General features: G+C 47.7%; 2 protein-coding genes across 2 annotated transcripts; one reads left to right on the top strand and one right to left on the bottom strand.

Annotated features, from left to right (window-relative positions):
• Positions 1-28,637: 28,637 nt before the first annotated feature.
• Positions 28,638-29,353, bottom strand: LOC123155973 (chromatin assembly factor 1 subunit A-like). The gene is made up of 2 exons (XM_044574144.1): positions 29,112-29,353; positions 28,638-29,033 (listed from the first exon to the last, which is right to left on the bottom strand). The coding sequence occupies exons 1-2, from the start codon at positions 29,325-29,327 to the stop codon at positions 28,659-28,661; spliced, it is 591 nt and encodes a 196-aa protein (XP_044430079.1). The 5' UTR covers positions 29,328-29,353; the 3' UTR covers positions 28,638-28,658.
• A 2,829-nt stretch (positions 29,354-32,182) lies between these two features.
• LOC123157535 (uncharacterized) lies at positions 32,183-33,967 on the top strand. The gene is made up of 3 exons (XM_044575825.1): positions 32,183-33,088; positions 33,164-33,558; positions 33,631-33,967. The coding sequence occupies exons 1-3, from the start codon at positions 32,245-32,247 to the stop codon at positions 33,775-33,777; spliced, it is 1,386 nt and encodes a 461-aa protein (XP_044431760.1). The 5' UTR covers positions 32,183-32,244; the 3' UTR covers positions 33,778-33,967.
• The last annotated feature ends 38,122 nt before the right edge of the window (positions 33,968-72,089 follow it).

Here is a 72,089-nt window from a genome sequence, read left to right as displayed (position 1 = left end):
ATAGTCGATTAAGCAAGGCATACCTCTGATCGCCAAACTTAGATTGTAAAAGAAAGGGCTTACCAGCCGCTATCTATCCGTCCTGTCGGATCTCCTCGCGAGCCGCTCGGGATTCTCGCCTCTTGGGCCTCCTAAAGGGCCTTGGTGAGTTCGTCGCCTTAGCTTTATTCTCCTCCTCGAGGAACTCGCACCTACGAGTAGCATCCTTGAGCTCTTGCTCCACTTTGGATACCCGCTCCTCGAACTAGCGTCGGGTAGCCTGTTCGGTCTTTAAATCTGCAGCCCTTTATCAGTGGTCGCATTGCTCACCCTTGCCTGCTCCTTCGCCCGGGCCAGGTCACCCCTGAGGGTCTGAACCTCAGCAGCTCCATCTGCAATTATGCATATAGCAGCGCGTAAGCTTCAAGTTAGCATTTGCAAATTAATACAATCATGTACGGCGTACTTGAAACATACCTTGCGCCTCGTCGAGCTGCTTGTTAATAAGGATATTGTCCTCGTCGGCCAGCTGCAGTTTGCGCTCCAGTTCGGAAACTTCGGCGGCCTGAGCGATCGCCGCTAACAATGAAGCCTGTTTTTTACCAAAAAGATAAGTATGTTATTTCCTGCGGATGTCTATAGACCCTCTATTCACCCTTCTTCATGGGCCGAACAATGTCTCAGGGGCTACTATCTATATACAGGCATATTTTTCATGTGGAAAGCGGCTAAAGACATTACATCGCATACCTCGAAGCCTGTTAGTAGGCTCGTGAAGGCTTCATTCAGCCCGCTTTTAGAGGACTAAATCTTCTCAACCACCATACCCATCAAGGTATGATGCTCCTCCAAGACGGACACACTTTGCAGAGCGTCCATGAGCATGTTCAGCGCCTCCGCATTAGTAGAGGTCGCCACCGGAATAGCCGCTTTCCCCTCCCTTGGAGGGGGTTGCGGGTTCGATTCCGGAGTCGTTTGTATCTCCGGAATAGTATCCAGACGGGGGTCGGATGATCCAAGACCCCCGTCGCCAGTCTCTACGAGGGTTGCGCCCCTCATGTTCTTGGCAGCCAAGCCGTTATCCTCTGGCGCCGTCTTGGTCCTCTCCTGCACTTCTCTGAACCCCGGAGAGACCCTTTGGGATGACACCTCGGTGTCGTTCACCCTAGGAGGCGGGGAAGCTTGTGGAGGCGTCTCGCTCTCCATTATCTCTGGCGGAAGATCCCCCAATGAGGATGGTTCTTGAGGAATATCGCGGGCCGGACTGAAACACATGATTTGATATTATTCTTACAATTTATAAAAGATTGGATCTATGTAAGGCATCCTAAGGTACTTACAATTCGGTAAGGGGCTTGGCTCGGGGGCGGTGCTTGGGGACAGCTTCGGTGTCCGAATCTGAGTCGTCCGAGAGGGATATCTTTCCCCTCTTGGACGCCCCCTCCTTCGGATCTACGGAGACTGCCCTCTTTTTCCCTTTGAGAGGAGGGTTCTCTTCTTCCTCTTTCTCTTCCTCCTCCTCGTCCTCGTATTCATCTCCCTCATGAGAGGAAGGAGCCTTGGTCCCTCCGGACATAGCGCCCGAAGTATCTTCATGATGGAGGCCACCTTCGGCCTCCTTGATCTTCTTCTTCTTGTCCTTCTTCACCGGCGCCTGGTAGGGCGCCAGGACCAGCATTCTCATAAATAGAGGCTCAGCTGGGTTTTCGGGGAGCGGGGCCGGACATTTGATCCGCTCCGCCTTATTTATCCAACCCTATTCAGGGGATGGAATTTTCAGTACCCCTCCCTAAGATTAACGAGCTAAGTGATTTTCGAAAATATGATACTTACTGGGGATGCCAGATTGTTGCAGTCAAGGCCAGTGTCGTCGGACGTCCTTGTCCATGTCTTCTGCTTCTTGAAGAGCAGCTTCCAGATCCCTTTGTGTGTTGTGCCAAAGAATCGTTGCAGGGTCCGTGGACTTCCGGATTAAACTCCCACATTTTGAGAGGTCGTCATTGGCAGGGAAGAGCTCAACGAATAAGCATATCCTGAATCACATCAGCAAGGGTGATGTCCTTTTCTATCATACTCTTGATACGCTTTTTGCAGCATCAATACTTCGTCAGGGGATCCCCAGTCTAGACCCTCGTTGGTCCAGGATGCGAGCCGTAGCGGAGGTCCGGATCTGAAAGCAGGAGCGTCCGCCCACTTGGTGTTGCGGCGTTCATTGATGTAGAACCACTCCTCCTGCCATACCTTGACAGTATCCACGAATTTCCCTTTGGGCCAGGTAACATGGTTGAGCGTGCTCACCATGGCGCTGCCGCATTCAGCATGTTGGCCGTCGGCCACCTTCGGCTTCACATTAAAAACCTTGAGCCACAAGCCGAAGTGTGGGGGGACGCGGAGAAATGCCTCACACACGACGATGAACATCGAGATGTGGAGGAAGGAATTCGGGGCCACATCATGGAAATCCAGCCCGTTGTAAAACATGAGACCTCGGACGAAGGGATGGAGGGCGAACCCAAGTCCTCGGAGGAAGTGGGGGATAAATACCACCCTCTCGCCGGGCTCTGGGGTAGGAATGACCTGCCCCGGGGTAGGAAGCCTATGTGTAATCTCCGCGGTCAAGTACCTCGCCTCGCGTAGATCCTTGATGTCCTTCTCTGTTACAGAGGAGGCCATCCACTTGCCCTGGGAACCGAATCCAGCCATAGCCAGAGAAATTGGGGCGAAGGGAAAGATTAGAACTTGGGTGCTGGAGCTCGGGGATGGAAGGGCAGAGGAATAAGAAGGTGTTATGTGAATAGATGGGCCCTTGTCCTCTTATAAAGGCAGTGAATATCAAGCGCCCCTCATAAGCCTTAAACCTCTCCTATTCCCAAGGAGACGTGCGAATGACACAGTTGGATTACCCAAACCTGCATTGATGAGAATCCTGTGATAAGGGGATACGATCTCCGCTTTGAGAAGATGTGTCAATGGCCGTGCCTCGAAGCACAAAGCGGGGGCTGTAAAATGGTTCAGAATAATAACAAGGCCAGAACATAACGTCTCGCCGAAAAAGTTGCCCGTGGACGTGAATTATTTTGTTTTAAGTATTGTTGCCTTTGCAGCTTAGGGTTGTAAGTATTAAGCAGGGCTGGATACAGCTCTTATGTGCGGAAGACTACTTTGGAGTATTCGGAGAAGGAACCCGCCTTGCAATGTCGAAGACAATCTGCGTGCCGGATATATCGTCATTGAAGCCCGGTTCAGGGGCTACTGATGGAGTCCTGGACTAGGGGGTCCTCGGGCGTACGGGCTATGTGACATGCGCCGGACTAATGGGCCGTGAAGAGACGACATCAAAGTGTTGGAAATATGCCCTAGAGGCAATAATAAAATGGTTATTATTATATTTCTTTCTTCATGGTAATAGTCTATTATTCATGCTATAATTGTGTTATCCAGAAATCGTAATACACGTGTGAATACATAGACCACAACGTGTCCCTAGTGATCCTCTAGTTGACTAGCTCGTTGATCAACAGATAGTCATGGTTTCCTGACTATGGGCATTGGATGTCATTGATAATGGGATCACATCATTAGGAGAATGATGTGATGGACAAGACCCAATCCTAAGCATAGCTCAAAGATCGTGTAGTTCGTTTAGCTAGAGCTTTTCCAAATGTCAAGTATCATTTCCTTAGACCATGAGATTGTGCAACTCACGGATACCGTAGGAGTGCTTTGGGTGTGCCAAACGTCAGAACGTAACTGGGTGACTATAAAGGTGCACTACGGGTATCTCCGAAAGTGTGTGTTGGGTTGGCACGAATCGAGACTGGTATTTGTCACTCCGTATGACGGAGAGGTATCTCTGGGACCACTCGGTAATGCATCATCATAATGAGCTCAATGTGACCAAGTGTCTGGTCACGGGATCATGCATTACGGTACGAGTAAAGTGACTTTCCGGTAACGAGATTAAACGAGGTATTGGGATACCGACGATCGAATCTCGGGCATGTAATGTACCGATTGACAAAGGGAATTGTATACGGGATTACTTGAGTCCTCGACATCATTGTTCATCCGATGAGATCATCGAGGAGCATGTGGGAGCCAACATGGGTATCCAGATCCCGCTGATGGTTATTGATCGGAGAGGCGTCTCGGTCATGTCTGCATGTCTCCCGAACCCGTAGGGTCTACACACTTAAGGTTCAGTGACGTTAGGGTTGTAGAGATATGAGTATGCAGTAAACCGAAAGTTTCTCGGAGTCCCAGATGAGATCCCGGACGTCACGAGGAGTTCCGGAATGGTGCGAAGGTAAAGAATTATATATAGGAAGTGAAGTTTCGGCCATCGAGAAAGTTTCAGGGGTTACGGTATTGTACCGGGACCACCGGAAGGGTCCCGGGGGTCCACCGGGTGGGGCCACCTATTCCGGAGGGCCCCATGGGCTGAAGTGGGAGGGGAACCAGCCCCTGGTGGGATGGTGCGCCCCCTCTTGGGCCCCCCTGCGCCTAGGGTTTGGAAACCCTAGGGGTGGGGGCGCCTCCACTTGCCTTGGGGGGCAAGCCACCCCCCTGGCCGCCGCCCCCCTTGGAAATCCCATCTCCTAGGGCCGCCGCCCCCCCTAGGGGGCCTATATAAAGATGGGGGAGGGAGGGCAGCCGCACCCTTGCTCTTGGCGCCTCCCTCTCCCTCTGCTACACCTCTCCCTCTCACAGACGCTTGGCGAAGCCCTGCCGAGATCGCTGCTGTATCCACCATCACGTCGTCGTGCTGCTGGATCTTCATCAACCTCTCCTTCCCCTTGCTGGATCAATAAGGAGGAGACGTCTCCCTGACCGTACGTGTGTTGAACGCGGAGGTGCCGTCCATTCGGCGCTAGGATCTCCGGTGATTTGTATCACGACGAGTACGACTCCCTCAACCCCGTTCTCTTGAACGCTTCCGCTCGCGATCTACAACGGTATGTAGATGCACTCCTCTCTCTCGTTGCTAGATGAACTCATAGATTGATCTTGGTGAAAGCGTAGAAATTTTTTATTTTCTGTAACGTTCCCCAACAGTGGCATCATGAGCTAGGTCTATGCGTAGTTCTCTTTGCACGAGTAGAACACAAATTTGTTGTGGGCATTGATGTTGTCAACTTTCTTGCCACTACTAGTCTTATTTTGCTTCAGCGGTATTGTGGGATGAAGCGGCCTGGACCGACCTTACACGTACGCTTACGTGAGACAGGTTCCACCGACTGACATGCACTAGTTGCATAAGGTGGCTAGCGGGTGTTTGTCTCTCCCACTTTAGTTGGAGCGGATTCGATGAAAAGGGTCCTTATGAAGGGTAAATAGAAGTTGACAAATCACGTTGTGGCTTTCACGTAGGTAAGAAAACGTTCTTGCTAGAACCCTATTGCAGCCACGTAAAACATGCAACAACAATTAGAGGACGTCTAACTTGTTTTTGCAGCATGTGATTGTGATGTGATATGGCCAAAAGTTGTGATGAATGATGAATGATATATATGTGATGTATGAGATCATGTTCTTGTAATAGGAATCACGACTTGCATGTCGATGAGTATGACAACCGGCAGGAGCCATAGGAGTTGTCTTAATTATTGTATGACCTGCGTGTCAATGATTTAACGCCATGTAATTACTTTACTTTATTGCTAAACGGTTAGCCATAGTAGTAGAAGTAATAGTTGGCGAGCAACCCCATGGAGACACGATGATGGAGATCATGGTGTCATGCCGGTGACGAAGATGATCATGGAGCCCCGAAGACGGAGATCCAAGGAGCCCAGGTTTCACAATAAGACCAAGCACATCAAGCGTCGCTTCAACTCATTCATGAAAATGTTCAAGATGGAGACATAGATATTTGTAAAGTGCACACGGACCTGAATGTAGCAGATCCATTGACTAAACCTCTCCCTAGGGCAAAACATGATCAACACCAAAATTCCATGGGTGTTCGATTCATCACAATGTAACTAGATCATTGACTCTAGTGCAAGTGGGAGACTGTTGGAAATATGCCCTAGAGGCAATAATAAAATGGTTATTATTATATTTCTTTGTTCATGGTAATAGTCTATTATTCATGCTATAATTGTGTTATTCGGAAATCGCAATACACGTGTGAATACATAGACCACAACGTGTCCCTAGTGAGCCTCTAGTTGACTAGCTCATTGGTCAACATATAGTCATGGTTTCCTGACTATGGGCATTGGATGTCATTGATAACGGGATCACATCATTAGGAGAATGATATGATGGACAAGACCCAATCCTAAGCATAGCTCAAAGATCGTGTAGTTCGTTTAGCTAGAGCTTTTCCAAATGTCAAGTATCATTTCCTTAGACCATGAGATTATGCAACTCCCGGATACCGTAGGAGTGCTTTGGGTGTGCCAAACGTCACAACGTAACTTGGTGACTATAAAGGTGCACTACAGGTATCTCCGAAAGTGTCTGTTGGGTTGGCACGAATCGAGACTGGGATTTGTCACTTCGTATGACGGAGAGGTATCTCTGGGACCACTCGGTAATGCATCATCATAATGAGCTCAATGTGACCAAGTGTCCGGTCATGGGATCATGCATTATGGTACGAGTAAAGTGACTTGCCGGTAACGAGATTAAACGAGGTATTGGGATACCGACGATCGAATCTCGGGCATGTAACGTACCGATTAACAAAGGGAATTGTATACGGGATTGCTTGAGTCCTCGACATCGTGGTTCATCCGATGAGATCATCGAGGAGCATGTGGGTGCCAACATGGGTATCCAGATCCCGCTGTTGGTTATTGACCAGAGAGGCGTCTCGGTCATGTCTGCAGGTCTCCCGAACCCGTAGGGTCTACACACTTAAGGTTTGGTGACGTTAGGGTTGTAGAGATATGAGTATGCAGTAAACCGAAAGTTGTTCGGAGTCCCGGATGAGATCTCAGACGTCGAGGAGTTCCGGAATGGTCCGGAGGTAAAGAATTATATATAGGAAGTGAAGTTTTGGCCATCGGGAAAGTTTCGGGGGTTACCGGTATTGTACCGGGACCACCGGAAGGGTCCCAGGGGTCCACCGGGTGGGGCCACCTATCCCGGAGGGCCCCATGGGCTGAAGTGGGAGGGGAACCAGCCCCTGGTGGGCTGGTGCGCCCCCCTTGGGGCCCCCTGCGCCTAGGGTTGGGAAACCCTAGGGGTGGGGGCGCCTCCACTTGCCTTAGGGGGCAAGCCACCCCCCTGGCCGCTGCCCCCCATTGGAGATCCCATCTCCTAGGGTCGGCGCCCCCCCTAGGGGGCCTATATAAAGAGGGGGGAGGGAGGACAGCCGCACCCTTGCTCTTGGCGCCTCCCTCTCCCTCTGCTACACCTCTCCCTCTCGTAGACGCTTGGCGAAGCCCTGCCGAGATCGTTGTTGCATCCACCATCACACCGCCGTGCTGCTGGATCTTCATCAACCTCTCCTTCCCCCTTGCTGGATCAAGAAGGAGGAGACGTCTCCCTGACGGTATGTGTGTTGAACGCGGAGGTGCCGTCCGTTCGGCGCTAGGATCTCCGGTGATTTGGATCACGACGAGTACGACTCCCTCAACCCCGTTCTCTTGAACGCTTCCGCTCGCGATCTACAATGGTATGTAGATGCACTCCTCTCTCTCGTTGCTAGATGAACTCATAGATTGATCTTGGTGAAAGCATAGAAATTTTTTATTTTCTGCAACATTCCCCAACACAAAGACCTTTCCCCATGTCCATATGGGGCTCTCCTTTGCATGGATGGCAAGCTTGGCATTCGGATCATGTATCTTCCTTTCTCTATAAACCGACTCTGTACAACCCTAGGTCCCTCCGGTGTCTATATAAACCGGAGGGTTTAGTCCGTAGAGGCAATCATAATCATACAGGCTAGACATCTAGGGTTTAGCCATTACGATCTCGAGGTAGATCAACTCTTATAACCCCTGTACTCATCAAAGTCAATCAAGCAGGAAGTAGGGCATTACCTCCATTAAGAGGGCCCGAACCTGGGTAAACATCGTGTCCCCTGCCTCCTGTTACCTTTGATCCTTAGACGCACAGTTCGGGACCCCTACCCGAGATCTGCCGCTTTTGACATCGACACCGACACTGGGCACGGCCGACGGGCGCTCGGACGGTAACAAAGGGGCCAAGAAGGCGAAACACGCCGAGTCGGCTGCCGCACGCATGCAAGAGTCCATCGAGCATTGCCTCGCCGACGCCAAGACCAGGGCCGCCCTGCCAGAAGACAAAACCGAGGCGCGGTGGGCTTCTTTGATGACGAACAGCGCCGTCAAACTCGACTTGCTCTGGACCAACGTCACAGCGAAGAAGGGAAATACCGACCTGGTTTTCTTGATGGGCGGCGCCGACATGCTCCAGAGCGGCGACGAGAAGCTCAAGGCGTGGTACCTGGCGGAGCGCGGCCTCATCCTGAACCAGATACCGGCGACGCCTAAGCCAACTCCCACGCCACAGCCCTGCCCGAGTGATGATGCCTCCGTGATGCCCAGCAGCACAGAAGCCGCGCCGACGCCTCCCAGCCCGCGCACGCCGATGACGACGCCGGAGGCCAACCCCGATGTTTGATGCATTCCTTGCGTGTCCTTTCTTTTTGTCCGCCGAACTTTTTATTTGATCGCCGAACTGTGGCACGGTGATCGCCGAACTATTGCGCCGATCGCCGGATTATGGCATTTTATTGGAGCGGGAACGGATCAAGTTTGAATATGGGGGAGTTGGGGGCGGCACCTGGGGGCGTGGCTGGGGCCTTGGTCACCCCAGGACCTAAAAATCGTCGGATGAACGCCTAAAAATGCGGGGCCGAACGAGTGGAGATGCTCTAATGTATTCGGCTTGAAGTGTTCGCCTTGACAGGTGAGTTACTCTTAGGCTGGTCACAATGGGCAAGAACATAAGCTAGTAACTTACACACTTTCCTAGACTATGTTACTACCTCCATAGTGGGTAGGAACATCTATGTAGTGTCATGCAACGATGTATTTATTAGGTTATAGACTCATTGTTTTTTGGAGTGTGTGATGTTCCGGTAACTTAGCTAGTTACCACAAGCACCTCTCTCTTCATTAAATACGTGCCACATAAGCAAAGTTGTATTGAAGTGTGTGATGTTACTTCTAAGTTCCTCCTCACTGTGACCAGCCTTATAAGTTTTAGCTCGGCTTCCGGGCTCGTGAGATATCATCGGACCCCACTCATCGGAAGGACGTGGTCCTCGCAGCCCGAGCACTTTCCCTGTGATTTAGCCATGGGTCCCACCATGGGTGGTCCTTTTATTAAAACAATTATTTCTTGATCCTTGAGCCGTCTATGGAACTGGCCGGTTTATGGCTAGATGTGGAAGCGTCGCCCCTTGCTTTATTTATCTAAACACGTGATTTTTTTTGTGAGCTCAAACTTTGTATTACTCAATCAAGGTCTCATTACAATCCTCAGCAACTATCTCCAAAACTTTAGGGGGACTTGACCCTAACCAAGTCATAGTACTATTATTAAGACGACCAAAAGCAACTAACTTGTCACTCGCCTTATTTTGTGAACGGGCGACATGAGTAATACAAGTTTGATGTAAATTCAATAACACCCTAATCTCATTAACTAACGACGAGTAGACCGAATGATCGGTAGTACCACATGTGATCATAGATACTGCAACAGAAGAATCAAGCTCAATTTATATCAGCAGTGTTGTACGTTGGATCGAGGAAGACAAACCCTCCATACAGGCATAAAGCTCCGCCTCCAACGCATCTCTGCAACAATGTAACGCCCTGCAAGCTGGAAAATGATTTTTTTTTTCCGATTCATCTCGCAGAACCATGCCCGAACCAGCATCATCGCATGACACAAAAGCACCATCTGTGTTCAGCTTTGTCCACCCATGATTCGGTTTTTCCCAGCTAGGCGACTTGGCCTTGTGAATATCCGGTTGTACCCTGGTGTCCATTGTAATGTAAGATTTACCTTTTCTTGGGTCAGCACCATTGTCATATTTGATGGCCGTAAGTGAATCTAGATAGCTCCGCGGGAACCTGACCGACACATCCATTGATTTTTTGTCGAAAAGGACCACCTTCTCAACAGAATAGACAAAAAAGACCCCTTCTGAATAAAATTGACAGAAAAGACCTCCTCAGCCGTGGCGGTAGGTGCGCCAGCTGACACGTGGCACCTGCCGCCACGGCGCGAGGCGGCAGCCCCTGCCGCCAGCCGGTCAGGTGGCAGGCTGCCCATAACAGTGAGCGGCGAATCGCTACGGAACGGAGGCTGGTGGTTGGCCCTGCCGCCTCGTCCGGTGGTGGACTGTTTCTGCTGCTCACGGGCTACGGAACCAAAATGCATGCATGCATGTGGTAGCAGGGCTAATGATCGTTGCATGTGCTAGTACATCGTGGCAGTTAGCTTGCTACCCCTGAAAATGAAAAGTCAACTAACCGATCAACTTGTGTACGCACAATATGAGCCTGTGTATTTCTCTTCTTTTATTGAATGACCCTTTGTATTTCTAAAACACGTGCCCACGCTGCTGCGGGATGAAACACCCTTCTATTATTCAGTTATAGGAATAATTGTCTTGAAACAAGAAGTGAGTTGCAGGAAACGGACGTGCCTCCAGCGGACGCGGGAGTGCTCTCGGCCGTCTGATAAAACATAGATCAGACGGCCACAAAGCCGGCGGACAGGCGCGCGCGATCAGCCGGCAGAAGGTAAGCTTTTCTCATATTCTTTTAGGGTATTTTCATCCCGTCACTCTCTTAATTATCTGATCCACGAACAATTGGATATCTGCCCTTCTCAATTTAGGGCATCTCTTTCCCCTTAAAAAAATCTTAGGGCATCTCGAACACAGAACTCAAATCTCCCGCAACCGTCTGGATCGATCTGTTTTGCGCTTTCATTTATTTATTTATTCATCTCACATAGCATATTTTGGATCTTCGATGGTTTTAAGTGCAGGTTATACCCGCACGTATTTTAAAAATACAAGGGCTTGTATTGTGCATACACTAGTGCGATGCATGCATGGCAAAGCTAGCTGTCCAGAGGCCACGACGTACTAGCACATGCATGCATCAGGTCTTGCTGCAGCTAGCAACAGTCCTGCCGCCACCGGACGAGGCGGCAGTGCCCACCACCGGCCTCCGTTCCGTAGCGATTAGTCGCTCGCTGTTAGGGGCAGCCTGGCGGCAGGTGCCACGTGCCGGCCGCCACGCCTGCCGCCACGGTTTAGGGGTTTTTTTTTGCCAATTTTATTCAAATGAGATCTTTTTTGTCAATTCTGTTGGGAAGGAGGTCTTTTTTGACAAAAAATCCACATCCATTTGCGGAGCCGGTTTGTGATGCATCACCTCGTTGCATATGTACCGACTTCTTCAGAAAACAAGAAGAAACATACACCTCTCCAGCTCACTTCTTGGTGCAAGTAACTGCAGTAGCCACTCCTTCCCACAGTTAACTATTGATTGTAGTCGAGGGAGTCTTCAGATTTTTGCCATTTTCACATATAAATCTCTTCCAAATTGACAACTCAAAAACGGGTGGTAGTTGTCCTCCGTATCTAGACCACATACTGGGCATATGCTTGTAGTCTCCAGTCCAATCTTACACACGTGAATTTTTTGGTGAACAAAAACTAAACTCTCTGGAAAAAAAGTCAATGCTCCAAAAAGACTTTTTAAATCATTTTCGAGCAACGATTTTTTTCCAAAACAATACAACATTTTTCTTCACGAAAATTTAAATGTATTTAGAAACTTCGTCAGTGTTTGTGGACAAAAAGTAAATCTAATTTATTACTCCCTCCATTCCCTTATACAAGGCCGCTTCATTTTTGTGTCAAACTTTAACTCATATTTTTTGTCAACAAAATACGGATTATATGCCATAGAAAATATATCACTAGAAAGTTCTTTTAAATGTGCATCCAATGACGTACTTTTTCGTGGCATATAGCCCAACTTTTGTTGATAAAACTAATGGTCAAAGTTTGATATAAGAATATGAAGTGGCCTTGGATAAAAGAATGGAGGGATTATTTATTTCTAATTTACTATTCAGACGGGAGCATTTTAGATCGCCAGCAGAATGACACTTTCATTCCAGTTTGCCACTACTTGGATTTTCATAGAAGAAAAGCGTCTCAAAATTTGACAGTTAGCTTACTACTCTCATTTAAAGCGTCTGTCTATGCCTGAACTGACAGTCTCATTTTTTATCCTGGACATTTTTTTTTCCAAAATGCTCTACTCAAAATGAGGGAGTAAGGGACAAGGTAACATAGTATGTATTAATAATAAAGTATGTATTTTCTTTATGTAAAAAAGGACACATGCGTAATGTTTTTGAATACTTGAGTATCGCCTACGAAAGCAAAGTATTACCTAGTCAACACACACACACACACACACACACACACACACACACACACACACACACACACACAACAGCATCCATTGTGTTTCCTCCATTGTATTTGTGTTGGTTGCTTCATGTAACTCGTGCGCGTGCATACATGTAAATTATGTGTCGGTTCTGATCCATGAGAGGGTTAGTATCCAATGTCCTCATTCATCACAAGCCACCATCCTCCCGCAGTAAAAATACAATTTAAATATTTCAGAAAATTCTGAAACATTTCATGGATATCACAAGACATCTGTTGCAAGCCCTACAAACTTCAGATCAAACTTCATTTCACATATGGAGAAAGAAAAAGATAACTCCATGTGTGAGCACTCTCAAGAAAATCCAACATTACGAACCAATATGAGTTAGATGGTTAGGAGGACAGCGGGATGCCCAGTCCATTAGAGTTGAAGTCATTGTCTTAACACTGGTGCTAGCATCACCCAGAATTTATTTCAGTTCTTCTGGCAATGTAAATTTAGTGAAAGGAGATGTTCTCGTCGACTACGAAGACGTCTGTGACGACATCGTCAATCTTAAAATGATGAGACGACTCAGTCTTTCAGAAATGCTCATAGGGGTAGAATTGCGTCTGTCATCCATAAGGGTGAATGTACTCCCTCTGTCCTATGAAAAAGTTAGATGTAGAAATTTTAGGACAAATTATGGAGTGGGGTAAAACATGCATTCAAAATGTTCAAGCCAAGGTCTCTCTCATTTTTAATTATCCAACCCCCAATGAGTTAATTTCATGTAGAAATTAAGGAGACCATGTATAGAATATTATTGGTCTTGATTTCTGTGTGATAAGAGAGAAACATTTTTTCTCCTTTAAAATACATTGGGAAGATAGAAATACACTCTTTTGTGGATAAATTTTTAAGTCAAATGTACACTTTTAACCGATCGAAGAGAGTATAAGCATATATATGAGTGTCTGCATCTTGTCCTGTGTTCAAACAGAAATCGAGCACTAATGGTGTCACAAAAATAGAAAAGCAAAAAACGACACTACTAACATCTGGATCTGTCGCTCCTTTTTCTTGACGTGTAATTCAAATTCAGATACGATTTTTAGTGTCGTAGACACATCTTTTCTGAATATCCACAAACAATAAAACATTTTTGAAACATTTAAATCGATTTTGTAAAATATACGAGCTGAGCTTGGAAGCATGTAATAAACGAGCGCACCAGATATTCCCCTTTGATCGACGCAGCGCGTTGGTTCACTAAGGTCACCTCCAGCGCACGATCGCAAACGGACGTCCGTTTTGTCCGGATTCTGTTCGTCTGGGTAGGGCAATGGGGTTGTGTCTGGGTCTGTCCTGGGATGCGGTGGACGTGCGCCCAACGCGCGAACGCATGCTTTGGCCTCATCCTGTCCACCTCCTTTTTCAAACGCCAACTTTTGAAACCACGCCCTAGTTCAGGCCGATGGCCCTAGTTCACGTCGGCAAGAGAGCCAGCGGCCTACACGTCCTCGCCGGCAATACAACCAGCGGCCCACACGTCCTCGCCGGCAACACAACCAGCGGCCGGCAACAGAGCCAGCCTGCAAAATGAATAGTTTTGTCGCTAGCAACACAGCCAGCCCCCAAAATGAATAGGTTTCTCGCCGGCACACAGCCAGTGACCCAACTGCCGACACCCATGCCAGCCTCCAAAAAGAACGGCCACGGCCGATCAGACGACCTAGTTCAGGCCGTCGGCGTCGAACATCTCCTTCTGCCTGGCCTCAAACCAGCTCCTCGTCTTCTCGCTCATCTTGGTCAAGTCCATGCTCATGATCGCAAGGGCCACCTCCTTTGCTTTGGTTGCGGCATTGGTGGCCTCGATGTCGAGCTGCCTCTGCCTGGCCGTGACATTGGCGGCCTTGATGTCGAGCTGCCTTTGCCGGGACGCCTCCTCCATGTCAATCTTCCTCTTCTTGGCCGCCTCCTCCATCTCAAGCTTCTTCCTTTGAAGCTCTAGGTATTGCTTCATTTGCTCGTCCTTGCTTTGTCGTTTTTTCTCGTCCCTCACGTACTTTTGAGACATCATGCCTTGCAAAGTCTTATGCAAGGCCATGCATGACGCATCACGTATATTGTCCACCTTGGAGTTTGTCTTACCCCTCAGCCTCTCCAACGCCTCACCATCTCCACCTCCGGCCAACGCGGTTGTCTTTTTGCCTCTCTTCCTTTGAAGTTCACGGTATTGATCCTTTAACTTAGGGCAATTGTTGATGATCGTCCAACAATGCGTAAGAGTGAATGGCTTGTCATTGTGTCGGACCTTGAATGCTTCCAAAGATTGAAATGCTTACACCACCCGATCAACAACAATTGAACATACCATAGAAGGCCGAAGTCGCATGGTCGTAGCAACGAAAGAACTAGGATGAGGAGAGCATACCATGTCCCCAATGCCGAGACCACTCACAGGTCGTGCTTCAACGCTCTCAAGTGCGGCACAATAGTCGTTGCATTCTTGTTGGATGAACAACCACCTCTTTTGAATCGAGGTGATGCCACGGTCGCTCATAAATTGGTAGGGCTCAAAACTTCCTTTCTTGGAATGTTTTGTGAACTCTTGTCCAAAAAACAAGTCCCTTTTGTTGCGCACCGGTCCTCAGTTCTTGACTAATCTCCATCCAACATTGGCAAATCAACTTGTCCTCATCTTGTGTGTATGAACCCGTACGAATGCTCTTCTTCCTCTTTTGTGCTTCCGCTCTTCGGGTGAGCTCGTCGATGAACAATGGCTCGCTCCCAATATCAACGCCTTCTTCTTCATCACCATCACCTTCGCAATAGATGTCATCATCCTCATGCCACGAGTCACCATGGTCGTAGTCAGTATGGTCGTGGGCCTCATTTTCTTCATCGACAACGTACTGGGCGTCGACATCCTGACTTTGGGTCTCCTCGGGATCATAGGCACCGCCATGCCCACCCTCGTAGATCACATTCTCCATGAACTGGTTGTAGAAGAGGTCGTCGACCGTTGGCGTTGGTGTTGCCATTTCGTCGAACAGGACGCGGGGCGACGACATGGTGCCCGTAAACGGTGGCCATGCTTGCTTTCTTTGCATCTCGACGGACGGTCGACCGCCGCTGCTGGACCCCGACGTGACATTGAGGTCGATGACGGCCGAGGGGCGCAGGGTGGACGGCGCGATCATGCCAACGTCCGGTGACCCCGACAAACAGGTCTGGCCTTCGTGCCTTGGCAGGGGAAAGCCGGGTGACAAAGGCGTCGTCCACGATGTCAGCAAGGGGCAGGGGTGAGGCCTGGCGACCGACGAGCCTGTGCTCGCCGGGCCGACGGCTGAACCAGAGAAACCCGTCGGACGGTAAAGCCCAAGCATGAGGAGGGAGTGCGCTTTGTTGACGATGTCCTCCTTCTCGTCGACCTCGGCCTTGCGCCGCGCGGCCTCCATCGCAACGCGCTCGACGGCGAACTTGGCCGCAAGGTTCTAACCCTTGACGACCGCCCTCCGGTTTCTCCTCTTCGCCGATTTCGCGTCCAGCTTTGTGAGCTCCTCCGGCGTGCATTCCGATCGCGGCTTCCTTGGACCCTTGGTCGCCTTCTTCTTCACCTTTACGGGCGGGTCGACGGCCAGGCCGCCGGAATTCGGCGGGGCGTCGGCATGGACGGGGGAGGGTGGTGGGCGGGACGTGGGAGGGTTTGGGGGAAAATGGCGCGAAATGGGACTAGGGGGTTTTGCTTTGTGCCACCGACAAACGGGCCAGAGGAGGACAAGCGTGCGCGTCCCGCCGGTCCGCGCGCTGTCCGTTTCACCACAAAAGCGGCCCAAATTTGGGCCGGGATGGGTTGAAAACGGATAGAAAATGGACAAAAATCCATTTGTGCCCGCGCGCTAGGCCGTCTGGTTTGTCCATTTTATCCCAAACGGACGCACCGGACAAAATAGGGTCACACGCTGAAGTTAGCCTAATATAGAATGGTAGTGCTTCTGATGAGACATGGATGCGAGCGTTGAAGGCGGAGGTGGTCGGTGACGAATGGAAGACAATCGGTGAGGACGGGAGCAGTTCCCGACCCTGAATAATGGCCCCGCCATCCAAACGTTATGCCCGGACGAAAGCCTGGCCAATGGCACATGATCCTCCGTGCACTCTCGGCTCTCGCTCTGTGAGTGTCAGGCTGGTCACAATGGGCAAGAACATAAGCTAGTAACTTACACACTTCCCTAGACTATGTTACTACCTCCATAGTGGGTAGGAACATCTATGTAGTGTCATGCAACGATGTATTTATTAGGTTATAGACTCATTGTTTCTTGGAGTGTGTGATGTTCCGGTAACTACCACATGCACCTCTCTCTTCATTAAATATGTGCCACATAAGGAAAGTTGTATTGGAATGTGTGATGTTACTCCTAAGTTCCTTCCCATTGTGACTAGCCTCACAGGCCTGGCGCGGGCCAAAGGACGGCAATGCTTGCGATAGCTTCGCCTCGAAGGCTGGCTACTCGCGTCGGTCGAGCCATGCTCCGTAGCATTTACTATCTCCGTCCTGATTTATTAGTTCATTTAGTATTTTGTGCAAAATTTTGACCTTAGATTTTATTATAAAAATATTAATATATGTAACAAAAATAATATCTCTCAAAATTATATTCAAATACAAACCCAGGGATATAATTTTTGCTAACATGTATTATTATTTACTTAGTTAAATATATGATCAAAGTTTGGCAGAAAATACTATGGGAACCACTAAACCAGGACGAAGGTAGTACTAGCTTTTCCTTTTTTGCACCTGACCGATCAAGACCTCTGGCCGTAGCCTGTAGCCCATCTCGTGCAGGTAGGCATGTGTCCATGCCTGCTGGTTGGTTCAAGCAACGCTTGTATGCATCAATGCATGTAGATGGTGCAGACACCAGGGCCAACAGTGATACACTTGATGCGGGTGCAAGGTCGTGTCCGAGGTGCCACCGCTCTACCCTAGGGACTATCGAGAACAAGTTGCAGGGAAAAAGATTTGCTGCTGATCCAGCTGTCTGTTGGAAGAGAGACCGACGAGTCATGTGCGAAACAAAAGAAAAGCTATTCTTTGCCCGAGTGTACAAAAGTTAAAGAGCACGAGACTTTATCATGACATGACAAGACCGTTCCCCTTCCCCTGCAGTTGTTTTCTTAAATTATGATGATTTTTATAGCAAATTCGGAAATTATACGCCCTAGTGCATAAAAATCGAAACTATGAGCCCGTCGGCTTTCTGTTGGTTGAAGAGGGACTTTTCGTCCTACCGTTGGCCGAAGTGGGCTCTTTAGCCTCTCGTTGGCCGAAGAGTGCCCAGCTGGGCTGAATAGCACTTTTCGGCTTCCTGTTGGCCGAAAAGTGTCAGGGGCACAAAACGTAATTAAGATGGCCTCAAATGAAAAAGTTATCAACATGAAAAATCTTCGTCTTGTCGAAACGGTTGATATTATTTAAAAATCGTCTTAATCTGACATCATATGCAGCCTGTAGAGCGAAAACAAGGTCAGGTGCAGAAGCTGCAGAGTTACTTCGGACAGACCAAATGGATGTCAGAAAATTTGTCACGGGACACCCGGTGCACTCGGTGAGACCGTGTGGAATACATAAGAGTACACAAGTTTGGTCACGTTCACTCAGTGTGACCGAACCAAACCACTCGGAGGCTCCGAAAAATTGCCAAAGATTTTTGGATAGATTTTTAGTCCTTTTATTGTACGGGAAGTCCAGCCGCCTCATAAATCAACGTGGGCATTGTTCGTCTGCACCGGGAAGACACCGGCATTGAAGAAATGTCTCTGTTGCATGGCAGGAATTGAGACGAAAACTTTCGGCCGTGGCGTCATCCACCATGCAAAGTAGAGGCAATGGTCACCTCTCAGGCCCGTCACCGTGCACCCTCGACGCCGGGGGTGATGCACACAAAAACGTCACCGTGTACCCTCGACGCTGGGGGTGATGCACCGTAACTCACGTCGAAGGAGACCCGGCCGGAAGCGCGGTACGCAAGCAGTCTTCCCAGTGCAGACAAACAATTTTTCGGATAAACAATCCTAACTTTAACTCGGACAGGAATCTTTGGTAATTTTTCGGATCCATTCGGAGCCTCCGAGTGGTTTGGTTCGGTCTCACAGAGTGAACGTGACCAAACTTGTGTACTCTTCTATATGCCACACGGTCTCACTGAGTGCACCGGGTGTCCCGTGACAAATTTTCTGGCATCCATTCGGTCTGTCCGAAATAACTCTGCAGCTTCTGCCCCTGACCTTGTTTTGGCTCTATAGGTTGTATACGAGCTCAGATTAAAACGATTTTTATATCAAAATCAACCGTTTCGACGAGATGAAGATTTTTCATGTCGATATTTTTTTCATTTGAGGCCATCTTAGTTACGTTTTGTGCCCCAGACACTTTTCGGCCAACGGGAAGCCGAAAAGTGCTCTTCGGCCCAGCTGGGCACTCTTCGGCTAACAGGAGGCTGAAGAGCCCACTTCGGCCAACGATAGGCCGAAAAGTCATTCTTCGGCCAACAGAAGGCCGACGGGGTCGTAGTTTCGATTTTTATGCATTAGGCCGTATAGTTTCCGAATTTGCTATAAAAATCATCATAGTTTCAAAAAAAGGCGCCTCCTTGGGTGCTGCCAGCAGAATAATCCATGTTAACTTGATGGCATAAAACGAAATACAATAAATAGTTATAAAAGATAATATACCACATTCAAATCATGAACGGTACGAGGACTGACAGGACGGATATCAAGACCTGTTTTCTACTAGTGTAGCATTGTACAAGGCCTTACTAGGCCGGGTCAATGCGTCGCCTCGGTTGTTTGACGATGCGGGAGTTGAACACGACGTCTCGTTTTCGTGCGATAGTTCCAGTATAGTACCATATTTTCGTACTACGCAAAATAACAGGCCATCAGTCGTCGATTCTTTTTTTTTCAGGAATCATTTGGTATTTATTCCAAGGTAATAGAGTTATAATCTTCAGCGACTAGCTCACTGATACACGGAGAGGCTGCAGTGTTGTCCCTGTTCGGACCAAGTATAGCTAAACAATGTGCAACTCTATTTTGAAAGCGAGAATTGTTTACTGAACAACTAGTCAACTACCATAACATCTATGGGACGTTTGATCTCCATAATCAGATGGACATACACCGATCTGTCAATGGAATTACCCGTGAGCATCTTATGTGCAACTGTGCAGTCAAACTAAAGTTGTATGGCTATACTTGATCGTTCTAACGCCAACGAGAACCCTTCACCAATCGCTTGAATTTCAGTTTCTAAAGCCTTGTTGCAGTGAAAGAGCCTTCTGTAAGTAGCAAAGATCACCATATCCTTGTCACAATTTTTTGTCGAAAGAGACCCTCTGCCCACTGGAATTGACAAAAGAAACCCCCTGCGGACGAAATTGACAAAAGAGACCCCCTCACTAGTGGCAGCAGGCGCGGCAGGCGACACGTGTCACCTGCCGCCACGCCATGAGGCGGCGGGCCCGGCCGCCACAACAGGAGGCGGCAGCCCGGTGTATAACGGTGTGTGCACAGGGCAGCACAGGCCAGCGTGCCGCAACGGAACGGGCCGCGCCAGGCGGGCCCGGCTGCCATTGGGTGAGGCGGCCGCCGCTGCCGCTGTCGCTACCCGGCCGACAAGGCCTGCTGCGCGCGGGCCCAGCAGGTGGGCCACGCCGCCACCAGCCGAGGCGGCCTGTCCTGTGCTGCTGCACGCGCGACAGTGCGCAGACGGCGCTGATTTCGAGGCAGACGGCGCTGATTTCGAGGCGCAACAGTGACGGCTGTGACTCCGACGCGCGGGAATATGGACGCTTTTGGTTCTTTTGCGTTAGCGGATGCGACGGCACTGCGAGAATCACGCTGATTATTGCTTCAGCGAATGCGACGGCACTGCGGGAATCACTCACTCGCTGCGGGAATCCGAGGCTGCGGGAACCTGTTGTGCCGACACTACAGGGATCCTCTTCCTTTATATAGTATGCTTCTGCTCCGTGCGCAAGCACACTGGCATCCTCTTCTAACTTCTGAGTGTGTAAGAACAGAGAGAAAGAAAAACTCAGTAGGCACTTTCACTCGTGATTTAGGGCGATTTGGAGTTGGTTTTTGAATATGTTGAAGTTGAAGAAAAGATAGACGAAGGTAAGATCTATCCATTTTTTTTGGTTTCGTTTGCATGCATGATGTTTTTACTCTTTTTGTTTAGTTCATAACTATGTTTTATCTATTTTGTTAGGCATTATTTCATCACTTTTTGGAGTCATTTAGAGCTTCAGGAGTACGATTTGCCTAGCGAAGTGAACTACGAAGTTGAAGATCAAGGTATGAGCTTTGCAATAAATTGATTTTTTTTGTGCATGCAAGGTCGTAATTAGTTAGTCTTTTAGCTCATCATTAGCTATGCAATGTTAGTGATTAGAGGTTAGAAATAATTTCAGACGACAGATGTAGCATTTATAATATATTTTTTAGAAGAGTAGGCTGAAGATGTTGTATCAATGTTAGGTGCGTCCATTAGTATTGACATGCAAGAAATCTTAATACGGTAATTAAGAAACACTTGTACTGTAATTGTTCATTGCATGTGGTATGTTATTTCATATGGTATGTTTATTAATAAGTCTATAGTTAGGAGGTTGTAGGTCTACTTTGTTATGTCGAAATAATGTAAATTTTATATGTTACGAATATGTGCTAATGTACTTGATGATGTATGTAATTAGGTAAAATAATTAATCTTAGTAGCAAACAAGGAGGAGATGACGTGATTGAAGAAATTGTGTTTCCAACTTTGCTGTCCCTTTTGAGGTGATGACCAGATACATGCAAGTGCTATTTTCATACTTTTGATAGCAGAAAGAAAAATCCGTGTGTAATATTGATGTTCATATGATAATAGGTTGACTCTGTTCATATAGTACTGGTGACGGATACTTATTCGAACTATTTGAACTCTTAATTGCATTCGCAAGCACATTCATATTGGAGCTAAGGTATAAAATGACGCCGTAATTTTGTTAATATTTTTTATATTGATGTACTGTCATGCCGCTGCAAATATTATTATTTGTAAATAAATGAATTTTATCGTATGATATGAAAAACATTATATCATGCCGGAAGAAATTAGATATTTTACTCATATGATATTAAAATGTTATTATCGTAATATTATGTTTAATGGTTGTTTGGATAGCGAGTACTTACCCTCAGTTTTGTCATAACCTGTTGTAAGAAAATTATGTAGAAAATCATATTTTACTAATAGTCGTTTTTTCAGAAGCTAAGTTTTTGCATGTTGCCAGAACTATTTTAGGATATTTTTGGGGTAGTTAGAGAAAAGCAAACAGAGTTTTAGTTTGTTACGCTCATAGACAAGTTTGAGAAAAATAGATCTTTAAATACGCGTTAACCAAACAACCCCTTAAAGTCTAAGCAAATGATTCTAAAAACAAACCGAATATTTATAACGAAAATACGGTTATTATTTTAGTCGTAAGATATGTAAATGTTGTCATCGTTACTAAATGTTCAGTTACTAATTATTTGAAATGTAAACATGTATGTTGGTTAGGTACTATGAAAAATTTAGTAGTGTACTATGGGAACGTCTTACGCGACGGTCCATGCGGGGTGGATGTGTCCTTCTGCGAGTCGACTATAGTTATGGTGAGATACATGGTCAACGTGGGTTACGTAGCTGTTAGAAGGTGCATCCGAGCGGTGTTTGGCCCAGTGATGCAGGAAAAAAAATGACAATGGAGGCCTTCGTCGTTGACGGAGGAAATGATGGGACAGTTGCCCGTTGGGGTTTGCGGCCTGTCACAGGTGATCGGTCGTGGGGGTCGTACATGAGGTTTGCAAGCAATCCCAATAACTCAATGTATGGTCAGCCGATGGTGTATGTGGAGTTCATTTCAGTCACTGGTGTTGCCGGATGCAGTAGCAGGGGTGGTGAGGTCGAGTTGGCCATCACATCAGCCCCTAGCATCGGCCCATCGGAACCGACGGGCGGCCAACCTGTGTATGACATAGGATATTGGTCGGCGGCCGTTGACATGAGCGAACACGTGGAGGGATTGCCGGAGGCGCTAGATGATGATGATCATTCTTCTGCGTCTTCGGAGTCAAGCGGAGAAGAAGATGTTCCTCCTCAAAGGGCGGTCGCGGCGGCACTGCAACCTGGGTTTTTACAGGATATGAGCATCACCAACGAATTTCACTCTGCTTCTGGCCTAGGAGCGGGAAGCCTGGAGGTTGGGCAAGTTTTCCCAGATAAGAAGTCTGCTTACCAGGCAATGGGTAGCTATGCAAACGGCATCCACCGCCAGCATAGAGTGAAGCAGTCTGATAAAAAAGAGTTGAAGGTCATATGCATCCACACCGCGAAAGGTTGCCGCGGAAGAGTTCTCACTAGACTGAAGCCTGGGGTATGTCAGTCATGGCATATCACAAAAATAGTGGAGCATACCTGTGAGCAAACTGGGACTCTTTCAGATCACTGCAATGTGACAGCAAAATTTGTGGCACAGACGATGGAAACAATTGTGCGGGGAAGTCTCAACATTAGTGTTAGGGCTCTGCAAAAAGATGCAGAGGATCTAATTGGATTCCCTGTTAGCTACAGCAAGGCTAGGCGTGCGAAGAAAAATATATTCAAGAATTTGTATGGTACCTATGAGGAGGCATATTCTTATGCCCCTAGAATGCTTCATCAAATAGCAAGTGCTAATAGGGGGACTCAAGTTTGGCGGAGAGAACGTCCAAACCCAATGAACCCGGGTGAGCTAATCCTGGACCGCTTATTCTGGGCATTCGCGCAGACTATACAAGCCTTCAGGCACTGTCGCCCGGTATTATCTGTTGATGGTACCTTTCTCACTGGAAAGTACAAGGGCACACTATTGGTGGCGATTGCAGCGGATGCAAATAATCAGCTTCTTCCTATTGCATATGCATTGGTCGAGAGCGAGAACAAAGATAGCTGGTTGTGGTTCCTGAGCTGCGTGAAGATTGCTGTCGTGAAAGAGCGTAAAGATGTTTGCATCATTTCTGATCGCAACACTGGATTATTAAGCGCTCTTGAAATAATTAAGGCGTCGGAAGAAGAGTGGGGCTGGCCCGATCTAGAGGGAAGGTGGTGCATGAGGCATTTGGCAGCAAACTTTTACTCCAAATTCAAAAACAAGGATTGGTTCAAGTTATTCAAGAGGATGTGCATGCAAAAAACTGAAGCCAAAATGAATGCGATATGGGCAGGTAACAATGGTGAGATCAACCGCGCGGCCTTGCCGTAGAGAGAAGACCGGAGGGGTCGTAGGACGGCCATAAATTTGAGCTAGTGGATCACCGAGAATTGCCCTCATTTGGAGAAGTGGGCGCAGGCTCACGACACCGGGGCTCGGTATGGAATAATGACCAGCAACATGTCAGAGGTGTACAATGGTGTTCTTAAAGGGGTGCGAGCACTGCCTATCATAGCCCTAATTGAAGAAACTTGGAACCGGACCCTGTCATACTTTGCAGACAGGGTCACCGTCGCCAAAGCACAAGTTGAATTGAACAAGCCATGGTCCGGGAAGATGCAAAGACATCTGGACGAGAAAGCAAAGAAGTCCCAAAGTCATGGCTGCCGGAAAGTGGACGCACTTAGGAATAAGTGGGAGGTCAATGTGCGAGCCAAGTACGTTAAGGGTCACCACAAAGGATCAAAAAAGCAAGCTGTCACCCTTCGCTCAACCTCCCGTGAGTGCACTTGTAACAAGCCCAAGCTTGAGGGCTACCCTTGCAGTCATGTGCTCCGGGCGGCTGCTGTTCAAAAAATTAGCGTCGAGCCATACATATCGCCGTACTTCAACATGTACAATCTGTATAACACTTGGAATGGTGAGTTCTGGGCTTGGGGCATTGATATGAACTACAAAATGTTGTGGCCAGATGGGCTGAAATGGGTTCCGAACACCGACTTGATGAGAACTGCAAAGGGACGACGTCAGTCTAGGCGTCATCGCAATGACATGGACCATAGCCAGATGGGAGAACCAAGGCGATGCCGCGTTTGCAGGTGTCCTGGACATTCACGCAAAGATTGCCCGTATCGAGCCAACAACAACGCATGATGTTGATATATATGTACTCGCCATGTCTATTTATATTTCTACTCGTTATGTGTACTTATATTAAATTTAAATTGATTCTCTTTGTATTATTGTACTCCTGATGTTAACTTCAGATAATTAATGTAAATCGTATCTCTTTGTATTTTTTAAGTTAATTTTGATTTGCATTTGTATTTCTGTCTTCCTCGTAATTTATATTTGTATGTTTGTGTGCAGGTTATGGGTGAAGTGTCAGTGCTTTTGCAGGGGCCTCATGACGCCGGCTACCGTTGCCACCTATTTTTGAAACCAAATACTAAGCATGATTATCGGCCTTTCAGACTTCGAACCATAAAGAAAACATGGCCAATAAACAATCATTTCCTTGCTCACCTTGACGCTTATGGGCTACAAGGTTTTGCTAGGCTCACATCATGCGACGACCAAGTACGTTCGGACCCATCCCTTTTGACATCCCTCGTTGACCGGTGGAGACCTGAAACCCACACCTTTCACTTTCGTTTTGGGGAGCTTGCACCTACACTGAAAGATGTTTCTATGATCACTGCTCTACCAATTAGAGGTGAGCCGGTAGTCTCTCCACGAGTGTCTCCATCTTGGGCATTAGATATAGCAGCCCGTCTTGGGATGAAAATGTCAGAATCACAATGTTCTGGTGACCCTTGGGGCATCCCACTCGTCTGGCTTCGTGATAACTTTCTTAAATTATCTAGCTTCGCCAATGAGGAGACGAGAAAAAGACATCTGTTTGCGTATTTGTTGTGGCTCCTCGGGAATCTATTTCCAAATTCACATGGGGGACGTTGTTGTCCCTGGTCTCATCTACATTGCAGAGAAAATGGTAGATGAACCTTTACCCGAGCAGCCAAAATACAGCTTCGGTTCTGCCATGCTATCTCATACATACAGAGGCTTGTGTGATGCCACGCAAAAAACCTTTTTCGCACAAAAAGCTCCATTACTTTGTGTCGCCTATAAGTTTCTACAGTTGTGGTCCTGGGAATACCTCCCTGTAGGACGACCTCGTATAGTACAACCCGTATACCCATACGACTTTAGCGAGGGTGCTAGCGCAACTATGGCCACCAGGTGGACAAAGGCACGAAAACGTTGGTCTCCAGATATTGCGAAAAATTGTTACCCTATGTACCACCAGCAGTTTGAGATACTTGATGAGGCAGAAGTCACATGGAACCCGTGGACTCAGGACCAGCTAAAAATGGTCTTTGATGCTCGACACTTCACACCAGGCATGTTGATCGATAGTGCATTCTGGCTGACTCGCTGCAACTTATTGTTCTATGGTGTGTTGAGCCTTACAACCCATAGCGTGTAATGAGACAGTTCGGTCTCTATCAAGAAATTCCACCACCTTTTCCCAGACGTATCGACGAGGAAACACATAAGTAAGATGTGACATCCCTAAATAGTTAGTGTCATTTTTAATTTACTAAACTCACACTTTGTTACATAATTTGCAGGCTAACCAATATGGGCAGGGGTTGGAGTTTATACGATTGGAGGGAGAACATTGAATGGGTACACAAGTGGGAAAATGAAGCGCTAGCAGATATAGTGCGTCAACTTAGCTATATTTTATGTACATTATTTTCTTACGATGATCATACGATGCGTGAAGATGCTTTGCTTTCATCACAACGGTTTATGTAATTATTTAATTTTACAGACCGTACGATGGAAGTACAGATCAAGCGTACAAGCAGTGGTACTGCATGAACACACGTGCTAGCCTGGCCAGTCAGCCAGCTACTATACCAACACATCTCACACAAGAGGAGCAGGCGCGGAGACATGTTGAGCTACATGCAGCTTACTATCGTTACCACCTGGTAATCACTTGTAACTTTTTTAAGTCCATCATTTCATAATCATTTGAACTAAATAACATCCAAATATTGTTCAGCTTGAAAATGTCAACGAAGTAGGGCAGATGGCTGCGGATAGCATGCCGGCCCAGGGCCCATATCGCAAGACATTCCAGAAACTTTTGCAACAATTCGTGGCAAAGAAGTTCAGATGCGGTAGAGGCGACGACGTTGTCACTGGAGCATCATGCCGGTAGCGAGGTCAGCCATACCGAGTGCGGCACCGTCGTTCAGACCGAGCGAGGCGCGTACGAGCCATGAGCAATGGGGGGAGGGTCCGAGTACTAGAACGACATTGCCACGACATGACTCATCTCTGCCACTGCATCGCTCTTCTTTGATGCAGCTTCGTCAGGGGCAGACATCTCAGGACCATGGCACGGGCTTGGATTCGATGCCCGAGCAGTTTCTTTCCCCTAACCCATATGCGTACACAGGATATGATGCATATACCCAAGGTGAGGGATCTCAGCCGTATCTCTCCACGCGAGGGATCCCCATGCCCGAGGAGACTCGTGTACCAGATTTAAACCAACACCACGTACAATGGCCAGATAGTATAGGAGAGGGATATGCTCAGGTAGTCATGTTTACATTTCAGTGCATTTACAATGATATCATATATTATCCTCTAACAGTTTGTTTAAAATCTTTCTATGTGCAGGACACACCTGATGTTAATTGGGGCAATGAGAACACCCAACGCGGCGTCAATAAAGGCCTCCGGGGAGCATCACATGATCATGGCGTCAACACAGGCCTCCGGGGAGCATCACATGATCTTGGCGACACGGTTACATCATTAGTTACAGAGTTCTTCGGAGGGGACGTTATTGGCCCATCTTTTATCCCCCCGGAGTCACAACCATACGCCTACAATTACGCTTCAGGTTCGCAACAAGGATTCGCGACTCCACCACCTACGCAGGACTCGCAGACACATGAAGCCGAATTGGAGTACGGCCACGGTCTTCGTGTGACCCGGCCACCGCTTCGCTTGTCGCCTTCCGGTCGTAAGGAAAGGCCAGGTGGTCGTCGTAAAGTAGGGTGATTCATCTATGCACGTGCGCGACCCATTGTATCTACATATGTCTGTATCAGACTTTTCAATTTGAACATCTATGTATGCTGAAATAAAAATGCACCAGTCAGGAACAATTTTTTCCCGCAAATGCTTTCCCCTCAATATTTTCCCGCAAACGCTTTCCCTCCATATGTTCCGCCACCCGTTTCCCGCCAACGCTTTCCCGCCATATGTCCCCACCACTCGTTTCCCACCATATGTTCCCGCCAACCCTTTCCCGCCATACTGCACTCGTTCTTTCCCGCCATTTTCTCCTCTCTACCTATAAAACCCCCTTCAGACGGAGGTGGATAAGCATTCCAGTGTAGTGTAGTCGAGATGTCCCATTATCCTTTCGATCGTAGTTTTCACCCTGGGATGAGCAGGACTCTTCTGAGGCTAGCTACCGATTTCAGGATGGACAATAGGATAGTTTCATGGGACGAACTCACCGGTAGTGACACCATAATGAATGAGTTGGCTCACCAATTACGTAGGTCTGGGTGGCCTAAAAGGACCTATGAGGAGGTACGTAAAGAACTTCTTAGGTTGCGTGCAAGGTGGAAGAATGTAGTGGAGCCGAAGAGTGAAACTTTCAGAAGGACTGCAGAAAATCATCCATTTTTATGGACTGAGGAGAGCGAGGATGAAGATGATATCTTCATGCCGCCGCTTCCGGGTGCTGCATCGTCAAAGGGAAAGAGTTCTGCATCGTCTAAGGGCAAGAGTACTGCATCCTCGAAGAGCAAGAGTTCTGCATCGTCCAAGGGTAAGAGTTCTACATCCTCGAAGGGCAAGAGTTCTGCATCGATGGAGGATGACGATGATGCCTTCATGTAGTTTTTAAGTTGTATTCCAGTTCTACCGTTTAATTCGGATGTACTTGCATTATTAGTTTGTACTCTCTTATTGTAGGGCATTATGTTCTATCTTAATTTTATTTTGTAGTTGTTGCACGATGTTCGATATTAGTGGAGGGAAAGAAAATGCCACTACTTTATTCTAAAACTATATTTATTTCCATTACGACACGGCACAACTGAAAATAAGATACATTGTAGGAATAAACCTACATTTACTCCTGAAATAAAGCTACATTAAAGTGCAGAAATAAAGATACAAATGATTGCGAAATTTAAAATACTATCACAAGAATCTACTGAGTCCAGCGTGGATATTTTCCTTTTCCATCGCCAGCTTCTTCTGCTGCCTTGGCCTCACGAGCCCTTTCTTTCTTTCTCTGCCTCTCCGCCTCACGAGCCTCCTTTCGCTGTCGTTCCTGCTCCTCCATGCAACGAGCCTCTTCCCTGTTTTTCTTTCCCATTTCCTGAAAAAAACCGTGTTGCTCCGCATAGTATTCTTTTAACTCTCTCTCTTGCTCTGCTTTCTCCTCAGCTTCCGCCTTCTCGTGTCGCAATTCCGCAAATAAACTATTCCACGCACGGCGACTTCTTTCACGAATCTCAGTCACTGCCCAAGCCGGCTTCTCCGTGTCAATCCAACGATAGTACATGCACAGAGGCGGAGGAGACTACAACAAGAAACAAAAATGTTACTAAAGAATCAATGAAAATACCAACAATATCTATTCGTGATGGTTAAAGCATACCGGAGGCTTGTCGTACTCTGAAATAGCTACGGCAGGATCTTCCTCATAATTGGCGCACATGAAAAACTTCATGCCCAACCAATCTGAAATATCCGTCACCTCCTTCACCTTGCAAAGATCGCCACACCAACACCGCAGGACTGCCACCCCCAGAGGCAAACTTGCATTCTTCATTTTCCTCGGCCTAATGCTTTGATCCGAGCAAGGCAAACTCATACCGACTGAAAAAATGTGTTACACACTTTGCGCACTGCCGATTTCGAGGATGGCTGGACGAGAGCCTTGGTGTCTCCTTTTATAAGCTCAGATGATAAATGATGGCGAGAAAATTAAGCGGGGATATTTACGATCCCTGTAGTGTCGGCACAACAGCTTCCCGTAGCCTCGGATTCCCAGTGCCATCGCATCCGCTGAGGCAAAAGAAGCAAAGGCAGGATTGATTCCCGGGCGAAAGAACCAAAAGCGTCCATATTCCCGCGCGTCGGAGTCACAGCCGTCACTGTTGCGCCTCGTAATCAGCACCGTCTGCGCACTGTCGCGCGTGCAGCAGCACAGGACAGGCCGCCTGGCTGGTGGCGGCGTGGCCCACCTGCTGGGCCCGCACGCAGCAGGCCTTGTCGGCCGGGTAGCGACAGCGGCAGCGGCGGCCGCCTCACCCGGTGGCGGCCGGGCCCGCCTGACGCGGCCCGTTCCGTCGCGGCACGCTGGCCTGTGCTGCCCTGTGCACACACCGTTATACACCGGACTGCCGCCTCCTGTTGTGGCGGCCGGGCCCGCCGCCTCATGGCGTGGCGGCATGTGACACGTGTCGCCTGCCGCCACTTGTGAGGGGGTCTCTTTTGTCAATTTCGTCCGCAAGGAGTCTCTTTTGTCAATTCCAGTGGGCAGAGGGTCTCTTTCGACAAAAAATCCCTTGTCACCTCGTAAAATCATCCTTGTCCCAGCCTTACCATCATTTGAACTGAAAGGGCAGCCCACGCCGGAGGTAGACTTGGCCATGGTATGCTTGGGGGGTCTGTAGCCTCTAGCGCAAAATGTTTCACCGCCAATTATGGAGAGCTTGGCACCTGAGAACGATTTGACTTTTGGAAGAGGGAAAGAATATGTGACCGCCTCTGTGATTTCTGTGGAAAATCATTGAAAAACTTTCACAGCTGCCAATGCTTGTGCGCAAGTGCATTTAAGCAAAAAAGGTACTCCCTCCATTCCTAAATATAGTGCGTATAAGCTTTTTAGAGATATTCCGCAATGTAGTGCGTATCTCCCTCCCCAAGCGGTTTTGGACGAAACTACCCTCCCACCAAACCAAACAGCCAGCGCCCCCAGCCCACCGCTTCGCTCGCCTCTCTCTGTTCCTTATCCCTTCGTCTCACGGCTTTTCCCACCTGCCTCGCCACCGATCTGCCACCTCTGTTGCTGATCCCTACCTCCATTGCGACAACACAGTAGATCGAGTTGCTTCTAGGCAAGAGGGCCGAGGTGGACGGACGAGGTGCTGCACAAATCGGCAAGCGGGAGCTCCAGCGCCGCGGCCGTAGTACGCCGCACGGAGGGCGAGCTCCAACACGTGAAGCTCAGTGGCACAGAGCAGGTTCACCAGCCACAGGAGCTCCAGTGTGAGCACGCGCACGCGAGCATCAACGGGGCAGAGCATGTTCTCCACCGACGGGGGGCGAATCACGGCCACCAGCCCGTTCAACACGTGCAGCTGCGCACCGTGTCTGGCAGCAGCGAGAATCGATGGGCGGCGGCAAGATTCGACTAGCAGCTGAAGCAACGCGCCCGTGTCCGGTTTCTCGGCGGCCACCGCGTGCGTGTATGGCTGGCGACGGCGACACTGGTTGAAGGATGAAGGAGGGGGAGGTGGAGGAGAGGAGGAAGAAGATGGGGAAGAGCCAAAAGAAGGAGCCGCCTAACGAACGGCAGCGCTGGAGGAGGAGCCGCCTAACGAACGGCAGCGCTGGAGGAGGAGACGCCTGACGATGGCACCACCGGAGTCTAGCTAGCATCGGCAACGCTGATGGTGGGTGGAGTACGAACTAGTACTACTACTTGGACCCGGGCTGGGATAGAGATGGAGTGGGGGCTTTCTCGTCCAAAATTTGATGCCAGCACACTCATTGGTATATGGGCTAAAAACTATGCGCACTAGATATTGGAATGGAGGGAGTAAGAGCTTGATAGGTAATCAGAAATATTCTAGTACGCTTACAAATGATCGTGCTCTTTGGAAGCCACAAGATCCACAATATATTAAAATAAATGTTGGTGCAAGTTAGTATGTGGAGAGCATGAGATCTGCTAGCATTAGGGTTGTCGCTCGGAATCATGCTCGTGTGGATGAAGCGAAACTTCGTGCGTGCCTCGTCGGTATATACATTGGTATTACTATTCATAAACCTATTATTTTGAAACGGACTGTTCTTTTGTTGCATCTTTTCTTGCAAAAGAAACCATTGACAGGTTTTCATGGGAGGATCTAAAAAGGGAAGCGAAAAACGTCTCTAAGTTCATTGAGGATCTCAAGATTGTAAAGATTGCTATGTAGGCTACCAAGACGGCGCATGAGATTACAAAATTTAGCTTTGATAGCAGGTCTGATTGTGTGATTTGTAATAGTGTTTGGCCCTGCGTGATAAACTATGTAATGAACGATTGTAATAACATTGTTATTTGATCAATATATTGGGCTTTTTAAAAAAAATGTTTCGCTGCCTGCTCCAAAACCATATGGGATTTCCCTTTGATAATCTCTTGTACGCTTGATGAGATTTGGCAGAACGTGTTATAGTAGCTGCTCGGAAAAGAACATGACACTATAGATTTTTCATGAGAGAGTTCGTTCCAGAGGTGCCATATGCGCCATAGTGGCATAGTGCCATGCGTGATAATCATGTCCCTGGTGATCAAAGTGCCATATGAAAAATATATATACACCGAATTATCCTACGCACAGTAATATCGAGCAATTTTTGTTTGTGATGCAGTGAGTATCATTTGGTAGAAGGAAAAGAATCCTCTAGTCCGTACAGCAATTTCAAAGTAGTCCACCAGCCTGTTCATATCTCTGCTGTACTCCAACAAGAGACAGGAGACACCAAAGACAGAGACCGAGACCAGCACCCTCGCGTCCATGACTTCTTCCTCCCCTTCCTCCTCGTCCTCCGACCCAGACTACCAGGTCGCCACCTCCGACCTCAACGATGACGCCGCTACCGCCATCCACCGGAGTCATGCCGGCGCTGCTACCGTCATCCTCCCGGAGCGCCCCGACGCCGAGGGCTTCCTCTCGTTTCTGCTCACGCCGGACGACGTCGACGCCGTGTGCAAGAAGTACGGCGTCCCCGAGGATCAGTACACCGCGCGCCTCGCCGGCGACCTGCGCGCGTGCTCGCCCCCGCCGCTGGGGTGCGTCTACGTGTACGCGCACGCGTTGAAGGCCGGGATGCGCGTCCCGCTGCAACCGTTCTTCTGCGAGGCGCTCGCCCACTTCGGCATCGCGCCGACGCAGCTCGCGCCCAACGCATGGCGCATCATGGCGGGCTTCCTCGTGCTCTGCCGCTCCGCCGGCGTGCCGCCGTCGCTCGCGGTGTTCAGGCGTTTCTTCGTGATGTCCGTCCTCAACCACAAGCACACCAAAAGATGGTACTACTTCCGAACCAGGTTCAAGGACAGCTCCGGCTTGCGCTTCACGGGGTTGCCAGACTCCATCGACGACTGGAAGCGCGGGTTCTTCTTCCTCTCCTCGCCGACCCCGTGGCCCTGTCCCGTGGAGTGGGGCGAGCCGTCCAAGAGCTCCTTCGCGGACCCGGTGCTTACAAATGAGGAGAAGAAATCTGAGGCGAAGCTGCTACGTGCTACCGGCGGCGCCGCCGTTGATATCAGGATATGCTTGTACGACAGCAACATTGCCGCTACCGTGGTAACTGCCGCATCTCCGGCGCCGCCCTCTGCTGGTACTAGTGCCAGTTCCAAAGGTAAACGCTGAAATCCCCCTCACCCCCGAGACCCCAAGTTTCGTGCAGCGGCTGATCTTTACCCTTGATGTTCAGGGATGGATTCCGCCGTCTACGACATGATGAAAACCATGCTGGCGGAGAAGATGGCCAGGCAAGCGTCGGCCTCGGCAAAGAAGGTGAAAACCGAGCCAGGGTCGTCGCAGTTGTGCGGGAAGAAAGAGAACCTGGATGAGGCCAACGACGAGGAGGGTCGTCCCCCTTCTTCGCACGCTCCACCTGCCGCCCGTGGCCACTCGGTGCCCACCAGCGTGTGTTCGCCACTGCCGGGACTCTCTGGGCAGCCACAAGACTTCGCCGACGAAGACGGCACAGACTGGGAGACTGCACGGCAGCTGCTGCAGGGCGCCGTCGGGCCACCGCAGCAGCGCGTGTTTGCGGCGACCGAGCGATCCGATGTCGTCGCGTCGAGCTATGTCGCGTTTCTCCAGGTATGCCCAAGAACGCGATGTCAAATTCAAGCTCTTCACTCGCCGGAGCATGTTCACATTATTTGTGCGCAGGCGGCGAACTACGTGTCGTTCTCCTTGGACTACGCTCTGGAGCTGGAGGAGAAGCTGTTGGCGCAGGACGCGGAGATCGCCGCGCTGCAGAAGCAGCTGGAGGAGACCAAGGGCGAGCTCGCCCAGGCGAAGGTGCCGCGGAGGTAGTCCAGGAGAGCGACACGGAGGACATGGGGCGCACCACTCGAATGACTCTGCTTGCTTCGCTACTCTGTAATCGAGTGATCCGTTTCCTTGCTATACGAGACTCGCCGTCTAAGATTCAGTGACCTCTGGAGTATCACCATTCAAATTTCTCAATATCTTTCCATAAACTAAGAAAACCTACCAATTGTTATCTGTGGCGGTTTAAAAAAGCTTATAGATGATTAGATTGGATCAGTTGCACTTGCGGTATATCTCTACATGAGAGATGGCGAGCGCGAGCGCGAGCGGCGGAAATGGCGGCGATCATGATCCAAGATGGCGTGTGTCGTACGCCGCCGATCTCCACCTTGCGCGCACGATTTCGTTCAACGATGGGAGCCTCACGCTGCGTCGCGATGCACTCCGCCTAGTCCTCACGGACTCGCGTGGTGTCACGATCGACGCGCGATTCCTGCGACAGGGAGAAGAGATAGACATCGGAGATGTGATCTCCTTCCCCTGCCATTTCGCCAAGGTGCGGGACCGGCTACCGGCGGCAACCACCGCGCCGGTGTTCGTGCAGGGAGGCGCGAGACGGGACGCTGCGGTACACGAGGGACGTGCGGGGCTGCACGCAACCGAACCGAGTCGGACATGGGCGCACCCAAACCCCACCAACCACCCAGCAATGGCGGATGCGCGACACTTGGGGTCGATCCACCCCACCCCGCGGGACGGCAGCGCGGGTATAAAATCCCCTCCCCACTCGCTCCTTGACCTAGAGGATTCCTTCTCCCATTTCTGGGCGGCGGCGAAGAACCCTAGATCTAAAATCCCAGAGTCATTCGAGTGGTGGGAGGGCAAGGTGGGGGGCGATCTCCGTTCGTTCGCGGCTGTCGCAGCCAGTCCACCCATGGCGAACGATGCGGGGCGCGGGTTCCATGGAGAGAGACGCAGAGGAGGAGGCGGAGGCCGCCCGGATCGCGGAGGTGGGCGCCAGGTCGGCCGCGGCAACGGCCGCGGGGGTGACCGCAGCAAGTTCTCCTGGCGACGTGAAGATGGAGGCGACCACTCCAACACGACTTCATCCGCTGTCCAGCAGGGGTCGGGGGGCGACTCTCGCTGGGACGAGGCGGCGGGGGTCAACCGCCGCGAGATCCAGGACGGTGGGATCTGGGTGGAGAAGGCTCAAGCCTCGTCGGGCTCGGGCGACACCACCGCCGGGCGCCAAGCTGCATCCTCTCCTCGTCAGATCCAAGGGAAGAAAAACCCTGCTCAGGTGCTCCCTTCCAAAAAACTTGATACATGTCCCATTTGCAAAGCACATGAACACCCCCCCTACTCGTTGCCCTCAAGCTTACTGTGAACGTTTTAGCAAGCTAGGTCATATGGCCTCTGTGTGTGTAGAATTCTTGCCTTGGGAATGCATGGCACCTATGTGCGCTTTTCAAGCTAAGGGGCAGGGATTTTACTATATTCATGACTCTTGCACTGTTAGTCAGATTAAGGAGAGGGCCAATAACATTGTTGTTACGATAGTGGAGGGGGAAACATCTACTCGTCAGATGGAGTTAGATTAACTGCCTACCTTGCCACTGGATGGAGGTGCTCTGCTCATATGATAGGGCCGTGGGTCTTTGTTGTTCGCTTCCCTAATCCTCGCGCAGTTGCACAAATATGCTATGTTGGGAGAGTTACCCTGGGGCTGTGATCCATGCCACGCGCTGGTCTTCATCAGTGGGGGCCAAGGGGGTGATGGAAGTGGCTTGGATTAAGGTTAGCAATGTTCCATTAGACAAAAGAAGTGAGAGGAATTTGGCATATGTGGCATCTCTGGTTGGAGTTCCCCTGGAAATTGACGCTGCTACCCTACACCGCCCGGCCTCTGCCCGGGTCAGGGTAGGATGCAGAAATGTTGACGAGATTCCTGTGGTGGCAGAAGCTGTCCTGGGTGATCATTTTTATGATTTCTACTATGAGGTGGAGCAGGTTTTGGTGAGAGATCCTGAAAGGGAAAAGGAGAGGGTGCAAGCACCTTCTAATCCTGATAAAAGCAACATTGATAAAAAGATTGCTTCCTCTTCGACTCCTAGAGCTAAAATGGCTAACTTACCACATGGGCCTGGAGGGGTTTCTTCCTGTATTCCCCATGGTGGTAAGCCGGACCCAGTTCGGGAATCACAAGAAAGCACTGATTCAGTTGAATCACTCCACAATACCCTCCTTATTGAAACCATGGCACTTGAAATGTCTCAGGAAAAAGTAAGGCCTCCTGTTAATACTCCTACAGATTCCTGCATGAGCTTGCCAAGAAAAACATACTCTGACATCATTAAAAAATCTCATCAGGTGGTGGATGTTACTGGCCACTGTGACCACTGATGTTGCAAACACAAAGGAGTATGTGGTTGAGATGCCTGAGGGTGAGATGGATAACGAGATGTCGGTTGCTCCTCCGCGGGTGACTGAGGAGAATCTGCGCTTCAGCCTTCGCAATGCTCAGAACAAGATGGAGAGAATTGAAGAAAAAGCTATGGTTGCAGCAAAAAAGCGAGATCTGGAAGGTACTCCCCACAACCCTAATTCATTTGATGCTTTATCCAACCCTGAGCTTATTATTAGGGCTATGAAAATGGGAGTAAACATTCCTGACACAGACTTTACCAGTGTGGATATCCTTAGAGAGTTAGAGAATTGTAGAAACATGGAAAAAATGGCGTCTAATGCTGATGAGCATGATAAGAATAATAGAGCTATGATGCTTACTAATGAAAAAGGGGATCAGACACCCTTGAACATGAATTGGGGGGAGGATAATACGGTAGATGAAGAAAAATATACTGTGGTACGGTCTAGGAAGAAAAGAGAAAAAAAAACCAATGTGGTGATAGCTAGGCCGACCACTAGAAGTCAAAAAATTGGGGTAACCTTACAGGATGAAACTGAAAGCTCTACCCAGCCTCCTAGAGCTTTCGGGAAAGGGGGGAGAAAAAGGAAAAAATGAACAGCCTCTTCTGGAATTATAGAGGAGCAGGTAAAAGAGGGAGAGCTATCTGCTTCTCTGACATCATTAGAGACCACTCCCCCAACTTTATAGGCATCCTAGAAACGAAGAAGGAGAAGTTTACACCCAAGTATCTAAGGAAAGTTGACCCCTTTGAGAGATTTACTTGGAATTGGACTCCTTCCGTTGGTAAATCCGGTGGTATCCTTTGTGGCATCAGAAAAGAAACCTTGGATGTTGTGTCTTGGGTGGTAGGTAAGTACCTACCACAGGCTACCATCTGTGATGCTAAACTCAAATGTATTTGGACCCTGGTGGTAGTCTATGGAGCAGCACATGATGAGAAGAGGGACGAATTCCTTGATGAAATAACCTCTTGCTGTGGCAACATCAAAACTCCTTATGTGATTGGTGGGGACTTCAATATCCTTCGGGGCAGTAGTGATAAAAACAAGCCCCTACATAGATCGCAGCACATGGATAGATTTAACAATATCATCCACTCACTGAACCTTAGAGACATTCATATGGGGGGAGGCAGGTTCACTTGGACCAATAAAGAGAGACACCCAATGCTCGAGAAGCTCGACAGAGTTCTCATGAGCCCTGATTGCGAAGATCTTTTCCCTCTTTTTGCTGTTCGTAAGTTAGTGAGAGATGTTTCAGACCACAACCCTTTGTTGTTGACAATAAACCCCGTGAAAAATAGTCCCATGCACCAGCGTGAGTTCAGATTTGAACTTAGCTGGTTGAAGAATGAAGATTTCTATGCTAAAGCTAAGATGATCTGGGAGCAACCTGTGGAGTCTGAGGATCCCATAGACATCCTGAATATTAAGCTTAAGCGTATAAAAAATACTTTAAAGGATGGGGTTCTCACCTTTTCGGCCATGCCAAAAAAAGGAAAAAGTGGATTAAAAAGGAGCTGGAAGAAATAGAAAAAATGGAGGAGGTTGGTCCCTTGGATCCTGAGACCTACTCACTCCGTCCGAAAATACTTGTCATCAAAATGGACAAAAGGGGATGTATCTAGATGTATTTTAGTTCGAGATACATCTCTTGTTATCCATTTTGATGAAAAGTATTTTCGGACGGAGGGAGTACGAGAGAAGCACCACCTTGAGTGTCGAGCTTAACGATATCCTTGCTGATGAAGAGCTCTTTTGGCTACAGCACTCGAATGAACGATGGTTTCTTAAAGGGGATTGTAACACAACCTATTTCCACCGTATAGCCAATGGTAAGAAGAGGAAAAATACCATTCATTCCCTTGCTGATGGGGATAGGGTTATAGAGGGTACTAAAAATCTCCTGGAACATGCTACTTCCTATTATAAGGGGCTCTTTGGCCCGACCAGTGGAAATATTTTTCACCTCTCTCCTGAAACCTGGTCTAATGATGAGAAACTTACAGAAGATGACAATCTCATCCTGAGTAGTGTTTTTACTGAAGCGGAAGTTAAAAAAGCATTATTTAGCATGGACAGTAATAGGGCACCTGGGCCTGATAATATCCCAACTGAGTTTTATAAGCACTGCTCGGACTTCGTCAAAAAAGATATTATGAGGCTTTTTGAAGCGTTCCATAATAATACCCTGGATGTTGCACGCATGAACTACGGGATTATCACCCTGATTCCAAAGCTCAATGGGGCTAAGCGCATCCAACAATACCGTCCCATTTGCCTGCTTAGATGCCCTTACAAACTTATTACTAAGGTGTTGGACAATAGGGTTGCTGTTTTTGCACACAAGTTGATTAGTAAGTGATACGTCCATTTTGCATCATGCTTTTATATCAATATTTATTGCATTATGGGCTGTTATTACACATTATATCTCAATACTTATGGCTATTCTCTCTTATTTTACAAGGTTTATCATGAAGAAGGGGAATGCCGGCAGCTGGAATTCTGGCTGGAAAAGGAGCAAACATTGGAAACCTATTCTGCACTGCTCCAAAAGTCCTGAAACTCCACGAAACATCTTTTTGGAATTAATAAGAATTTTTGAGCGAAAGAAATACACCAGGGGGCCCACACCCTGTCCAGGAGAGAGGAGGGTGCCCCCCCCCTACAGGGCGCACCCCACTATCTCCTGGTCCCCTGGTGGGCCTCCGGTGTCCATCTTCTGCTATATGAGAGCTTTTACCCAGGAAAAAATTGTGAGCAAGCTTACGGGACAAAACTTCACCGCCACGAGGCGGAACCATGGTGGAATCAATCTAGGGCTCCGGCAGAGCTATTCTGCCAGCGACACTTCCCTCCGGGAGAGGGAAATCATCACCAACGATCCTCTCATAAGAGGGGGTCAATCTCCATCAACATCTTCACCAGCACCATCTCCTCTCAAAACGCCAGTTCATCTCTTGTATCCAATCTTGTATCAAAACCACAAATTGGTATTTGTGGGTTGCTAGTAGTGTTGATTACTCCTTGTAGTTGATGCTAATTGGTTTACTTGGTGGAAGATCATATGTTCAGATCCATTATGCATATTATTACTCCTCTGATTATGAACATGAATATGCTTTGTGAGTAGTTACGTTTGTTCCTGAGGACATGGGTGAAGTCTTGCTATTAGTAGTCATGTGAATTTGGTATTCGTTCGATATTTTGATGAGATGTATGTTGTCTTTTCCTCTAGTGGTGTTATGTGAACGTCTACTACATGACACTTCACCAATAATTGGGCCTAGAGGAAGGCATGGGGAAGTAATAAGTAGATGATGGGTTGATAGAGTGAGAGAAGCTTAAACCCTAGTTTATGCGTTGCTTCATTAGGGGTTGATATGGATCCATATGTTTAATGTTGTGGTTAGGTTTACCTTAATAATTCTTTTGTAGTTGTGGATGCTTGCAATAGGGGTTAATCATAAGTGGGATGCTTGAACAAGTAAGGCCAGTACCCAAGTACCGGTCCACCCACATATCAAATTATCAAAGTACCGAACGCGAATCATATGAACGTGATGAAAACTAGCTTGACGATAATTCTCATATGTCCTCGGGAGCTCCTTTCTCATTATTAGAAATTGTCCAGGCTTATCCTTTGCTACATAAAGGATTGGGCCACCTTGCTGCACTTTATTTACTTTATTTATTTGTTACTCTTTACTATTTATCTTATCACAAAACTATCTATCACCTACAATTTCAGTGCTTGCAGAGAAAACCTTACTGAAAACCGCTTATCATTTCCTTCTGCTCCTCGTTGGGTTCGACACTCTTACTTATCGAAAGTACTAAGATTGATCCCCTACACTTGTGGGTCATCAAGACTCTTTTCTGACGCCGTTGCCGGGGAGTGTAGCACTTTTGGTGAGTGGAACTTGATAAGGAAACATTTATATAGTGTGCTGAAATTTTTTTGTTACTTGTCACTATGGAAACTAATCCTTTGAGGGGCTTGTTTGGGGTATCTTCACCCCAACCAGAAGAGCAAAGAGTTGCTCCTCAACCTACCGAACTTTATGAAAATATTTACTTTGAGATTCCTTCGGGTATGATAGAAAAACTGCTAGCTAATCCATTTGCAGGAGACGGAACATTGCATCCCGATTTACACCTTATCTTTGTGGATGAAGTTTGTGGATTATTTAAGCTTGCAGGTATTCCCGATGATGTTGTCAAAAGGAAGGTCTTCCCTTTATCTTTGAAGGGAGATGCATTGACATGGTATAGGCTATGCGATGATATGTGATCTTGGAATTATAAGCGATTGAAGCTGAAATTTCACCAGAAGTTCTATCCTATGCACCTTGTTCATCGTGATCGTAATTACATATATAATTTCTAGCCTCGCGAAGGAGAAAGAATCGCTCAAGCTTGGGGGAGGCTTAAGTCAATGTTATATTCATGCCCCAATCATGAGCTCTCTCGGGAAATGATTATTCAAAACTTTTATGCTCGGATTTCTCTTGATAATCGCAACCTGCTCGATACTTCCTGTGCTGGCTCTTATATGCTGAAGACTATTGATTTCAAATGGGACTTATTGGAAAGAATTAAACGCAACTCTGAAGATTGGGGTTCCGACGATGGTAAGGAGTCAGGTATGACACCTAAGTTCGATTGTGTTAAATCTTTTATGGATACCGATGCTTTTCGTGGATTTAGCGCTAAGTATGGACTTGACTCTGAGATAGTAGCTTCTTTCTGTGAATATTTTGCTACTCACGTTGATCTCCCTAAAGAGAAGTGGTTTAAATATGATCCTCCTGTTGAAGTGAAAGTAGTTGCACCTATTACAGTCAAAGAAAAGACTATTACCTATAGTGATCCTATTGTTCCTACTACTTATGTTGAAAAAGCTCCATTTCCTGTTAGGATAAAGGATCATGCTAAAGCTTCGACTGTTGTTCTTAAGAGTAATACTAGGACTTATACACCTCCTGAGCAAATTAATGTTGAACCTAGTATTGCTATGGTTAAAGATCTCTTGGATGATGATTTAGATGGGCATGTTATTTATTTCTGTGGTGAGACTGCTAATATTGCTAGGCCAGATACTAAGACACGTAGACCTGTCGTAGGCATGCCTGTTATTTCTGTTAAAATAGGAGATCATTGTTATCATGGCTTATGTGATATGGGTGCTAGTGCTAGTGCAATACCTTATACCTTATATCAAGAAATTATGCATGACATTGCACCCATTGAATTAGAAGACATTGGTGTTACTATTAAGCTTGCTAATAGGGATACCATTAAACCCTTTGGGATTGTTAGAGATGTTGAAGTTTTGTGTGGGAAGGTTAAATACCTTGCTGATTTTCTTGTTCTTAGTTCCCCACAAGGTGTTTTTTGTCCCATTATTTTTGGTAGACCCATTCTTGAATACGGCTAGTGCTAAGATTAATTGTGAAAAGAATACTGTCATTGTTGGCATAGATGGTATGTCTCATGAGTTTAATTTCGCTAAGTTTAGTAGACAACCTCGTGATAGGGAACCACCTAGTAAGGATGAAATTATTGGTCTTGCTTCCATTGTTGTACCTCGAACTGATCTGTTAGAAAAATATTTGCTAGACCATGAAAACGATATGTTTATGAAGGAAAGAGAGGAAAGATATGAAGTGTTCCTTAAACAGGAACCTATGCTGAAACATAACCTTCCCGTTGAAATTCTCGGGGATCCCCCTCCACCCAAGGGTGATCCCATGTTTGAGCTCAAACCATTACCTGATAATCTTAAGTATGCTTATCTTGATGAAAAGGAAATATATCATGTTATTATTAGTGCTAACATTTCAGAGAAAGAAGAAGAAAGATTATTGAAAACTCTGAAGAAGCACCGAGCAGCTATTGGATATACTCTGGATGATCTTAAGGGCATTAGTCCCACATTAAGCCAACACAAAATTATAGTGGAAAAAGATGCCAAACCAGTTAGAGATCCTCAAAGACGATTAAATCCCAAGATGAAAGAAGTGGTAAGAAAGGAGATACTAAAGCTCCTTGAGGCAGGTATTATTTATCCCATTGCTGATAGTGAATGGGTAAGCCCTGTCCATTGTGTTCCTAAAAAGGGAGGTATTACCGTTATTCCTAATGATAAAGATGAATTGATCCCGCAAAGAATTATTACAGGTTATAGGATGGTGATACGTCTCCAACGTATCTATAATTTATGAAGCATTCATGCTATTTTATTATCTGCTTTGAATGATTACGGGCTTTATTATACACTTTTATATTACTTTTGGGACTAACCTATTAACCGGAGGCCCAGCCCATATTGCTGTTTTATTGCCTGTTTCAGTATTTCGAAGAAAAGGAATATCAAACGGAGTCCAAACGGAATGAAACCTTCGGCAGCGTGATATTTTGGAAGAATATGATCCTGGAGACTTGGAGTTCACGTCAGAAGATCCTCGAGGCAGCCACGAGATAGGATGGTCCCCCCTATAGGGCACGCCCCCTGTCTCGTGGGCCCCTCGAGCACCTCCCGACCGACTTCTTTCGCCTATATAAGCCTACGTACCCTAAAAACATTGAATATCAAGATAGATCGGGAGTTCCGCTGCCGCAAGCCTTTGTAGCCACCAAAAACCTCTCGGGAGCCTATTACGGCACCCTGTCGGAGGGGGAATCCATCACCGGTGGCCATCTTCATCATCCCGGTGCTCTTCATGACGAGGAGGGAGTAGTTCACCCTCGGGGCTGAGGGTATGTACCAGTAGCTATGTGCTTGATCTCTCTCTCTCTCTCGTGTTCTCTCTATGGCACGATCTTGATATATCACGAGCTTTGCTATTATAGTTGGATCTTATGATGTTTCTCCCCCTCTACTCTCTTGTGATGAATTGAGTTTCCCTCTTGAAGTTATCTTATCGGATTGAGTCTTTACTTTGAGAACACTTGTTGTATGTCTTGACGTGTTTATCTGTGGTGACAATGGGATATCACGTGCCACTTAATGTATGTTTTGGTGACCAACTTGCGGGTTCCGCCCATGAACCTATGCATAGGGGTTGGCACATGTTTTCTTGACTCTCCGATAGAAACTTTGGGGCACTTTTTGAAGTACTTTGTGTTGGTTGGATGAATCTGAGATTGTGTGATGCATATCGTATAATCATGCCCACGGATACTTGAGGTGACAATGGAGTATCTAGGTGACATTAGGGTTTTGGTTGATTTGTGTCTTAAGGTGTTATTCTAATACGAACTCTTGAATAGATCGATCCGAAAGAATAACTTTGAGGTGGTTTCGTACCCTACCATAATCTCTACGTTTGTTCTCCGCTATTAGTGGCTTTGGAGTGACTCTTTGTTGCATGTTGAGGGATTGTTATATGATCTATCTATGTTATTATTGTTGAGAGAACTTGCACTAGTGAAAGTATGAACCCTAGGCCTTGTTTCCTATCATTGCAATACCGTTTACGCTCACTTTTATCATTAGTTACCTTGCTGTTTTTATATTTTATGATTACAAAAACCCATATCTACTATCCATATTGCACTTGTATCACCATCTCTTCGCCGAACTAGTGCACCTATACAATTTACCATTGTATTGGGTGTGTTGGGGACACAAGAGACTCTTTGTTATTTGGTTGCTGGGTTGTTCGAGGGAGACCATCTTCATGCTACGCCTCCCACGGATTGATAAACCTTAGGTCATCCACTTGAGGGAATATTGCTACTGTCCTACAAACCTGCGCACTTGCAGGCCCAACAACGTCTACAAGAAGAAGGTTGCGTAGTAGACATCAGATGGTAATTGATTTCCGTAAGTTAAATAAAGCTACTAAGAAAGATCATTACCCTTTACCTTTTATTGGTCAAATGCTAGAAAGACTATCCAAACACACACATTTCTGCTTTCTAGATGGTTATTCTGGTTTCTCTCAGATACCTGTGTCAGCGAAGGATCAATCTAAAACTACTTTTACTTGCCCTTTTGGTACTTTTGCTTATAGACGTATGCCTTTTGGTTTATGTAATGCACCTGCTACCTTTCAAAGATGCATGATGGCTATATTCTCTGATTTTTGTGAAAAGATTTGTGAGGTATTCATGGATGATTTCTCAGTTTATGGATCCTCTTTTGATGATTGTTTGAGCAACCTTGATCGAGTTTTGCAGAGATGCGAAGACACTAGTCTCGTCCTGAATTGGGAGAAGTGTCACTTTATGGTTAATGAAGGCATTGTTTTGGGGCATAAGATCTCCGAGAGAGGTATTGAAGTTGATAAAGCCAAAGTTGATCCTATTGAAAAGATGACGTATCCCAAGGACATAAAAGGTATAAGAAGTTTCCTTGGTCACGCCGGTTTTTATAGGAGGTTCATTAAGGACTTTTCTAAAATCTCTAGGCCTCTGACTAATTTGTTGCAAAAAGATATTCCTTTTGTCTTTGATGATGATTGTGTAGAAGCATTTGAAATACTTAAGAAAGCTTTGATCACTGCACCTATTGTTCAGCCACCTGATTGGAATTTACCTTTTGAAATTATGTGCGATGCTAGTGATTATGCTGTAGGTGCTGTTCTAGGGCAAAGAGTCGATAAGAAATTGAATGTTATTCAGTATGCTAGTAAGACTCTTGATACTACCCAGAGAAATTATGCTACTACTGAAAAAGAATTCTTAGCAGTTGTGTTTGCATGTGATAAGTATAGACCTTATATTGTTGATTCCAAAGTTACTATTCACACTGATCATGCTGCTATTAAATATCTTATGGAAAAGAAAGATGCTAAGCCTAGACTCATTAGATGGGTTCTCTTGCTCCAAGAATTTGACTTGCATATTATTGATAGAAAGGGAGCTGAGAACCCCGTTGCAGATAACTTGTCTAGGTTAGAGAATGTTCTTGATGACCCACTGCCTATTAATGATAGCTTTCCTGATGAACAATTAGCGGTCGTTAATTCTTCTCGTACTACTCCTTGGTATGCTGATTATGCTAATTACATTGTTGCTAAATTTATACCGCCTAGTTTCACATACCAGCAAAATAAAAAGTTCTTTTATGATTTAAGACATTACTTCTGGAATGATCCACACCTTTATAAAGAAGGAGTAGATGGTGTTATTAGATGTTGTGTGCCTGAGCATGAACAGGAACAGATCCTACGCAAGTGTCACTCTGAATCTTATGGAGGACACCACGCTGGAGATAGAACTGCACACAAGGTACTACAATCTGGTTTTTATTGGCCTACTCTCTTCAAAGATGCTCGTAAGTTTGTCTTATCTTGTGATGAATGTCAAAGAATAGGTAACATTAGTAGACGTCAAGAAATGCCTATGAATTATTCTCTTGTTATTGAATCGTTTGATGTTTGGGGCTTTGATTATATGGGACCTTTTCCTGCCTCTAATGGTTATACACATATTTTAGTTGCTATTGATTATGTTACTAAGTGGGTAGAAGCTATTCCAACTAGTAGTGCCGATCATAACACCTCTATTAAAATGCTTAAAGAAGTTAATTTTTCTGAGGTTTGGAGTCCCTAGATATCTTATGACTGATGGTGGTTCACATTTTATTCATGGTGCTTTCCGTAAGATGCTTGCTAAGTATGGTGTCAATCATAGAATCGCATCTCCTTATTATCCGCAGTCTAGTGGTCAAGTAGAGTTGAGCAATAGAGAGCTCAAACTAATTTTGCAGAAGACTGTGAATAGATCTAGAAAGAATTGGTCCAAAAAACTTGATGATGCATTATGGGCCTATAGAACTGCATACAAAAATCCTATGGGTATGTCTCCTTATAAGATGGTTTATGGAAAAGCGTGTCATTTACCTCTTGAACTTGAACATAAGGCATATTGGGCTATTAAAGAGCTCAATTATGACTTCACACTTGCCGGTGAGAAGAGGTTGTTTGATATTAGCTCACTTGATGAATGGAGAACCCAAGCGTATGAGAATGCCAAGCTATTCAAAGAAAAAGTCAAACGCTGGCATGACAAGAGGATACAAAAGCGTGAGTTTAACGTAGGAGATTATGTGTTATTATTCAACTCTCGTTTAAGATTTTTTGCAGGAAAACTCCTCTCAAAATGGGAAGGTCCTTACGTTATAGAGGAGGTCTATCGTTCTGGTGCCATAAAAATCAACAACTTCGAAGGCACAAGTCCAAGGGTGGTAAACGGTCAAAGAATTAAACATTATATTTCAGGTAATCCTATCAATGTTGAAACTAATATCATTGAGACCGTAACCCCTGAGGAATACATAAGGGAAACTTTCCAGAACGTTCCAGACTCCGAAAAGGAATAGGTATGAGGTACGGTAAGTAAACCGACTCCAAAACGACTCCAATGGCAATTTTTATCAGTTTTGGAATATTTAAGAATTTTAGGAAGAAAGAAGTAGTCCGAAAAGGACACGAGGCTCCCACGAGAGTGGAGGGCGCGCCCCCCTGTCTCATGGGCACCTCGTGTGCCTCCCGGACTCCGTTTTCTTGCATATTACGTATTTTGGTCGGTAAAAATTCATTATATATACTCCCGAAGGTTTTGACCACCGTATCACGCAAATATCCTCTGTTTTTGTTTCGAGCTATTTTTGTTTCAGATCTAAGAGCATCATGTCATCTCCAAGCGCTCCCAAGGACAAGTTTTTCGAGAGGGTTATCAACCCCTATCTTGCGGAGGTGCTGCAACACCCTCAAACCATTGAGATGCATGAGGGGGTGCTGCACATCCGCGATGTGGAGGGACCAAGGCGTACCGGAAGCGTGGAGACAAAGCTCGAAGCCGTGGAGCAGCAAGTTTTCAAGTGCCAAGGGATGGTGGAGCGTGGACTCAACGCCAACCAGATGATGATCACGGAGTTCACCAACAACCACAAGTTAGATGCCAAAGTCATTGGGGAGACCATCTTCAAGCTTCAAGAGAAAATCGAGCACCTCCAAGCCCAGATCTATGACTTGCAAAACCAGAACTGTGAGTATGAATATAGATTCAAGAGGATGAGTTTAGCTGTAGATTTAAGGATCTCGGAGACTCGATCATCCTTCTATGATGGTTAGCCTATGCCTTGGAAGACGTACGACAAGCCTACATCATCAACAACTCCTATTTCACCACTTCCGAGGACATAATCACATGGGTATGGGCACTCCCCTTGGCAACTGTCAAGCTTGGGGGAGGTGCCATGGTATCGTATCACCATCACACTCCTATCTTTACCGCTTTATTTAGTTCTATCCTTTTAGTAGTATCTTGATCTAGTAGATTGAAGTTTTGATATCAAGTAGTTTGAGTTTTGCTTTGTGATCTCTTTTTGTAATCGAGTCCGTGAGCTATCTATAATAAAGATTAGTGTTGAGTCAAGGGCTTTGCTATGTTGCTATGATCTTGAGAAAGTAGAAAGAATAAAAGAGTTCATATTGATCTTATGGATAGTGATAACTTCACACATAGAAAGTATGAGGCATAAAAATTGTTGAGAGTTGATGAACGTAGTTTTGGTCATCGTTGCAATTAATAGGAAGTGATAAGGAAAGAGGGGTTCACATACAAATATATTATCTTGGACACCTTTTTATAATTGGGAGCACTCATTAAGTATGACATGCTAAAAGAGTTGACGTTGGACAAGGAAGACAACATAATAGTTTATATTTTCCGACATCTCAGTTAAAGTATATTGTCATTGACCTTCCAAACATGTTGAGCTTGCCTTTCCCCCCTCATGCTAGCCAAATTCCTTGCACCAAGTAGAGATACTACTTGTGCTTCCAAATATCCATAAACCCAGTTTTGCCATGAGAGTCCACCATACCTACCTATGGATTGAGTAAGATCCTTCAAGTAAGTTGTCATGTTGCAAGCAATAAAAATTGCTACCTAAATATGTATGACTTATTAGTGCAGAGAAAATAAGCTTTGTACGATCTTGTTGTGGAAGTAATAAAAGCAACGGACTGCATAATAAAGGTCCACATACAAGGGGCAATATAAAGTGACGTTCTTTTGCATTAAAATTTTGTGCATCAACCCTAAACGCACATGACAACCTCTTCTTCCCTCTGCGAAGGGCCTATCTTTTACTTTATGTTTTTACTTTATGTTCGAGTCAAGGTGATCCTCACCTTTCCCTTTTTCGTTTTATCCTTTGGAAAGCTCCTCGTGTTTGAAAGATCATGATATATATATCCAATTGGATGTAAGTTAGCATGGGCTGTTATTGTTGACATCACCTAAAGGTGAATACGTTGGGAGGCAACACAATAAGCCCCTATCTTTCTCAGTGTCCGGCTGAAACTCCATAACCACAAGTACTGCGTGAGTGTTAGCAATTGTAGAAGACTACGAGATAGTTGAGTATGTGAGCTTGCTAAAAAGCTCTATTGTTGACTCTTTCTGATGTTACGATAAATTGCAATTGCTTCAATGAATGAGATTATAATTTAATAGTTCCCAATGAAGTTTTTGAACCATACATGGTATTGTGAATTGATTGTTACTTGAGCATAAGAAATCATATGATAAAATCTATATATGTTGTTGTTATTAGAATGATCATGATGCCCTCATGTCCGTATTTTATTTTATCGACACCTCTATCTCTAAACATGTGGACATATTTTTCGATTTTGGTTTCCGCTTGAGGACAAGCGAGGTCTAAGGTTGGGGGAGTTGATATGTCCATTTTGCATCATGCTTTTATATCAATATTTATTGCATTATGGGCCGTTATTACACATTATATCTCAATACTTATGGCTATTCTCTATCATTTTACAAGGTTTACCATGAAGAGGGGGAATGCCGGCAACTGGAATTCTGGCTGGAAAAGGAGCAAACATTGGAAACCTATTCTGCACTGCTCCAAAAGTCCTAAAACTCCACAAAACATCCTTTTGGAATTAATAAGAATTTTTGAGCGAAAGAAATACACCAGGGGGCCCACACCCTGTCCAGGAGAGAGGAGGGTGCCCCCCCCCCTACAGGGCGCACCCCACTATCTCCTGGGTCCCCTGGTGGGCCTCCGGTGTCCATCTTTTGCTATATGAAAGCTTTTACCCTGGAAAAAATCGTGGGCAAGCTTACGGGACGAAACTCCGCCACCACGAGGCGGAACCTTGGCGGAATCAATCTAGGGCTCCGGCAGAGCTGTTCTGCGGGGACACTTCCCTCCGGGAGGGGGAAATCATCACCAATGTCATCACCAACGATCCTCTCATCAAGAGGGGGTCAATCTCCATCAACATCTTCACTAGCACCATCTCCTCTCAAAACCCTAGTTCATCTCTTGTATCCAATCTTGTATCAAAACCACAAATTGGTACATGTGGGTTGCTAGTAGTGTTGATTACTCCTTGTAGTTGATGCTAATTGGTTTACTTGGTGGAAGATCATATGTTCAGATCCTTTATGCATATTGTTACTCCTCTGATTATGAACATGAATATGCTTTGTGAGTAGTTACGTTTGTTCCTGAGGACATGGGTGAAGTCTTGCTATTAGTAGTCATGTGAATTTGGTATTCGTTCGATATTTTGATGAGATGTATGTTGTCTTTTCCTCTAGTGTTGTTATGTGAACGTCGACTACATGACACTTCACCATTATTTGGGCCTAGAGGAAGGCATGGGGAAGTAATAAGTAGATGATGGGTTGCTAGAGTGACAGAAGCTTAAACCCTAGTTTATGTGTTGCTTCGTTAGGGGCTGATATGGATCCATATGTTTAATGTTGTGGTTAGGTTTACCTTAATACTTCTTTTGTAGTTACGGACGCTTGCAATAGGGGTTAATCATAAGTGGGATGCTTGTCCAAGTAAGGGCAGTACCCAAGTACCGGTCCACCCACATATCAAATTATCAAAGTACCAAACGCGAATCATATGAACATGATGAAAACTAGCTTGACGATAATTCCCATGTGTCCTCGGGAGCTCCTTTCTCATTATTAGAAATTGTCCAGGCTTATCCTTTGCTACATAAAGAATTGGGCCACCTTGCTGCACTTTATTTAATTTATTTATTTGTTACTCGTTACTATTTATCTTATCACAAAACTATCTATCACCTACAATTTCAGTGCTTGCAGAGAAAACCTTACTGAAAACCGCTTATCATTTCCTTCTGCTCCTCGTTGGGTTCGACACTCTTACTTATCGAAAGGACTACTGAGGGAGTTCCGGACTAGGGGGTGTCCGGATAGCCGAACTATCATCATCGGCCGGACTCCAAGACTATGAAGATACAAGATTGAAGACTTCGTCCCGTGTCCGGATGGGACTTTCCTTGGCGTGGAAGGCAAGCTTGGCGATTCGGATATGTAGATCTCCTACCTTTGTAACCGACTCTATGTAACCCTAGCCCTCTCCGGTGTCTATATAAACCGGATGGCCCTAGTCCATAGGACGAACAACAATCATACCATAGGCTAGCTTCTAGGGTTTAGCCTCCTTGATCTCGTGGTAGAAATACTATTGTAACCCACATCATCAATATTAATCGAGCAGGACGTAGGGTTTTACCTCCATCAAGAGGGCCCGAACCTGGGTAAAAACATCGTGTCCCTCGTCTCCTGTTACCATCCGCCTAGACGCACAGTTCGGGACCCCCTACCCAAGATCCGCCGGTTTTGACACTGACATTGGTGCTTTCATTGAGAGTTCCTCTGTGTCGTAACCGATAGGCTCGATGGACTCTTCGATCATCATCAACGACGCAGTCCAGGGGGAGACCTTCCTCCCCGGATAGATCTTCGTATTCGGCGGCTTTGCACTGCGGGCCAATTCGCTTGGCCAACTGGAGCAGATCGAAAGCTACGCCCCTGGCCGTCAGGTCAGATTTGGAAGTTTGAAATTCACGGCTGACATCCGCGGGGACTTGATCTTCGACGGATTCGAGCCACAGCCGAGCGTGCCGTACTGTCACGTCGGGCATGATTTAGCTCTGCCGCCAGACAGTACCCTAGAGGCCGCACTCGAGCCCGCTCCGATCCTCAATTCGGAGCCGGCCACGCAGATCAAGGATGGATTCCTAGACACCGCCTCGGGGGCTGCAACCTCTACGGCGATAGAGCCGAACACTAACTTTATCCCTCATAAGGCTCGTAACTCCAAGGTGTCGGACTCCTCGCCGGGCTCCGAACCTCCCACGCCCGCCCTGATCGAATCCGATTGGGCGCCGATCATGGAGTTCACCGCAGCGGACGTCTTTCAACACTCACCTTTCGGTGACATCTTGAGTTCGCTAAAATATCTCTCGTTATCAGGAGAGCCCTGGCTGGACTGCAGTCAGGACGGTTGGGACGCGGACAACGAAGAAATTCAAAGCCCACCCACCACCCACTTGGTAGCCGCTGTCGATGATTTAACCGACATGCTAGACTACAACTCCCGGGACATCGACGGTATGGACGACGATGCCGGAGACGACCAAGAACCAGCGCCCACTGGGCACTGGACAGCCACCTCATCGTATGACATATACATGGTGGATATCCCAAAAGATGGGAATGGCGAAGGAACAGAGGAAGATGACCCCTCCAATAAGCAGCCCAAGCGTCGGCGTCAGCGGCACCGCTCTAAATCCCGCCACAGCAAGAATGAAGACTCCGGCACCGGAGACAATAATACACCGGACAGTGCCGAAGACAACCCGCTCCAGCAAGATGCAGCGCAGCAGGACGGAGACGCTAGCCCTTATGAAGGAGCGGCAGGAGAAGAGGCAGAGGATTATACGCCTCCCTCCGGAGACGAAGCGAGCCTCGACGATGATAAATTCGTCGTGCCTGAGGATCCCGTCGAACAAGAGCGTTTTAAACGCAGGCTTATGGCGACGGCGAACAGCCTCAAGAAAAAGCAGCAACAGCTTAGAGCTGATCAGGATCTGCTAGCCGATAGATGGACTGAAGTCCTCGCGGCCGAAGAGCATGAGCTCGAACGCCCCTCCAAAAGCTACCCTCAACACAAGCTGCTCCCCCGATTAGAGGAGGAGGCTTACGAACCCGCATCACTAGGAGACAATACGGCTGACCGACCACCCCGTGGTCGCGACAGAGTGGCCTCTAGGCCCTTCACCAGACCCGTACCCCGGCATCACTCGAAAAGCACACGGCCACAGGGGAACACTCCGGACTTGCGAGATATATTGGAGGATAAGGCAAGACAATCAAGATCGATCTATGGATCGCATGGGCGTCCCACGATACGTGACGACAATCGTCGCACCGGACACAGTAAGTCCGGCCGGGCCAAACAAAGTAGACCAAGCTCCCTTGAGCTCCGTCGTGATATCGCCCAGTACAGAGGCGCCGCACACCCACTATGCTTTACAGATAAAGTAATGGATCATCAAATCCCCGAAGGGTTTAAACCCGTCAATATTGAATCCTACGATGGCACAATAGACCCCGCGGTTTGGATTCAAGACTATCTCCTTCACATCCACATGGCCTGTGGTGACGATCTTCACGCCATCAAATACCTCCCCCTCAAGCTTAAAGGACCAGCCCGACATTGGCTCAACAGCTTGCCAGCAGAGTCAATTGGGAGTTGGGAGGACCTGGAAGCCGCATTCCTCGATAACTTCCAGGGCACTTCTGTGCGACCACCAGACGCTGATGACCTAAGCCACATAATTCAGCAGCCAGACGAATTGGCCAGGCAATTCTGGACACAGTTCTTAACCAAGAAAAACCAAATCGTCGACTGTCCGGATGCGGAGGCCCTCGCGGCCTTCAAGCATAACATCCGCGACGAGTGGCTTGCCCGGCACCTGGGACAGGAAAAGCCGAAATCCATGGTAGCCCTCACATCACTCATGACCCGCTTCTGCGCGGGTGAGGACAGCTGGCTAGCATGCAGCAACAACCTCAGCAGAAATTCTGGCAGTCCGGACTTCAAGGACCGAAATGGCAGGCCGCGTCGCAACAAAAACAAACGCCGCATTAACGGCGATCATATTGAGGATACGGCAGTCAATGCCGGATTCAGAGGCTCTAAACCCGGTCAGCGGAAAAAGCCATTCAAAAGAACTACTCCGGGTCCGTCCAATTTGGACCGAATACTCGACCGCTTGTGCCAGATACACGGCACCCCCGAAAAACTAGCTAACCACACCAACAGGGACTGTTGGGTATTCAAGCAGGCAGGCAAGTTAATTGTCGAAAACAATGACAAGGGGCTACACAGCGATGACGAGGACGAGACCCAACCGCCGAACAATAGAGGACAGAAGGGTTTCCCCCCACAGGTGCGGACGGTGAACATGATATACGCAACGCACATACCCAAAAGGGAGCGGAAGCGTGCACTTAGGGATGTCTACGCGATGGAGCCAGTTGCCCCGAAGTTCAACCCATGGTCCTCCTGCCCGATCACTTTTGACCGAAGGGACCACCCCACCAGCATCCGCCATGGCGGATTCACCGCACTGGTCTTAGACCCAATCGTCGATGGATTTCACCTAACCAGAGTCCTGATGGACGGCGGCAGCAGCCTGAACCTGCTTTACCAGGATACAGTGCGCAAAATGGGCATAGACCCCTCAGGGATTAAACCTACCAAAACGACCTTTAAAGGCGTCATACCAGGTGTAGAAGCCAATTGTACAGGCTCAATTACACTGGAAGTGGTCTTCGGATCCCCGGATAACTTCCGAAGCGAGGAGTTAATCTTCGACATAGTCCCGTTCCGCAGCGGCTATCATGCCTTGCTCGGACGTACTGCGTTTGCAAAGTTCAACGCGGTGCCGCACTACGCATACCTCAAGCTCAAGATGCCAGGCCCTCGAGGAGTCATCACGGTCAACCGAAACACTGAACGTTCTCTCCGCACGGAGGAACATACAGCGGCTCTCGCAGCAGAAGTGCAATGCAGCCTCTTAAGGCAATTCTTGAGTCCGGCCTTTAAGCGGCCGGACACAGCTAAGCGCGCCCGGAGTAACTTACAACAAGACCACCTGGCACGTTCCGAGCACGCGTAGCAGTGCGGCCCCAACCCCAGCTCCTGCGAAACGTTAAAGCAGATCCTTCGCGTACACCATTACGCTCTGAAGATACCATGGGCATGGGGAGAGGGGCACGACCACGATAAACCCAGACTGCGGCTCAACCGCACCAGGGGCTCTCAAGTGTGTCGTTCTTTTTTCTTTTCTTTTTACCTTTTTTTTACCCACAGGACTCCGTTTGTCAGAGGCCCTGTCCGGCAGCAGATCTGCCGAACTCACGATGCAACAGCCAGGAAAGGATAAAGGCTACAACGAATATACAGGTGGTCTCCGTTACGAGCATTTTTATACACCAATCTGTAGCCTGCCCCTGGAGGGGGACATGTTTAACAGTCCGATACCTTGCTTGTCGCACTATTTGTATCGTTCTGCATTCGTAGCAGCACTTATTGAATAAAACAATGCAGCACCTTTTTGCTTATAATTGCATTTCCTTTTCATACATATGTTCATCCACGGCATATTGCATCCGTACACTTTGGTACAGCTAATACACACCAGGGGCTTATGTTCCTCGCATTATGGTGTGATGAGTCCGAACACTTTCACAAGTGCGGCACCCCGAACTTATAGCACTATATGCATCGGCTCCGAATCATGTCTTGGGTCAATAGTTCCCATGTTTTGGTACCTTACGTTCCGTTATATCGGCTAAGGTAGCACTGGGAGAACCATTGCGATTGCGCCCCAGTTGAGCTGGGTTAACGCCTCAGTGGAGAAAGCTAAAACTGACCGTCATGATGAGGCGAGAGTCGGTCGCTGTTCGAGAGGTTTTTCGCGAGTCCTTAAAGACTTATGCCGCTTAGAGCGAGGAGTCGGATACTATCCGGCCAAGGCGTGGATAGCGCCCCAAATTCGGCCTTCCGAAGACTAGGGGCTTCGCCGAAATTTAAAATTATAGAATTCTATGGCTAAGTGAGAGTGTTAAAGCATTATAAGTCCGGTTGCCTTGTTCGCTGTGTAGAGCGCCTCCCTAGCTGGACCCAAAAATGGGAACAAGAGCGCTCGAGTTTATCCCGAACACCCCAGCACTCGTGGCATGGGGGCTGAAGCCGACGACTTGCCATCTCTCAGATTTGATAAACAGCCGCACAGAAGGTAATATTTTAAATTAACAAGCGTTGCTTAGCGCATATGAACCAAGTTTTCAGTGCACTGGATAACAAAATGCGAGTCTACTCAAATATTACATCTTTGGAGCACTCACCCGCAATAGTGCGGGCGCCCTTCAGCACACTCTTATAATACATCTCGGGCGTGCGATGCTCCTTGCCCTCTGGTGGGGGGTCCGTCACAAGCTTTTGGGCATCCATCTTGCCCCAGTGAACCTTTGCGCGGGCAAGGGCCCGACGGGCACCCTCAATACAGGCGGAGTGCTTGATAACTTCAACCCATGGGCACGCATCCACCAGCCGCCGCACCAGGCCGAAATAGCTCCCAGGCATAGCCTCCTTAGGCCACAGCCGAACTATGAGGCCCTTCATGGCCTGTTCGGCCGCCTTGTGTAGCTCGACCAGCTGTTTCAGCTGGTTGCTAAGGGGCATCGGATGTCCGGCCTCAGCATACTGAGACCAGAAGACCTTCTCCGTCGAGCTCCCCTCCTCGGCCCGATAGAATGCGGCAGCATCGGACACGCTGCAAGGAAGATCTGCGAACGCTCCTGGAGAGCTCCGAATTCGGGTAAGCGACAGGTAATTAACACTCACATGCTTATTTTGCATGAAAAATGCCTTACCCGCTGCTATTTTCTTTACCGCCTCGATCTCCTGGAGGGCCTTGTAGGCTTCGGCCTTAGCGGCTTTGGCACTCTCAAGAGCCGTTGCAAGCTCAGACTCTCGAGTCTTCGAGTCACGCTCCAGGCTCTCATGTTTCTTCACGAGATCCTGGAGCTCTTGCTGTACCTCCGCCACCCGCGCCTCCTGTTTCTCTCGCTCGGTGCGCTCCGCAGCCGCATTGCGTTCGGCCGCGGCCACCGCCTCTTTCAGGGTCGCCACCTCGTTAGTGGCCCCTGCAATACCCAAGTTATCCTTGTCATTTTTCTTGCAACTAAATCCTTTTCTGTAAGGTACAATTTTCATAAGGTATTACTCACCTTCTTTTTCCTCGAGCTGCTTCTTGGCACGGCCGAGCTTGTTCTCGGACCGCTCGAGGTTTTCCTTCAAAGTATTGACCTCCGCAATCAGTGCGGCGGAGGTTAGCAGCACAGCCTGCAATCCCATATTGACATATTTTCATGACTCCTGCGTTTATCTTTCAAAAGATCCTCAGTCCGGCTTTTCTTTCCGAACATCAAACCGAGCATCAGGGGCTACTGTCTATGCGGTACCACTTTACATATATTGAAATTCTTACCTCAAAGCCTGTTAGAAGGCTGCTGCAGGCTTCGGTCAGCCCGCTCTTGGCGAGCTGAACCTTCTGAATCACCGCACTCATAACAGTGCGGTGTTCCTCTTCGATGGAGGCGCCGTTGAGCGCCCCCAGCAAATTATCCGGCACCTCTGGTTGGACGGAGGCAGCCGGCGTCGCAGTCTTGCCCTTCTTACGAAGGGGTCGCCCGCCGGACTCCGAAGCCACTGTGGGTTCCGGGGCTGAGTCCGATGCAAAGTCCGGGAGGTTGTCCTGCGACACCTTCGGGGCCCTCTCCTCCTGGTGGGTCCCTTCCTGGGATCCCGCCTCGGCATCGTCCGTATCACGGGGGGTGGAGGCAGTCGGAAGAGAATCCATATCCGACGCCCCTAAGGACCCGCTCGACGAAGTGGGGAGATCATCCTTAGGCGGACTACAGGGTTGTATGCGGCATTAGAAATACACAATGTGGCGGAAAATGAAAACCTTGAAGTTATTCGGGAGTCCGGATACTTACGATCTTGCCAGAGGCTTGGCCCTTGGAGGCCAGTCCTCGTCGTCGTCACTGGCATTGGCGGAACAGTTCGGGGGAAGAGTTTTTCCCTTCTTGGACCCTTCGGCCTCCCTTGTTGGGGAGGCCTTCCTTTTCTTCCCTCCCCCCGCTGGGGGAGAGGCTTTCTTCTTCTCCTCCTCGCCTTGGTGGGAGGAGTCGGCCTCGGATTCATCATCCGATAGCACCTGAAAACGGGAACTCTTCCGATTCCTCGTGGCCTTCTTCTTGGCCTTCTTCTCCGGCACCACGTGGGGTGCCGGAGCCAGCAGCCCTGTTAGGCGGGCGTCAGCTGGGTCCTCTGGCAATGGGGCCGGACAGATAGCCTGTGCGGCCTTCTTCAGCCAGTCCTGTCAAAGGAAAGGGAGTTTAGATCCCGCATAGAGTCAAACTATGGAAAACAAGCGTCCCTTAAAGGATAGAATAACTTACTTCATCAGCTGGATGCTCCAAGTTGAATCCGCGATCTTTGGTAGCGGATGCGGGAGCCTCGGCGCCCTTGAACAGCACCTTCCAGACCTCTTCGTACGTAGTGTCGAAGAGCCCGCTCAGGGTCTGGTGCTGCGCCGGATCGAACTCCCACATGTCGAAGCCTTGTCGTTGGCACGGGAGAATCCGGCGGATGAGCATGACCTGGACTACGTTGACAAGCTTGAGCTTCTTGTCCACCAGCTTCTGGATACAGGCTTGGAGTCCGGTCAGCTCCTCCGAATTCCCCCAGATCAAGCCACTCTCTTTCCAGGAGGTGAGCCGTGTAGGGATGCCGGATCTGAATTCGGGGGCCGCTGCCCAATCGGCGTCACGCGGCTCGATGATGTAGAACCACCCCGATTGCCACCCCTTGATGGTTTCCACGAAAGTGCCTTCCAGCCACGTAACATGGGACATCCTGCCCACCATGGCACCTCCGCACTCCGCTTGGCTGCCCTTCACAACCTTCGGCTTGACACTGAAGGTCTTGAGCCATAAGCCGAAGTGGGGCTAGATGCAGAGGAAGGCCTCGCACACGACGATAAATGCCGAGATGTTGAGGATGAAATTCGGGGCCAGATCATGGAAATCCAGGCCGTAGTAGAACATGAGCCCCCGGACAAAGGGATGGAGCGGGAAGCCCAGTCTGCGGAGGAAATGGGGAAGGAATACTACCCTCTCATGGGGCTTGGGGTGGGGATGAGCTCTCCCTCGATGGGGAGCCGGTGCGCGATGTCGCTGGACAATTATCCGGCGTTGCACAGCTTCTGGATCTGCCCCTCCGTGACGGAGGAGGCCATCCACTTGCCTCCTGCTCCGGACATAGTTGGAGAAGGTTGAGGTGAGATGTGCGGGCTTGGGCGCTGGAGCTCGAGTTCGCAGAGATGGATAAGCCAAGAAGGAAGAAGGCGCAGGTAAAAAGGTTGGATCTTTATCCCCTTATATGGGCGGACAGAAACATGCGTCCCCACCGGCCTGATAAAACTCGCTTATCCCCCAAGCGCCGCAATCAATGGCGCGGTTGGGTTACCCACGTCCGTATTGATGGGAATCCCGGAATAAGGGGAACATGATCTCTGCTTCGACAAGACGTGCAAAGGAAACTGCCTCGCTAAACGCGCTGAGGTAGAACAATAAAAACAATTCGAGTAAAGGCTTGGAAGTGGTGTGACATCACGCCACAGAATACGTCAGCAGATTGATCTTGTGTAATATTATTCTCTCTACGGTGGTATGTGGAATTTATTTTTGTAGAGCCGGACACTATCCTGATGTTCACAATCTTCTATAAATTATTCGGAGGAAGAACCCGCCTTGCAATGCCGAAGACAATATGCGCGCCGGACTCGTCGTCATTGAAGCCTGGTTCAGGGGCTACTGAGGGAGTTCCGGACTAGGGGGTGTCCGGATAGCCGAACTATCATCATCGGCCGGACTCCAAGACTATGAAGATACAAGATTGAAGACTTCGTCCCGTGTCCGGATGGGACTTTCCTTGGCGTGGAAGGCAAGCTTGGCGATTCGGATATGTAGATCTCCTACCTTTGTAACCGACTCTATGTAACCCTAGCCCTCTCCGGTGTCTATATAAACCGGATGGCCCTAGTCCATAGGACGAACAACAATCATACCATAGGCTAGCTTCTAGGGTTTAGCCTCCTTGATCTCGTGGTAGAAATACTATTGTAACCCACATCATCAATATTAATCGAGCAGGACGTAGGGTTTTACCTCCATCAAGAGGGCCCGAACCTGGGTAAAAACATCGTGTCCCTCGTCTCCTGTTACCATCCGCCTAGACGCACAGTTCGGGACCCCCTACCCAAGATCCGCCGGTTTTGACACCGACAACTACGATTGATCCTCTACACTTGTGGGTCATCAGTAAGTATCAAAATGCCTTCATTAAGCATAGAAATATTATGGATGGGATCCTTACTTTGCATGAGGTGCTGCACCACACACATCAAAAGAGGAAAGTTGGTGTGGTGTTAAAACTAGATTTTGAGAAGGCCTATGACAAGATCAATTGGGATTTCCTTATTGAATGTCATCGCAACCGTGGCTTTGGATTAACCTGGTGTGGCTGGGTAGAGAAAATCCTCAGAAATGGCACTTTGAGTATTAAGCTCAATAATGAAAGTGGCCCATACTTCCAAAGCCACAAGGGGGTTCGTCAAGGCGATCCCCACTCCCCCTTCTTGTTCAATATTGTTGTAGAAACTCTCTCAAAAATGGTTCTTAATGCTCAAAAGCAGAAGTTGCTTGTTGGGCTCGCACCGGACTTGATTGAGGGGGGAGTAGCCATTTTGCAGTATGCGGATGACACGGTTATTTGCTTTGAACACGACAAAGATGTAGCTATTAACCTTAAACTCCTTTTGTACATGTTCGAGCTTATGTCAGGCCTTAAAATCAATTTCATGAAGAGTGAAATTGTTTGTGTTGGGGGAGATGAGGAGACGATTGCATTTTATTCTGGGCTGTTTAACTACAGCATCGGGCATTTTCCTATGAGGTACTTGGGAGTGTCGGTCAGTTTTTTTACCTTACGCAGTGTTGACTGGGATCTTGGAAGAGAGGCTCCTCAAATGTTGTGAATCCTGGATCGGGAATGCAGCTTCTATTATATGTCGTTTGATCCTTCTTAACTCATCTTTAACCAGCATAGTATTCTATTATATGTCGATGTTCTTGCTCTCGAAAAAAGTTGTTGGGAAGCTGGACAAGCACCGTAAGCGGTTCTTTTGGCAAGAGCATGAGGGTCGAAAAAGGTAGCATTTGGTAAAATGGTCCAGAATTTGTCGATCCAAGGATAAGGGAGGCCTAGGGGTGTAAGACTTGCATAAACAAAATATTAGCCTCCTCACCAAGTGGTGGTGGAAGTTGGAAACACAGCAAGGGTTGTGGCAAGACATTATTCGCGCTAAATACCTCAAAAAAGACACGATTGTCTTAGTTAAATCTAAATTTGGTGACTCCCCCATTTGCAAGGCCATTATGGAAGTCCAAGAATTCTACCTTGCGGGGAGGAGGGTGTTACTTAATTCTGGTAACCTTGCTAGAGTGTGGGATGATTGTATCAATAGTGATACTCCTCTGTGTGATCAATACTAGGCATTGTATAGTGTGTGTAATGATCAGGGGATCACTGTGGCGAACTTTAAAAATGGTGTGGGTGATAATTTCTTTCGGAGACGTCTCCACCCCCCTCTACTAGAGCAGTGGAGGGAAATGCAAAAAGTGGTGGCCTCATGGTCGACCAACAATGATCCTGATCAAGTAGTGTGGGCCTTGGGGGGGTAAGAAAGGCAAGTTCACCACCAAATCAGTTTATAAGTACCAGGAAGGAACCCTGACTGGGTGTAACTATAAATGGATCTGGCGTGCCAGAATTCCACTTAAGATTCAAATTTTCCTGTGGCAACTTTTCCAAGACTCCATCCTTACTAGGGATGTGATGAGGAGATGAAATTGGTTGGGGAACCCTTCTTGTTCCTTCTGTGATAACAGGGAAACTTCCCAGCACCTGTTTTCACTTGTCCGGTGGCTAGAATTATGTGGAGGACGGTTGGGTGTATGTTGGGAACGGATCTTTGTCCGAACAATATTTGGCAGTACTTTTCCTGGTGCAATAGCTTCCTTCCTGATGGGGAGAGATTCTATACTTTTGGCCTAGCCGCACTCTGTTGGGCTGTATGGAACTGTCGTAACAGATCCACCTTTGAGTTCAAAAAGATGAGATCTCCTTTTGACGTGATCTACGTTGCTTGTGGCTTTATTACATATTGGGCAGGTCTGCTGATGGGAGAAGACCGTGAAGCAATGGAGAGGGGAGCCAAGATGCTGAGAGGCAACGCTGCGAACATGATGCGCATCTGCGCGGCCCCGGGAGGGATCAACTGAAGATCAAAATGAGAGGATTGTCTCTCCAGCTTCGCTTCGCCTGGGATTCGCTGTCTTTCGTTCCTGGTCCTTTTGGTTCTGCTAGTCTGGTGCGATGTTTGGTGGTAGGCTCCTGCGTAAGCATGACTTTGGTTAGCCTGATGGTGCTGGTAGTTTAACTTGAATATTTTGGTGTCACTGGGTTTTCCCCCGCAATAAGCTGCCCGATGATGGGTGTTTATTGTGGGTTTCCCAGGGATGCGTTGAACTCGCTTTCCCCTTTCTTTGTTTCCTGGTTGGTCTGCTGAACTGTTGTATTTCCGTTATGCGAGTAATGGAAAGGGTTGTGCCCGATTCAAAAAATAAAAAAGCTTATGTTAATTTCACTGTATCAATTTGTCGTTTGAATTGGAACTAACCATGAGGGGGAAAGAAAAGAAGGATTCTAGTTTGGGACATGGAGTTTCTGCTCCCAAACTCAAATTCTCCCTCATAAACAGTAAAAAATAGTGACAAATCTAGCAAATCTGATATGTTTTGTCAACAAACATTAATGAACCGTCTACATACATGAATATTTTGGTGAAGAAAAACATTCGTAAATACTCTGGAAAAAAGTCAATGCTCCAAAAACACTCTTTTTCAAGGATTTGGGAAATGGTTGTTTTCTAGAACATTAGCAAAAAAAAATCTCAGCGGAAATTTGCATGTATGTAAAAAATTTGTGAATGTTTTGGACAAAAAAACTAGTTTTTAAAATAATAATTATTTATTTTGATTTTACTATTCAGGAGGGAGCATTTGAGCTCGCCAGGAGATGACACATGTTTGCCACTACTTGGACTCCACTTGGATTTTCAGACGAGAAGAGTCTCAAAATTCTACATTTAGCTTGCTACTCCCTTTTTTCGGGGACATCTTATTACTCTCGTTTTAAAGTATCGGTCTATGCATCAATTTCAGTCTTATTTTTCATTATGGACATTTTTCCAAAATTCTTTACTCAAATGAGGGAGCAAGGGACAAAGTAACATATGTATTAAAAAAAATGGTATGCCTGCTTTCTTTTTCTAAAAAAAGACACATGATGCACAAAGTTTTTGAACGAGTGTCACCCCTTGTTGTATTCTTCGCGCCAAAGTCGACAATGCTGGTTCACACCACTGCTAACGAGTCAAGTGACACACGCACGTGCACGCACGCGCGCACACACACACATAACGGCATCCATTGTGTTTCCTCTATTGTATTTGTGTTGGTTGCTACATGTAACTTGTGCGCATGCATACATGTACATTATGTGTCTGTTGAGTATCCAATGCTCTCATTCATCACAAGCTACCATTCTCCCACATTACAAAAATCAATTTAAACATTTCAGAAAATTCTAAAACTAAGACATCTATGTGCAACTCCTACAAACTTTAGATCAAAATTCACTTCACACATGGAGAAAGAAAAAGATAACTCCATGTGTGAGCACTGTCAAGAAAATCCAATATTGTGAACCAATCTGTGGTTAGATGATTAGGAGGACGGTGGTATCACTAGCCCATTAGAGATGAAGTCGTAGATTTGACAACGATGCTCACATTTTCCTGTATTTATTTCAGGTATTCCGGCAATGTAAATTTAGTGGAAGAAAACGTACCCATCGACTACGAAGGCAATGTCTTCGTCAATCTCAAAATGATGAGCCGACTCAGCCTCTCAGAGATGCTCATAGGGATACGATGTGCGTGTATTATCTGTACTCCTATAAAAAGCTGAGTTGGTGACGATGGTGTGCCTGTCATCCTTCATTTACAATTGTTCGATTTATATCCAACACATCGTAGTCAAACTATGTCCGTTTTGCAAAAAAGACCCCCGTACTCCACTCCTTGTTTGTAGATAACCCCTGCCTCTCACGTTCAGCCATCTCTTTCTCTCACCTAATCTTAGCCATCTCAGGAAAAAAATAAGAAGGTTCCGGAGAGGTCGCCGCTTTCGGCGCCTGTCTGCCCCCAACTCCTCTCATGCCTTCTCTCGGGCTGCATTGCCGACCACAACCACGACCCCCTCCTCGCCATCTCCTCTGCCCCCTTCCAAGTCATCCTGAGTTACATTGATGGTGGTCTTAAAAAAATAAAAAAAATCGATACTCAAAATATAATTATTAAATATCATTTTTTACAAAGCACAATAAGTGTTATTTCTTCAAAAGTTTTGGATGTAGGTTGAAAACTTGAATACTTTTGTTTCCAAAAGATATTCTTTTATCTATTTTGCCTACATTTACTATTCACCCGGATGGTTGTGAGCTCTACTCCATGAGATGACCCCCATATACTTTATCAAATAAACAACTCTCGGATCAATGCATTCAATGTTCCGTGCAAGTCACGAGCATCTTACTAGTCCATAAGGGAATGTATGTGCGTATGTATGAGCGTCTGCATTTGTGCCGTATTAAGAAAAACCAACACTAGTAACATTTGGATTGTCTCTTCTTTCTCTTGACGTGTAATTCAAATTCGGATATGATTTTTTGGATCGTAGACACATCTTTTATGAAAATCCACAAACAATAAAAACATTTTTGAAACATTTAAATTGATCTTTTTGAATATAGGAGCTCAGCTTGGGAGCATGTTATGAACGGGCGCACCAGATATTCCCGTTTGATCCATGCAGCGTGTTGGTTGACTAGTAATACAGTATATGAGTGGTAGTGCTTCTCATGAGATATGGGTGGGAGGGGCTGAGGGGGTCCGTGACGAAGCGAAGACACACGAGACATGAACTTCTGAGAACAAAGGCAATGGTGAGGAGGGGAGCAGTTCCCGAGCCTGAATAATGCCCCCCCCCCCCCCCCCCCCCCCCCCCACCCAAACGTCACGGCCGGACGAAAGGCTGGCCAATGGCACATGATCCTCAGTCTACTCTCCACCGCGGGTCAAAGGACGGCAATGCTAGCAAGTGCTTCGTGGCGTCGGTCCAGCCCTGCTGCAGCGGCATGCGTTGCATTTACTGGCTTTTCCTTTTTTGCACCTGACTGATCAAGATTCTGGCCGTGGATTGTAGCCCAGCTCATGCTCGTAGCCATGTGTTCATGCGACCATGTCTGCTGGTTGATTCAAGCAACTGGGTAGTATGTGCATGCGATTTCTATATCCAAGGAAAAAATGATGTGGGTAGAAACAAATAGCAAAATGTGATAATGCAGAATAATTAAAATATAGAATATTTTGTGTGTGGCCAAAATGAACATATTACCGCATAGCACAGGAATGACAAAAATTAACAAACAAATTGTGATCCCGGCAGATAGTTCAAAACTATTCAAGAGATAAAAAGGAGTACTGGGGTAGGCAAAGGGATAATTTAGCCCCCTATACTTGCAGTTAACTCAAAGTAGGAGATTTAGCTTGTTGTTAAAATACAAATAATAATAATAATGTGGCGGATGCATGTGAAAAAAATTGATGTGGCAGAATTGTTGAGGTAAGCATGCTCGATGTTGAGATCAATACAGTATTGAGGATCATTCTCTTTGAGCATCCACAACTTAGGACATGTACAATGATGGCATATGGATGCATATGACTCGTCACAAAAAGTAATTTGAGGCACCTACATTTATTTTTTCTCCCCAATGCAAGCTATCACTAGTGGGCCTCATTAAGAAATACTCTAGTACACATGCATCTCTACTTTTCACTCCAACCTTTTCAGCTTTTGTTATCGGACCATACTTTTTCTCTTCAAGCACCCGCCTCTTGGAGAGGATCCCGCTTCCCTATCTGAACCTACTTTACGTCATATCCGATCCTACATGGCACGCGAGGCATCACCTTGAAGCTAAGCACAATGATGACGAGGGGAGCAGTTTCCGAGCCTGAATAATGGCCCTCCAAACGTCATACGCGGACGAAAGGCTGGCCAATGGCACATGATCCTCAGAGCATCCACACTGTGTGATATTTCCGACTCTAAGCCCGCCTCCAAACGTGTAGCAGCTGCCTCTATACATTGTGTGCTGCTGCCTCTAAGCCAAAAATACTAGCATCGACGCTAGCGTAAGAGGCTGCCTCCAAGCTCAAAAGTAATGGTCCAGACCCACCGGTCAGCTGGTGTTCTATGTGTTGCTCATCAGCCAAACAAGGAGAAGCTATTGTTTTTAATTTAAAGGTGGGCTCCACGTAGAGGCAACATGCTTGTAAACACACTGCAGCTTCAAACGTTAAGGTTAGGGCAAGGCCAACGCTCCAGGATGGACCGGTGCCCCAGCTGCCAAGTCGGCTTGGATAGTTGAACCTGAGAAAAAGATGCTGCTTGCAGCGCTAGACGGGATCCTGCAGAGGAGGCTGGTTCTCCCGTGAAAAAAGTGCAAGGCAGCCAATGGGAAAGCGTTGGAAAACACCATTGCTGAGCTCAACAGTACCTTGCTACCATTTTGTACAGAGAAAAAGCTACCAAACCTGAGAACACTACTACTGCTTCCGTTGGATGAAGGTAGAACTAAACAGTAGCTTCAGTTACCTTTTATCTAGGTGGAGCATGGGGCACCAGTATAGTGATGCCACCATTGTACATGCCCTTAGAGGCTCATATGTGGGACCCAGCTTAGAGGCTGGGCTGCCTCTACACACTGCTGATGCCCTCAGTCTACTTTCATGGTGTACCGCGGGTCAAAGGACGGCCATGCCAGCAATAGCTTCGTCGCGTAGGTCCAACCCATGCTGCAGCGGCATGCGTCGCATTTACTGGCTTTTCCTCTTTTGCACCTGACTGATCACGACTCTGGCCGTGGCCTGTAGCCCAGCTCATGCTTCGTAGCCATGTGTCCATGTCTGCTTGTTGATTCAAACAAGTGGGTACTTGTGTGCGCTTGTATGCATGTGGATGTAGGCTTCTGTCCATGCCTGTCGATTGTGCACACATCGGGCCAATGGTGATACAGGAGGCAACTCCACCGCACGACCCTAAATCGCCCGGGGTCGTCCATTTGGGTATAAACGGACAAAAACCAATGACCCAACGCGTAGTCCCATCTTGTCTTTTTGTCCGTTTAATGTCCGCTTCGATCCCATATCCAGAGAAAACTTGGAATGAATTTGAGGCAAAGCGGATAGCCGCGGACAGCCCGTCTGCGTCCTCACGTCCGCACATGGCCCGCATGGCAGCCACCTGTCCCTGCTTTTGTCCCCTTCCCCTCTCTCTCCACTGTTGAACGCCGAGCCGCGTCGCCGGAGCCGCCTGCCCCTGCTTCTCTCGTCTCGCCGGAGCAAGCGGACGCCGGGGCCAGAGGGGTCGGGCGAGCGCCAGGCCAGGCGAGAGGGGAGTGGGCGCGCGCGCGGTGGCGACTGTCGGGCGAGCGCCGGGCCAGGCGAGCGGCAGAGGGGCGCGCAGCGAGGCTGGGGCGAACTCGGGCGAGTCTGAGGCGAGCTCGGGCGATGCCGAGGCGCGCGCGGAGGTGCAGTAACGAGCTCGAGGCCGAGCGCGGCCGAGCAGCGGGGCATTGCCGGCACAGGCGACGCACAACCGAGGCGCGCGCAGGACGAGGGCGAGGCAGGCGCGCGCGGGGTGAGGGCGCGAGCACGGCCAGGCGACGAGCGCGGGCGGCGCGAGCATGGTCAGCCGGGCGAGCGCAGCGGCACCCTGGAGCGGAGCGGGGCACCGGGCACGGCGCAGCAGGCGCGCGCGGGCGGTCCGGAGCGCGGGCGCGTCGGGCGGAGCAGGGCGCCGCTCGGACGAGCCGGGCGGTGGGTGCGGCACGGCAAGGATGCGGCCGACACGGGCGGGCGCGCGTCGTGCGGTGGCCAGCGCGGCGGGGGCGGGAAGGCGAGGACGGGGCTGTGGCGAGGTGTGCGCGAGCGCATGGCAAGATGCGGCTAGCTAGCTAGCTAGCCAGCCGCCGCGTTCGCGTGCGTGCTTGCTTGCTAGCCAGCCAGCCGCCTCGTTCGCGTGCGTGCTTGCTTGCTAGCCAGCCAGCCGCCGCGTTCGCGTGCGTGCTTGCTATCTAGCTAGCCAGCCAGCCGCCGCGTTCGCGTGCGTGCTCTGCCGTGTGCGAGCGCAAGGCATGCCTATCCTGTCCGTGTGCGGGTGTGGCAGCTACGGGGCCGAGCAGGCCCGGCGCGTCGGCTGCAGCGGTGAGCGCCTTGCCCGCCCCACCGAGCGGCTAGCGCGAGGGCGGCTGCGGTGAGCGTCGTGCGACCGGGCGGTGGCGGGCGCGCGGGGGCGGCAGGCGGGGTGCGCGGGCGGCGAGACGCCTCAGGCGAACGGGTGGGGAGGTGGGGGGCGGACATTTTGGGTCGCTCTCTCGCGGTGGGTGCCTCGAACACAAGCCGGACACGCATGTCCGTTTTGTCCCCATTGCCACCCCAAACGGACGAAATCCGAACAAAACGGACGTCCGTTTGGGGTCGTGCGGTGGAGTTGGCCTGAGGTGTGTGCAAGGTCGTGTCCGACTATCGAGAACAAGTTACAGGGGTAAACGATTTGCTGCTGGTCGAGTTGTCCGCGCGAGGAGAGGCAAACGAGTCTTGTGCGAAACAAAAGAAAAGGAATACTTCGCCGAGTGTACACAAGTGAAAGAGCAGAAGGCTTTACCATGGCCGTACGATTTAGGGTCATCCGTGCGACATCGGTTTGAGGGTAAATGGATAGAATATGCGGCCCAACGCACGGGAGCAAACGGACCAATGTCCGTTTTCGGTATACTTTCGACTCTTTTCTAACCCAAATTTCGGCCGCCTTTGCGTCAAACGCTGGGGCACATCGCACTCCTTGTCCTCCCCTGGCCCGCACGCCGTGGCACACGCGCCCACTTTGTATGAAGGAAAAAAAGAAAAGACGGCTTTTGTTTGGGACATGGAGTTTCTGCTTGCAAACTCAAATGCTCCCTCATGACAAATCTAGCAAATCTAATATTTTTTGTCAACAAACATTTATGAATTACGTGTATACATGAATTTTTGGTGTAGAAAAATATTCCTAAATACTCTTGAAAAAAGTCAACGCTCCAAAAATACTCTTTTTCAAGCATTTTGAAGAAATGATTGTTTTTCAGAGCATTAGAAAAAAATTATTCATGAAAATTTGAATGTATGTAAAAAATTAGTCAATGTTTGGACAAGAGAGTTATAATTTTTAATATAATTACTATTTATTTTGATTTTACTATTCAGGAGGGAGCATTTGAGCTCGCCGGTAGAATGACACTTTCGTTCCAGTCTGCCACTATTTGGACTGCACTTGGATTTTCAGAGGAGGAAAGAGTCTCAAAATCCGACATTTAGCTTACTACTCTCATTTTAAAGCATTAGTCTATGCATCAATTGGCAGTCTTATTTTTCATCATGGACATTTTTCCAAAATGCTTTACTCAAATGAGTAAGGGACAAAGTAACATATGTACTCCACAAAAAGAAAGTATGTTTGTTATTTTTTATAATAAAAAACACATGCAAAAAGTTTTTGAATACTCCTCGAGTAACGCCTACGAAAGCGAGGTGTACCATTTACTCAGAGCTGCCAGAGAGTGTCACCCCCTTGTATTGCCCGTGCCAGAATGGGCAATGCTGCCTTCGTCTACAACGCGCCATTACTAACGAGTCAAGTCACACACACACACAACGGCATCCATTGTGTTTCCTCGATTGCATTTGTGTTGGTTGCTTCATGTAACTTGTGTGCGGGTGCGTACATGTAAATTATGTGTCAGTTCTGATCCATGAGAGGGTGAATATCCAATGCTCCCATTCATCACAAGCAACCATCCTCCCGCATTTAAAGAATCAATTTATATATTTCAAAAAATTCTGAGACATTTCATGCATGCCGTAAGACATATGTTTGCAACCCCTATAAACTTCAGATCAAAATTCATTTCACACATGAAGAAAAAAGAAGACAAATCTATGTGTGACCATTCTCAAGAAAATTCAACATTGTGAACCAATCTAGGATTGGATGTTTAGGAGGACAGTGGTATTTCCAGCCCATCAGAGTTGAAGCCCTAGACTTGACACTTGTGCTTGCATCTTTTTTGGATTTTTTTTTCAGGCCTTTCTAGCGATGTACGTTTAGTCGGAAAAAACGTTTCCGTTGACTACAAAGACATATGTGACGACTTTGTCAATCTTAAAATTATGAGCCGGTCCAGTCTCTTAGAGATGCTAATAGGGATGGAATGTGTGTGCGTCGTACATAAGGGTGAAGGTATGTGGGTCTGCATCAGTACCGTGTTAAAAAAAATCCAGCAGTAATGGTGTCCGAAAATACAAAAGCAAAAAATGACACTACTAACATCTGGATTTGTCTCTCTTTTTTGCTTGACGTGTAATCCAAATTCGGATATGATTTTTAGAATTGTAGACACATCTTTTATAACAATCCACAAACAATAAAAACATTTGTGAACCATTTAAATTGATTTTTTAAATGTAGGAGCTCAGCTTGGGAGCATGTAATGAACGAGATATCCATGCAAAGTGTTGAGACATGGGTGGGAGCGTTGAACACAGAGGGTTCGGTGATGAAGTGAGGACACACGAGACATGAACTTGTGAGAACAAAGACAATGGCGAGGAGGGGAGCTGTTCCCGAGCCTGAATAATGGCCCCGTCATCCAAACGTCATGGCCGGTCGAAAGGCTGGCCAATGGCACATGATCCTTCAACGTTAGCAATGGCTTCGTCCCGAAGGCTGCCCACTCGCGTTGGTCCAGCCCTGCTGCAGCGGCATGCGTCACATTACTGGCTTTTCCTTTCTTGCACCTGACCGATCGAAGACCTCTGGCCGAAGCCTGTAGCCCAGCTCGTGCTCGTAGCCATGTGTCCATGCGACCATGTCTGCTGGTTGATTATGTGCATGCGCTTGTATGTATGTGGATGTAGGCGTCCGTGCATGCCCGTCGATTGTGCGGCTAAGGCCAACTTCACCGCGCGACCCCAAACGGACGTCCGTTTTGTTCGGATTCTGTCTGTTTGGGTAGTGGTTTGGGGTCGTGTCCGGGCGTGTCCTGGGATGCGGTGGCCGTGCGCCCAGCACGCGGCCGCATCCATTTGTCCCATCCTATCCGCGTATATTTCTTTGCAAGTCCTTCAACATTTTTTATCATTCATTTTTGATACATGACAATACATCATCACATTTTGACTAATAAAACAAGGCCAAAAAAATAAGAACCACAAAAATACGTTTGAGAAGATACCCAACTTCCATAACTGCTCCCTTGAGTTGGGTTAGCGCCTTCTCGATGCACTCATTGTTGATCTGTGGAGGAGGCACGACGTAGCCCCTCCTTTCTTCTTCAAGCCAGAAGTCGACGTTGCTTCCTCACACGTAGTATCGTGCCTTGTTGCTTCTTCGCACGTAGTATCGTGCCTAGACTGTAATCTAGCAACAAGTGCACTTCTCTCATCTAAAGCCTCTAGACTAGCTAAAAGTGCACGAACATGCACTACATTTCGCTCTATCAACATATCGATGTACTCTTCTTCCCAATACCAAAACTTGCATCCGATTCACACAATAAAATTTAAAGTTAGCACCACTAGTCTAATCCAAGAGCACAAACATACACCAAAGCTAAAAGAGCACATACCCCATCGTTTAAGCACTTCATGAACACCCATCCGGGATGTTCCGGCGTTGTAGACACGCGGCGCATGACCACCCTTGGACAGTGGTCGCACTTGATGAGGGCAAGAGAGACAGAGGAGCCATATGTGCAACAAAAGAAGAGGATTGCTTTGCCGAGTGTACAAATGTGAAAGAGCACGAGACTTTATATTGACACGACGTCGTGATTGACCCGAGCGTGCAGCGCTATGACGTCGTCCGGGTCAAAGGATGAAGACATTGCGTTGTTGCGTGCGCCGGTGCCATTCGTCTTCCGGCGAAAGGAGAGCAAGGATGAAGGCAGTGTGCGGCCAAAGCCAAAGCGCGGTGAAATTTTTGGACTCTTTGTTGGTTGTTCTCTCCTGCGTCTGCATGCATGGATGAAGGCTAGCACGAGTTTAACAGGGACACTGCCTCTGCTCCTCCTCACCCTGCGGTAGGCAAAAAGACTGGCCATGGCACATGATCCTCGGGCAATGCAGCTACCTTCGTCTCGAAGGCAGTCCAGCCACGCTGCAGCGGCGTGCCTCGCATTTACTTCTTGCTTTCCACTACTCTGGCGCTCGTAGTACTGTGTGACCAAGACTCTGGCGCTCGTAGGCATGTGTGTGCGTGTTTGTATGCACGAAGATTTTTTGCAGAGAGCCGGTGGAACTTTGGTACTCCCTCCGTTTCATAATATAGTGCCTATAGATTTTTATAGAAATCAAATATTACAAACTTTGACCATATTTATAGAAAAAATAGATACAATTTAGAATACCAAATGCACATCATTGAATACATTATGAGTTATATTTTTAAAATGTACATGTTTGGTATTGTAATTGTAGACAGTTTTTTCAATACAGTTGGTCAAAGTTGGTAAAGTTTGACTTTCATAAAAATCTATAGGCATTATATTGTGGAATGGAGGGAGTATGTGCGATATGTGCGTACAATGGAAGCAAAAGATTTGCTGCCGATCCTCTGTGGGATTATTTTTTTGAATGTCGGCCCTTTATTGACTAAAAAACAAAGTCATACAAAGC

This window comes from Triticum aestivum, chromosome 7B, assembly GCF_018294505.1.
Source record: "Triticum aestivum cultivar Chinese Spring chromosome 7B, IWGSC CS RefSeq v2.1, whole genome shotgun sequence".
Classification (NCBI taxonomy): Eukaryota; Viridiplantae; Streptophyta; class Magnoliopsida; order Poales; family Poaceae; genus Triticum; species Triticum aestivum.
The sequence above is the reverse complement of the archived record's forward strand: the minus strand, read 5'-3'. Positions and strand labels throughout refer to the sequence as shown.

Excerpts from the sequence above, each read along its gene's own strand:
- LOC123157535 (XM_044575825.1), top strand. The coding sequence starts at position 32,245 with ATGACTTCTTCCTCCCCTTCCTCCTCGTCCTCCGACCCAGACTACCAG. Across the intron at positions 33,089-33,163 it reads TACTAGTGCCAGTTCCAAAG|GGATGGATTCCGCCGTCTAC; the intron begins GTAAACGCTGAA and ends CTTGATGTTCAG. Across the intron at positions 33,559-33,630 it reads GCTATGTCGCGTTTCTCCAG|GCGGCGAACTACGTGTCGTT; the intron begins GTATGCCCAAGA and ends ATTTGTGCGCAG.
- LOC123155973 (XM_044574144.1), bottom strand. The coding sequence starts at position 29,327 with ATGAGTTTGCCTTGCTCGGATCAAAGCATTAGGCCGAGGAAAATGAAG. Across the intron at positions 29,034-29,111 it reads CAGAGTACGACAAGCCTCCG|TCTCCTCCGCCTCTGTGCAT; the intron begins GTATGCTTTAAC and ends TTCTTGTTGTAG.